This window comes from Mytilus californianus, unplaced genomic scaffold (assembly GCF_021869535.1).
Source record: "Mytilus californianus isolate M0D057914Y unplaced genomic scaffold, xbMytCali1.0.p SCAF_9, whole genome shotgun sequence".
Classification (NCBI taxonomy): Eukaryota; Metazoa; Mollusca; class Bivalvia; order Mytilida; family Mytilidae; genus Mytilus; species Mytilus californianus.
This window is the reverse complement of record NW_026262745.1, coordinates 77,047,419-77,119,507: the sequence shown is the minus strand read 5'-3', so window position 1 is coordinate 77,119,507 and position 72,089 is coordinate 77,047,419. Positions and strand designations below refer to the sequence as shown.

General features: G+C 35.4%; 1 protein-coding gene and 1 long non-coding RNA gene across 2 annotated transcripts; both read right to left on the bottom strand.

Annotated features, from left to right (window-relative positions):
- Positions 1-14,387: 14,387 nt before the first annotated feature.
- LOC127714354 (uncharacterized) lies at positions 14,388-23,257 on the bottom strand. The gene is made up of 3 exons (XR_007987697.1): positions 23,113-23,257; positions 20,214-20,409; positions 14,388-14,930 (listed from the first exon to the last, which is right to left on the bottom strand). It is a non-coding gene; the product is annotated as an uncharacterized LOC127714354 (long non-coding RNA).
- A 4,063-nt stretch (positions 23,258-27,320) lies between these two features.
- On the bottom strand, positions 27,321-38,251 carry LOC127714212 (uncharacterized). The gene is made up of 4 exons (XM_052220239.1): positions 38,128-38,251; positions 35,915-36,116; positions 29,853-29,977; positions 27,321-29,420 (listed from the first exon to the last, which is right to left on the bottom strand). The coding sequence occupies exons 1-4, from the start codon at positions 38,171-38,173 to the stop codon at positions 29,338-29,340; spliced, it is 456 nt and encodes a 151-aa protein (XP_052076199.1). The 5' UTR covers positions 38,174-38,251; the 3' UTR covers positions 27,321-29,337.
- Between the last annotated feature and the right edge of the window lie 33,838 nt (positions 38,252-72,089).

Sequence of the window (72,089 nt, the reverse complement as noted above, 5' to 3'; positions counted from 1 at the left end):
TTTTAGCAATTTACACGTTTAAATTAATTCCTATAGTTTTTGAAACTGACCAGGAAATGCCTAACAAGTTTAAATATGCTATATATCTATAATATCTATAAAGATATATAATAGTCGTAGGGTTGTATAAAACCACTTAAGTTAAGATATCCAATCGTAATACTCATTTATCGTAGGACATGTAGAAAAATCCGTCCATTCGGAACAAATCTTAACTTAAGTAGCTGTATATGCATACGGGCCCTGAATATAATAAATACAATGTATATATGCTGACTTTATAGTTGTGCTCCACCAAGTTCATTTCATAGCCTCGAACGTACAATCACTCGTGTGTTCGCCATATTAGATTGCAAAACATAATTAATTTACCTACAGGTGACAATAATAACCTTTTTCGAGATGATACATTTCTTGCACATGTTGTTATAAGATTGACCAAGGAATACGCATATTTACACGCCCATGACCTAATTTCCAAATTTAATACAGAAGTTAAAAATACACACAAAGCATCCTTCTTTCCGCGCAACTGTTCTCTTTATAAAATTACATTAAAAATAAATATTCAATTTAAAATATTTACAATTATACTGCGTAACAAAGTACACAGCGTTGCACATTGAGTGTTCAAGTTACATGATTTTCTTTGCTATTAATCTCGCTTTAAATAAATTCTCAGTCACTATTGACATATTTGTTATTTCAATATTATTCTTTCTTCTAATTATGAATATTATATATTATATTCTATTTGACAACTAAGTATTTTAACTTACCACAAATACTGATCACAACCAAGGCCAGGAGATAATGAGTAAACGTCCCGATCGCCATGGTTTGTAGTCTATAATTTGAAACGGCTGACACAGTTAAGAATCATAGTTGTGAATATTACAGCGTGACTAAAAATCATTTCGTTTTCAGAAAATGAACACAAACACAAATAAATTTATTGCGCGTTTCAATCATTACTTTTATTTTGTTTTATTTCAAGTTTAAAGTTTTTATTAGATCAGGAAAATCAATACAAAGTATAATTATGTCTTCCCCCACATTGACATGATATCAGGGACCGTTCAATATTTATCAGATGGATGGGCCGGTGCAAAATGGGGCGGGGCAAGGACTTTTTTGTGGAAATATTTGGATGGGCGAGAACTTTTTTTTACATGTATAGTGGATGGGCCAGAACTTATTTTAAAGGAAAAATTTTGCTATCAATTTTATTGGTGTGTAGGAAATTTCTTTTGCACACAAAACATAAAAGACATGGTCAAAACAAACTGGTAGCATGGTTCATTTCTGTCAATTTTAAGGATTTAATTAAAGAATACAAAAGCTAGAATTTTCTATTGGACTAATTTCAGATAGTCATTTTTAAAAGTTTATATAAATTTTCAAAACCACTTGGATTTTCATATCAATTGTATTTTGACATTATAGAATACCAGGTTGTTTGATAGTTTGGTGTATTGTTGTCAAATTTATGGATTTTATTAATAAGTAAGAAAAAAAAGCTAAAATTTTCAGTTTAGGCTAAATTCAGATAGTCACCTTTAAAAATTTTTATAACTTTTTCAATTCAACTTGGATTTTCATAAAACTCTACACCTATCTCATTCATATATTGATCTTACAGAATGCCAGTTGTTTGGGAGTTTAGTGTATTGCTGTCATTTTTATGGATTTAATAAATAGGTTAAAAAAAAGCTTAAATTTTCAGTTTAGGTTAATACCAGATAGTCATCTTTAAAATTTTTTATAACATTTTCAAATCAACTTGGATTTTCATATATTAACTCTACAGCTATCTCAATAACATATTGATCTTACAGAATGCCAGGTTGTTTGGTACTTTGGTTTATTGCTGTCATTTTTATGGATTTAGTTAATAGGCTAAAATTTTCAGTTTAGGCTAAATTTAAATAGTCACCTTTAAATTTTTTTATAACGTTTCCAAATCAACTTTGATTTTCATAAAACTCTACAGCCATCTCATTTATATATTGATCATACAGAATGCCAGGTTGTTTGGTAGTTTGGTGTACATGTATTGCTGACAAATTGAGGGATTCAGTGGCGGATCCAGAAATTTTCAATTTTCATAAGAAGGGGCCCACTGACTGCCTAAGAGGGGGCCCCGCTCCAGTCATGCTTCAGTGATTTCCTATATAAGCAACTAAATTTTTCCTACAAAAAGGGGGGGGCCGGGGCCCCTGCCCCCCCCCCCCCCCCCTTAATCTGCCTTTGGGATTTAATTAATAGGTAAAAAAAGCTGCATCAAGTCAAAAACATGTCTGCCTAAATTGCTTTAAAAAGATCATAATTTCTTTCTTGAAAAGTAGAATAGATAAAGGGACATTGAATATTTGAAATATAAGCATGCTCTATTATTAAGACAATAATTGGTAATTCGGCATATGGTAATATGTTTACTAGTCTAAGAGTTATTGTCCCTTAATTTAAATAATTCCCTTTATTTTAAATTAATATGGTGTTTTGAAAATTATATACAAATTGGATAGTTAGTCAATATTTTTTGTATTGTTAACAATAGTTTGAATACATCTTTATGTCCTATGGTCACAAAAGGGGAAAAAAGTGGTGACCCTCAATTATTTAATAGAACAAAGACGTAAGAAGAGATACATTAATCTGTTTAAAATTTAAGATGACCTCAGATTTCAGAAAAATATAAACTAAGTACATTTAATAGTATGGTTAATATTTCTTCATATGTTTTATGACTTGCATGAATATTGTTAGCACTTCTTAAGCCTCTATGAAAGGCTGGCTGATATAGTATGCTATTACTTATGTCTTGAGATTTAATTGTGATATTGTATCTGAGGCTGCACATATCAAATCTATACAGTCATGTATATTCATACTGGTTTTAAAATTAATAAAATGTATGTTTCTGATACACACATAAATATATATATTTTTCTATGTTGTGATGTTATACTATTGTTTCAGAAAAGGGAGAAGGTTTGGTACCATTAAAACGTTTAGTCCCGCTGCAAATGTTTGCACCTGTCCTAAGTCAGGAATCTGATTACAGTACTTGTCGTCTGTTTAATATATGTAGTTCATACGTGTTTCTCGTTTCTCGTTTTTATATAGATTAGACCGTTGGTTTTTTCCGTTTGAATGGTTTACACTAGTAATTTTTTGGGGCCCTTTATAGCTTGCTGTTCGGTGTGAGCCAATGCTCCGTGTTGAAGGCCGTACCTTGACCTATAATGGTTTACTTTTATAAATTGTAACTTGGATGGAGAGTTGTCTCATTGGCACTCATACCACATCTTCCTATATCTCTATATATATATGTGGAATTAACTAGCACATTTTGAATTTTGTATTTATACACCAAAGTCTATTCTTTGATTTCTAGACATAAACATGCAAATATTAAAATAGAAAAAGAACCTAAATCATTTTTGATTGTCTTTAAGTTTTAGAGGGACAAGGACTCTTTTTATAGTTTTTTTAGATGGGCAAGGACTTTTTTGCAGAATTTAAAAGGATGGGCATTAACTTTTTTAATGAAATAATATTAAGAATGCACCGGCCCATCCATCTGGTAAATATTGAACGGTCCCTTACATCAGATAAATAAATATTTTTCTTTTCATTTTATTTTGAAAACATTGCACCTTTGGAAATGCACATGTTTACCATGATTGGGTTTATATCATATATATAATAATTAACAAACAATCAGTAATAAACAAAACAAATGAAATATTTAAATTAATGAAGATTTTGTCTATTAATTGCAAAGGAGTGTCATTTTAACAAATATTTTAATTTATTTGTTTATCTGTTGATTTTTTTAATTGTGTGTTGCTGTTTCCATGGTTTCTTATTCGAGAATTTCTCAACATTCTAAATGATTTTCGGAACGCTTTTAAAAGGTTAATCCTCTTAAAATAGACCAAACACATTTCTTGTATGCGATGGCTGTAAATTCCGACGTTTTACGTGAAGCAATAAAGATAGTTATTTTGTCTTAATTTACGGTTGAGAGTTTTCAAGATGTAAAGGAAAGGAAGGGCATTCGTCAACAATAAAGATGAACCATAAAACATGCACTGTTAAACCTAAATCTAAAAGAAAAGATTTAATAGAGGCAGTATATTTTAAAGAGCATTTTATCATTTTTACTGAGTTATTTTAATATAGGTATTCAACTATTTTGGTTTTTACACATACTTGGCTTTCAAATATTCGGCTTTGAACGTTCCTGATGAAGGTAAATCCAGAAAATCCCTTCGGACTCATAACATTTATAAAGTGTTGTAATTTTAGACCGTATAAAATTAAGAGAATGTGTTTTAAAATCTCCAATGAGACAACTAACTGTCTACCAGAGACTAAATGATGAGAATGTAAACAAGAGCACTGCACGGATGTCAACAATGAGCAAAACCCATACCGTAAGTCAGCTATAAAAGACCCCAATCTGAATAAAAGTCAGATCTATCGCAACTTGCGTGCTCGTCTATATAAGAGGAAAACGAAATCAGATATCTGCAATATTATAATTAGATTGAAAACACACAGACATAATAAAATATGAAACAATTCAAAAGAGAAAACCAACAGTCATAAATATGCGGGACATTCACAAAAAGAATAATGTATATGACATGGCGGGGTTAAACATGTATGTGAGCGCTTAACTCCCCCCCCCCCCCCTCCTGGTCAGGGACGTAACACCATAACATAAGAACAAACTGAAAATATCAGTTGGAAAAGGCTCGACTCATCAGATCGACACTAAGCACACAAACTCTTTAAAAAAATAATGACAAAAACACAAGGAAATACCTGTTGTATAACTGGCGGGATTTGTTTTTCCATAAACATTTAAATAAGTTGCATTTTAGATATGGTCAATATGTATAGGGCTGAGAATTGAATGAGAACATATTTCGTCCTATACAGAGGAAAATATACTTCATGGTCAGAGGAACCATTCAAGTGACACTCACTAACAGCACTATTCATTATAGTACAAATAAAAGCACTTGATCCAGATGAATTCCCTTGAAATTGAATTTTATTACATGCAGTACTAACAGAGCACCTAATAAGTCAACACATGAATTTTTATTTGTCATAATTTAATAATGTTACATTTATGGTACTTCAGTGATCTTTCAGGCTTTTAAAGTAAGAGTTTTATACAGTTTAAACAAGTACTTTTATAGTTACTATTTAAATCTTTGTTAGAAATAAGTTAACGCCCCGTTTTTGCTACCATTATCGTCAAATGAGCTAAAAAGTTATATTATTGTAATCAGACATTTAACTAAAACATATCATAAATTGATTCATGCTCAACTGCATATTTGTTCAACGCCCAGTGGCAAATATTACATGTACATTTAGGGGGATGAAAAAGAAGACTTTCCTAGTCTTGATAGTGTATAGTGTTGTCAAGGTATTTCAAAATAAATTCAGTGGTTGTCGTTGGTTTGCTGTCTGTCATATTATTTTTGTCATAATAACATTAACGGTACCAATTTTACTGCACCAGATGCGCATTACGATAATCAATGTCTCTTCAGCGATGCTCGAGGCCGAAATACTTGTAAAACCCAAACCTAATAAAAACTAAATTTGAAGAGCTGATAAAATAAAAAAAAGACCTAATTTATAGTAAAATCCGGACAGGAATCAGAGCTTTGCACGAAGGAGATATATTCCTCAATCATAAATGATTTCAAAATTTTATAACAGCAAATGTAAATCAATCAATATTCATTTTTCCATACCACTACCGAATTTTGGCTACTGGACTGGTAGTACCATCGGGGACTCGTTATCCATAAAGCAGAGATATCGACCCAGTGTTAGTAATATATTAACATTAACGACCGGTACCAATTGGCTGCACCAGATGCGCATTTTGACAATAAATGTTATTTCAGTGATGAAATAAATCAGGCCGTTGGTAACATTCGCATTTGAATTTATTTACATTTTGTCATGTTGGGGCCTTTTATGGCTGGGTTTTGCTAATTGTTTAAGGTCATACGATGACAGATAGTTGCTAACATCTACGTCATTAAGACTCTGGTGGATAGTTGTCTCATTGGCAATTATACCACATCTCCTTATTTTATATAAGAACCAGATTTGCGATGTTATATGCAGGAATACTTATCATTCAGCAGAAACTGGTCAGATATACAAATAAGGATATGTGGCATGATTGCCAATGGGACAACTATCCACATAAATTCAAAGATGCATAATGTAAACAAGTGTATGTGACTGTATGACCCTCAACAATGACATTAAACCCTATACTTTATAAAAAGTTATAAAAGCTCCGGTATCACAGTCGGTTTTTTTTTTCCTTCTTAACCCACTATTCGTCCACTCTTTCTCGTTACACTCGATCAGTACACCACCTGGTAGTTTTCTGTAGGTTTTGTTTACGTTAGAAGATCACCATTGGTTTTACTTTGATACCGACGGCCAGGTATGATTAATGATACGTCTCTGCAACAAAGGTCTTGGTGTTTATGTATGGAGCCCTTTATATTTGGTTTGAATGCAGATCAAATGTCCATTTTCCCGATGGAGATGACGGAAATTAAGAGTATAAGAACAGCACGTATAAACTGCAATTATTGTGAGCGGGTCTGAATGGGGTAGAATAGGAAAAGAACAGGAAATAATGAGCATAAAGGGCAAAAGATAAAGAATAGAGAAAAACTGACAAAAAATAAAAATTACATAAAAAAGGAGGCAGTCATACGGAAGCGTATTAGCGCTACACAACTTTTTTTTTAATATTTCCTCCTATGTTTGCGTTATAATGCAAACCTTTTGCGTTATACCGCAAACCTTTGCGAAATAACGCAAACCTTTGCGAAATAACGCAAACCTTTGCGTTATAACGCAAACCTTTGCGAAATAACGCAAACCTTTGCGATATAACGCAAACATTTGCGTTATAACGCAAACCTTTGCGAAATAACGCAAACCTTTGCAAAATAACGCAAACCTTTGCGTTATAACGCAAACCTTTGCGATATAACGCAACCATTTGCGAAATAACGCAAACCTTTGCGTTATAACGCAAACATCTTGATTTCAATTATTCATTAAGTTTTGTATATATGTCCGTCTGTCATTAATTTCGGTTGTGATTTTAGATAAGAAAAGAACCATAAATACAAGTCCAAATCATTATAATAAATATGCATAGGAATAAGGGAATACTTGAAGTGCCATTATACATAAATTAAGAATGATTTGTGCATCAGAAAAGTATATAATTTAACAAGAAAATAGATATGGTATAGGCATATTTTAATTGAAGGAGCAAAAATAATGTCATACAATTGTGAAACTTGCAAGTCAAATAGACAAAATGATCTTTCTGCTTTAAAATGAATTATTAATAAAGAAACATTTTTAAAAACATTTTGATGCAAGAAATCGTTTTTTTAAATCTCAGAATATGATAAAGATTCTTTGATAGAAAGTCATAGAATTTTCATTTCAATCTAGTGAAGTAACTTTTAAGATGCTTGGGTAGAAATTTGAATGGAGAGGACATAAATTTAATAATAAAACATCTTCATTTTATTGCAAAAAGGTAGCTTGTTCGGATCTAACCAACCTAACATAATCCTCAAACGAGAGCTTACTTTGGAAGTATATTTATATTTGGCTTTAGCTGTATTAGCAGGGTTGATTTTTTATATTCTTCGATTTAACTTCAATTTAATCAATTTTCTTTGTAAAATATATGTACATGTATTATAATGTATATAATTTTTGGGACCCTTTATAGCTTGCTGTTAGGTATGGGCCAAGGCTCCGTGTTGAAGACCGTACTTTGACCTATAATGGTTTACTTTTAGAAATTGTGACTTTGATGGAGAGTTGTCTCATTGACATTCATACCACATCTTCTTATATCTATTACCCTACTCATTATTAGTCAATGATGTGTTCTAAATATTCAAGCATTTTACTTTGCAATGAGTATAAAGGGGGATACATTTTCATATATGCAGCCTCCTCCATTTATAACTGCTGCTTCCTTTGAATCTTAAATAAGAAATAAGATAAAACAAATGTTTGTGTTATCTCGCAAAAGTTTGCGTTTTAACGCAGAGGTTTGCGTTACTTTGCAAATGTTTGCTTTATTCGCAAATGTTTGCGTTATTTCGCAAATGTTTGCGTTATTTCGCAAATGTTTGCGTTATAACGCAAAGGTTTGCGTTATATCGCAAAGGTTTGCGTTTTTTCGCAAAGGTTTGCGTTATTTCGCAAATGTTTGCGTTATAACACAAAGGTTCGCAAAGGTTTGCGTTATTTCGCAAATGTTTGCGTTATAACGCAAAGGTTTGCGTTATAACGCAAACATAGGAAGAAATATTAAAAAATAAAGTTGTGTGGCGCTAATACGCTTCCGTACAGTCATGCAGCTGGACATATTATATTAAAGAAAATTTCATTACAACTTAAACACAAGAGTAAAGATAATATCGGGGTACTTGTACAATGGAAAAAAATGGAAAAAAAGAGAAGACCGACGGCCTGATTTAGTATTGGAGCAATAGACAACAAGAGTGCATACACTGAAATGTCTCGCCTGCTCTACTGATCATTGATATCAAGTTGATAGTCCTAAATATAAAGCTTTACTACAAGTATGACATAAACCTAACATGATCTAAGAAAATGAGGTCAAGGTCAGGTAAAGCAAACCAGAAATACATGTACACCTTCATTCAACCTTTAGAAGTAGTAAATAAGAAGCCTGATGAATCTCATTCAAAGTTTGTACGATCACGGAAAATAATTGAATTAAATTGGATTAAAAAATTACAGACAGTCTACCCTCTCGGTCTTAATGATAATATCATGGGAATTGGTAATATATCAAGAACCGATTCTGTTAACATTTTGGATATAGTTTCTAAAACTGTTCGTAAAAACCGTTCTCATGGGCATAGAAAAAATCGCAATCAAAGAAAATTTCGGACCAATCATACAAATATTTCGGACCTTATTTCTATTTCAAAAAACAACGGCAGACATTATCTATTAACCAAGCTCTGTTCTTTACCTATAAATAAATTAAATAAAATTTTAGTGGATTGCAACACAATTTCATATTGCAGTCCTAAGTATGAAATCGTTCAAATTATAATGGCATATTGTTATTCTAAACTGTTTCCCAAAATTAATCGCCCTGAAGATCATAAAAAACATTTTATTAAAATAAAGTATGTCAATAAAGGTTTTGATTTTGTAAATATTGCCGGTATTTTTAACGACCATTCTGTTAAAGAACAAATTCCTGGATATTTTGATAATACTGAACTCCCTCTTATTTGTTATATTTACAAGAAATCTACCCGGAAATTTGTGTTTAATTATAGCCAAGTCTGTAAAGATGTAAATATCAGTGAAAATACACCTACATCATGTAACTGTAGTAATTCCGAATACATTTATGGCCCCATTTCCCATGTTATAACAGGAGAACTTAACATTGTTCGCGACCGAGAGTTAAAATCATTCCTCTAAAGGACCTAAATATCGTCCCCCGTCAATTATTAATTGGAATGAGTGTCGTACTATCATCCACGACTCACTTCGTGCTTACTGTTTGAAATGGATAAAACGGGAAAAAGCTGACAAAAAATCTTTGGACTCTTTTTTTAATTCAGTAATGAAGATAGTTGATATACGTATACAACATTTTAAAGAAAATTTTACTCTTAACAACAACCCTAAAAATCCTATTTCTCGTATCAAACATAAACTAAAAGAACTAGCCAAGGAATTTGTTTTTTGTCCCGGCTGATAAAGCTGCTAATAATATCATTATAGTTTGACGTAAATTTTACATTGAGGTTCTGCAAAAGGAAATCACCAATTCACCAACATTCCAACTGACTTCATTTTCAGAAAACGATATCTGTAACAAACATAAACTACTAGCTACTTCTTTACCAGCAGAACCAAATACAATGAAAGTCCTAACTATGCAAGTCATTGTTCCACTACTAAATTGTCTACTTACTAGTACACTTGGTACATTCAAAAACCTGATAATAAATTGTTCAAATAAGGCCTTTGAAAATAGTGGAATTAATTACTTTTGGAGTGTCAAAAGCTCGTTGGAAGTACTTGATAAATTGCATGCATATGTTGGTGATTTTGAATCTGTTCAAAGTTTTGATTTGTCTACCCTATATACCACTTTGCCTCATATTCTTATTAAGAAAAAATTCACACACCTAATTAAATGGGCATTTAAAAAGTCGGAATGCGAATACATATGTTCAAACTCTTTTAGGTCATATTTTAGTAGCAACAAACAAAAGAACTATGTCAATTGGACATGCTTTGATACTATATCTGCCCTTGAATTTTTACTTGATAACATTTTTGTTCGTTTTGGAGATTCCGTATATCGTCAAGTTATCGGAATTCCAATGGGGACTAACTGTGCACCACTTATTGCGGACCTATTTTTGTATTGTTATGAGTTACAATTTATGACTAAAATCAGCAAAGACCCATCGAAACAACATCTTATACAAAAATTTAACAATACTTTTAGATATTTGGATGATATATTGGCTCTCAATAATGACGACTTCAGTATGTATACTAAAGAAATTTATCCTGTTGAACTTACTTTAAATAAAGCTAATATTAACAATGACCACTGTCCTTTCCTCGATCTTGATATCTATATCAATAACGGGAAGCTTAATACAAAAATTTATGATAAAAGAGATGATTTTTATTTCCTATCGTTAATTATCCATTTTTAGATGGTGACGTTCCCTTGTCACCATATTATGGTGTTTATATATCTCAACTTGTACGATTCGCTCGTGTATGTAACAACGTATTAGATTTTAGAAATTTATGTATTACTGAAAAATTATTACACCAGGGTTTTCGATATCATAAACTAGTCAAAACATTTACTAAATTTTATCATCGGTATAAGGACATCATTCGTAAATATAACTCAACATGCAGACATCTTATACGTTCGGGTATTTCACATCCAATCTTTTATGGTAATATTCTTTACAAAGCACAAAAATGTCAGTATTCACCTCAAAAGCTAACAAAACCTTTAAACAGACTTATTAAGAAGGGATATAGTTACGATACTGTTGTCAGGTCATTAAAGATTGCATATTTTGGCTTTAATATTGATTCACTTATAGGGTCTTTGCATCGGAATTAACACATTTATTCTAAAACCAGTTGTTTGCATGACACGGGTTATGTTCTTCTCATATATTTTATGACGGTATAATACTAAACCCCTAACAGGAGGGATTGTGCCTGATATTCATATGATGAAGACATAATCTTTCAATCAGTTTAATTGAGGTCTGGAGCTGGCATGTCAGTAACTGCTAGTAGTCTGTTGTAATTTATGTATTATTGTCATTTTGTTTATTTTCTGTTGTTTCCTATTCTGACATCGGACTCGGACTTCTTTTATACTGAGTTTTACTGTGCGTACTGTTGTGCGTTTGTTTTTTTCTACATTGGCAAGAGGTATAGGGGGAGGGTTGAGATCTCAAAAAACATGTTTAACCCCGCCGCATTTTTGCGCCTGTCCCAAGTCAGGAGCCTCTGGCCTTTGTTAGTCTTGTATCATTTTTAATTTTAGTTTCCTGTGTATAATTTGGAGTTTAGTATGACGTCCATTATCACTGAACTAGTATACTTATTTGTTTAAGGGCCAGCTGAAGGACGCCTCCGGGTGCGGGAGTTTCTCGCTGCATTGAAGACCCATTGGTGGCCTTCGGCTGTTGTCTGCTCTATGGTCGGGTTGTTGTCACTTTGACACATTCCCCATTTCCATTCTCAATTTTATGTACACCTTACAATCATTCCATAAACAAAATGTAGTTGACCTATTGCTTATAGTTTCTAAGAAACAAACTTAACCAGGAAAATTTAACATTGGGTAATGAACCATGAAAATGAGGTATAGGTCAGATGAGCCATGCCAGACAGACATGTATACCTTACAATCAATCTATGCATTAAATATAGTTGACCTATTGCTTATAGTATCTAAGAAAACAAACTTAACCATAAAATTTAACATGGACCAATGAACCGTGAAAATGAGGTCAAGGTCAATTGATACCTGCCAGACAGACATATACACTTTTCAATCATTCCATACACCAAATATAGTTGACATATTGCTTATAGTGTAGAAAAAAACAGACCAAAACACAAAAAATTAACACTGAGCAATGAAGCATGAAAATGAGGTCAAGGTCAAATAAAACCTGCCAGACTGACATGTACCTCGTTAAATATTTCCATACACCAGATACAGATGACCTATTGCATATAGTATTAGAAAAAGACCAAAACATAAAAACTTAACTTTAACCACTAAACCATGAAAAGGAAGTCAAGATCAGATGACACCTGCCAGTTGGACATGTACACCTTACAATCATTCCATACACCTGACCAAATATAATAGACCTATTGCTTATAATATCTGATATATGGACTTGACAACGAAAACTTAACCTTGTTCACTGATCCATGAAATGAGGTCGATGTCAGATGAAAACTGTCTGATGGGCATGAGGACATTGCAAGGTATGCATATACTAAATATAGTTACCTATTACTCATTATAAGAGAGAAATTAACAAAAAATCTTAACTTTTTTTTCAAGTTGTCACTGAACCATGAAAATGAGGTCAAGGACAACAGACATATGACAGACGGAAACTTCATAACATAAGGCATCTATATACAAAGTATGGAGCAGCCAAGTCTTCCACCTTTTAAAGTATAAAGCTTTTAAGTACATGTATGACAAATAACAATTGACGATAACCACATGCACTGGATTATATGCTCCTTTTGGATTTTGGTGGCTTTTTTCAAATTTTGTATATATGTTGGTATGTATCTAAGGAATTTACTAGGTCAAAGTGATATTGTGTGCACTCGATACAATTCTACACCATGTCATTTGATTGTTAATATTTTTTACATTTTGAAACTGACTTAACCGAACACGAATCTAAAATTATGAGTCACTTGGTCATCATATAACACACTGTTGATCTGTCAAAGTACAGGATCTGCTAACACTTTCGAAGCACCCGAGTCACCCCCGGTTTTTGTGGGGTTCGTGTTGTGTTTTCTTTGTTGTGTTTTGTATACTGTTGTTTTTCTCTTTGTCGTTTTTTGCCATGGTATTGTTTTCGACTTATGAGTTTAAATATCCCTTTGATATCTTTCATCTCTCTCACAAAGGTCGATGGCTTTCAATCCAATTCGTATCCTAGGAGAAGATGTGGACACCGACATGAACGTAGTTGTTATTCCATTATTAGGTTCTGGGTTAGAAAATAATGAGAAAAAAATAAGGAATAGAGAAAATGGCTTAAAAAGTAAAGAATTCATAAGTGAAGTTCACACCAGTCCACATCATATATTATGACAGTTCTTAGGGAAAACGTATAGAAGTGTAAAAATTCATACTTTTTTTACACCCCATCCAACTGGACCTCCGTTCTAGCATACATGCCTTAACAATTCCATTCTCAATTTTATCTTAGTCAAGTTAACAAGATTATACACACATATATGTCTCTCACCTGTCTACATGAATATGACTGAATCATATATTGACAGTCATTATCAAAATTGTATTTCAAAGTGGATTACAACGATATAGTTATATATGCTTAATTAATGCATATTTTCAATAAATGCTTACAGTATGCTTGTCAACCATTTTCGCTTTTCAGTTATCCCCGGACTATAATAAATAAGAAAGTACTTATTCAGCAATAAATGACATGACTTTTCAATGATTTCGATGACAATGAATATTTTTAAATATTTGAACAAAATAAGAAAAGAGCAGATAGCTATATCGACATGTCCATCTTTGTTATACCCATGAAAAGTCAATAGACCAAGACAGAGAGGGCGGTGCCAAATAATCTCCAAACTTTAACATTTAAACTAAGTAAAATATGCAAAGTCAATAGACCATGGCGGAAGGGGTTGGGTTCAAATAATCTCCATGGAAATGACAGGTACCAATGCTTATACAATTACATACAAAATATCACTGACCTAATCACAAACTTGAACAAGTAGTTGACGACGCCACCAACGCCGCCGGGAACAGCATGCCTTAGTCTCGCATCCAAAAAAAACGGTCCATTTATCAGTAAAATAAAGAAAATGGAAAATTGAATATAATATCAAAATTATGCACCGAATACTGATTTTTTTTATCATGACAATCTTTCTGTCAAAGTTCAATAAATTCACATGTCTTGAATAATTGACAAAAGTTTTTAATGTTTGGGGGAAAAACTTTAATAATGGTTAAAAAAAAACTTTAACCACGTGCACAGACTGAACCTACATTTGACGACAACGACGGAATGTAAGACCACTATGTCTCGCTCCCGCGTCTTTGGTCGCATGCTCGACAAGAAAACCACGATCACTCTGAAATTAAGTGATTATATGTGTACAAAAAAAACACACAAGGACGTTACTGATTTCCCAATGTTGATGATGATTGTTGGTCTTGTCGAGGTAGCTATCTCATTGGCATAGTGTCAACATCTTCCTTTATCCACACAAGTTATTATTACAGAAATATTTCAACAAACGTATGTTCCAAATTAGCAAAATATATTTATAATACTAATCATATTTCAGAGTTGCAAAATACATATCCTTATTCAAAATCTCGAAGGATTGAGAAATCAGGTAAGGGTAAAATGATCCAGAAAGGAGACGTATCCGATGTTGCACGTACGAATGTGACAATGGTACCATTTATTGTCATATCAGTCATGGATCGGTGAGATATTGTCGTTGATGTTAAACCATTACTGAAAATAGATTAAAAAATATAAAAATAATTACAAGAATGATATTCTGATTAACTTCATGAAAAATCTGCAAAACGTGTCAGAAAAAAGGTTCATAGCGGGGACTTATGTTTCCCTTTTGATTTCTTTAGCATTTTGATTTATGGGGTCATTTAATGCGGTATGAGTTTTGCTCATTGTTAAAGGCCGTACGGTGACGTATAGGTTGAGATCGTCGCCATTTGGTTTCTATATGTCGTATTGGCAATCATCTTCTTCATTCTATATTGATGCAATACCTCAAAATTAACCTCAAAATTATCATTTAGGTAAAGGAAAAGTCGACCAGTTTATCATAAATTACTCTACTGGTATTGAAATTCTAATATCAATGACCTATTTTTTTAATGGAACTAATATGAGAGAATATTTACAAATTGTATTCTGAAGCATGAAGTTAAAATGTTTGATTTTTTAATCATTAAGATATATGAAGAGAAACGTTACTTATTTACTGATAAAATGGAGAATATACAATTATTACTATATTACTATGTAATCTCGTCATTCGGCTTCGGCTTATATGCTTTTCTATGGAGATAACAGTTTATCTTTTGATACTTCTTTTAAGTAATGTGTATTTGTATAATAAGAATACCATTATAAATTTGGAAGCAATATTTAATCCCATAGACTGTCCACTTGACAATCCACAACAGTAGATACAACAGCAGGCAATAATAAGACTGCCAAACAAAGCTACACCAACAAGAACAGGGACGTACCTATAAAACACGGGTTGAATCAATACATTGTATAAATATTTTTTTAACGGTTGAAAATCTCCCATCACAACTTCATCAATCAGGATTAAGACGTACCTATAAAACAAGGGTTGAATCAAAGTTTACGGTTTTATTCCGCCAATCAGAACTGAGACGCGCCATTAAAACAAAGTTTGAATCAAGTGTAAGGGTTTTATATCGCAAATCACAACTCCACCAAATAATCAGGACTTAGACGTACCTTTAAAACAAAGTTTGACTCAAAGTGTACAGTTTTATATCGCCAATCACAACTCCACCAATCAAGACTTAGAAGTACCTATAATACAAGGGTTGATTCAAAGTTCACGGCGTTATACCGCCAATTACAGCTGCACGAATCAGGACTTAGACGTACCTATAAAACAAAGGTTGAATCAAAGTGTACGGTTTCATCACAGGCACTTGCCACTGAACAAAATTTACCTATATACTTTAATATAACACAGAATCCGCAGAATCGAAATATAACGGAAGTTTGCGACGGGTGACATTCTCAAATATACGAGTTAGGTACCTTCTGTTATATTAAAGTATATAAGTTTGTTTTCAGAGACAAGTGCCTGCAGTGGGTTTTATAACGTCAATCACAGCTCCACCAATCAGGACTTAGAGGTACATATCAAACAAGGGTTGATTCAAAGTTTACGGTGTAATACCACCAATTATACAGTAAGCTGAACGAATCAGGACTGTGGCGTACCTATTAAACAAAGGTCGAATCAAAGTGTATTTTTATACCGCCAATCACAGCTCCACAAATCAGGACTTAGACGTACCCAATCACAGCTCCAACAATCAGGACTTAGACGTACCTATAAAACAAAGGTTGAATTAATCATGTACGTTTTATACTGCCAATCACAGCTCCACCAATCAGGACTTAGACGTACCCAATCACAGCTCCACCAATCAGGACTTAGACGTACCTATAAAACAAAGGTTGAATTAATCATGTACGTTTTATACTGCCAATCACAGGTCCACCAATCAGGACTTAGACGTACCCAATCACAGCTCCACCAATGAGGACTTAGACGTACCTATAAAACAAAGGTTGAATTAATCATGTACGTTTTATACTGCTAATCACAGCTCCACCAATCAGGACTTAGACGTACCCAATCACAGCTCCACCAATCAGGACTTAGACGTACCTATAAAACAAAGGTTGAATTAATTATGTACGTTTTATACTGCCAATCATAGCTCCAACAATCAGAACAGCGACGTGCCTATAAAACAAAGGTTGAATCAACAGTCTACGGTTTAATAATAATTACATCTACATCAATCAGTATAATGTATTTGGTAGTACCATGTGAACTAATTACTTCTATCGGTTGAACAAATATACATTGACAAGGGCACGCCCGTTGCGCCATTTAATCAACAAAATTTCTTGCATCATAACATTTATGTACTTACACGTACATGTATGCTTCCCATCAATTACCATTAATGTACTTACACGTGTGTTGCCCACTACTTAAAACGTATATACTTCCACGTGTGCTGCCTTGCCCATCACTTAACATTTATGTACTTACACACGTGCTCCCCATCATTCAACATGTTTGTACTTAAAAGTGTGCTACCAACCACTTAACAATTATGTATACTTAACACATGTGCTCCCCATCACTTAACATATGCACTTACACGTGTTCTGCCCACCACTAAACATGTATGTACTTACACATGTGCTGCCCATCACTTAACATTTATGTACGTAAGTGATCTATTACTAATCTGTCAGTGCTTCTAACTACCTCCCTTACTACTATCACAGAACTTGTTATTAACTTTTGTAATAAAGTTTATGAAAATAATGGTATTATTTTTGGAGTGTTAAAAATTCTTTAGAGGTTTAAGATAAAATACTTGCTTTTGATGGTTCTTTTAATTCTGTTGACATTTATGATTTTTCTACTCTCTACACTACCCTTCCACACAATCTTATCAAGAAAGAGTTTTATGTTTAATTAAATGGTCTTTTGAAAAATCTCATTGCAAATTTATTTGCTGTTACTCGTTTGAAGTCCTTTTCTGTAACGAAAGAGGAAAGTATGCTAGATACACTTACTGGAAATGTGAAGATAATTTTATGATTGAAGCTTTAAATTTTCTCCTGGACAACATATATGTACGTTTGGCGATAAAGTGTATCGACAGGTAGTAGGTATTACTATGGGCACTAATTGCCTCTTTAGATGTATTCCTATATTGCTATGAATCACAGTTTATGGCCAAAATTAATAAAGACACGTCATTGGTACATTTAGTTGACACATTCAACAATACTTATCGTTATCTTGATGATATTTTTACATTAAATAATCCAGAATTCTCTAAATATTATGCAGTAATTTACCCAAAGGAACTTACTTTAAATAAATCTAACATAAACAGCAGTAGTTGTCATTTTCTAGATTTAGACATTTCAATTTCTAAAGGGAAACTCCATACAAAAATTTACGACAAAAGAGACGATTTTTCATTCCCTATTGTTAATTTTCCTTTTTAATACGACGATGTTCCTTTGGCTCCATCATACGGTGTTTATATATCCCAACTCGTTCGTTATTCCCATGTGTGTAGTGATGTCATAGATTTTAACGAACGTAATCATTGTATCACTGGTAAATTATTAGTCAGGGATTTCGTTACCATAAATTACTTAAAACATTTACTAAAAGTAAAAGTAAAAGTATTTAGTAAAGGCTGTACCTGTAGGAAACTTACTAAAAATGGTATTTTACGGTAATATTGTACTAAAAGCGCTGAAATCACTATGTGATCCGTGTAAACTCATCGAACCTTTAAACAAACTTATTAGAAAAGGTTATCTTATGAATGTTGTAATAAGATCTTTGAATATTGTTTTCTATGGCACTAACATCGATTTTGTCATCAACTAAATTTGTATTCTGCTCGAATGTTTTTTTGGGATGTATATATACACATCCACGTTTATTTTCTATTTAGAAATTGTTTTATCTATACATAACATCATACATATTTATCATAAGGTTAAATCCTAACTATCCTACTGCCTGTCGTTACTTTTATTTTAGCATTGCACAAGTCATGTCTTCTTTGACTGTCCATGGCGTTAAAATACTAAATCCCTGCCTGGGATGTGTTTTAATTGATTTTAGTCTCTGATGCATGATTTTTTATTATTAATTGTTTTTGGCTTTTAACTAGCTTTCAGTAACTGCGAGTACTCTCAAATCGTACTTTCGTGTTAATTTGACCTGTTGACACAATCTGTAATGCATTTCTGTTAATCAATGTTTACTTATTTTGTGTTATATCTCGTCTTACTATTTTTAATATGTTCCACCTTTGATAAGTATTTAGTATGACGAAAAAAAAAATTCACTTCTGTACTCGTACTATGAATAACAAATTTATTTTGTAAACATGTTTCTGTACTCCTAACAACAATATTATTATATTTAAATTTACCTGTGTACGTTACTTTATTTAAAGCCATTTTGTCCTAGGTTAAAGTTGTCTTTTTGACATTGAAACATCTGTTTTATTTATATTGTGTCATAGATCAAACTTATTCGTTCAGTGTATATTTACTTGTTTTTGTGTATTGTCTTTTTGATCGAGTTAAGCCATTTCAATTGATATTTTATTGTGTGTCTTATTATGTTGTAATGTTATACCACTGTTTCAGGTTAGAATGAAGGTTGGCGCCTGTTTAAACGTTTAAACCCGCTGAATTTTTATGCACCTGTCCTAAGTCAGGAGCCTGTTGTTCAATGGTTGTCGTTTGTTGGTGTGGTTCATAAGTATTTCTCGTTTCTCGTTTTTTATATAGATTAGACCGTTGGTTTTCTTCTTTGAATTGTTTTACACGTCTTTTTTGGGACCCTTTACATCTTCTTGTTCGGTGTGAGCCAAGGCTCCGTGTTGAAGGCCGTACTTTGACCTATAATTGTTTACTTTTTACACATTGTGACTTGGATGGATAGTTGTCTCATTGGCACTCATACCACACCTTCTTACTTATATTTACACATGTGTTGCCCATCACTTAACATATATGTACTTACACATGTGCTGCCCATAACTTAACATATATGTACTTACACATGCGCTGCCCATCACTTATCATATATGCAATTACATGTTTGCTGCCCACCACTTAACATTTATGTACTTACACATGTACTGTCCACTTCTCAACATTCATGTACTTACACATGTGTTGCCCATCACTTAAGATTTATGTACTTACAGATGTGCTACCCTCTTCTTAAATTTTATGTACTTACACATTTACTGGCTACAACCTAACATTTATGTACTTACACATGTGCTGCCCATCACTTAACATATATGTACTTACACATGCGCTGTCCATCACTTTTCATATATGCAATTACACGTCTGCTGCCCACCACTTAAAATGTATGTACTTACACATTTACTGGCCACAACCTAACATTTATGTACTTACACATGTGTTGCCCACCACTTGCTGCAGAATTCTTCTCGATGATCAGATAAAGCTCTTTTCGATTCATCCTCACAGCACGTGTAGTCTTGATAAAGGGTATCATAACAGCAGTAGCGGGGACACCACTTGGCATCGAATTTAATACCACTGAGAACCGTGTATTCCTTGCAGCATTCGTCACCAGATACTTCGGTTACTGTATAGAAAATCATTATAGTTTTTAATTCCAAAGGAGAGGCGGTAAGGGTCCCAAATGTAGTATGCCCAGTTTTTTTAGATGAACCTTTTAATTTAATGGGGCATTAGCTGTCAAATTCATGTTCACCAGTTTGACTCATATACTCATGTTTAATTTATAACATACTAAAGCGTATATCTTAATTATCTAAAATAAGCAATTTACAATGCATGGGCTCGATAATATGTATCAGCATTTCGTGTGTATTTTAGTCTACACGCCATCTAATTAACCATCGAGGTGATCTCCGAGGACTGCCGACGTTCATATAACCCAATACAAACATAAATATAGATATAAATAGATAGATAGCGAACTCGTGCGATTGGATTTTTCTAGGTCTGTTTGATTTCATTTTATAGGTTAAAAACATAAGTTAATCATCGTTTTTTCCTCTATTAGAATGAGTTTTTGTGGATCGAATCAGTCAATCAAATGGTTTACCCTTGTTTCACTTTCAATGTTGATATTCTTTTCCTTTTAATAACTGAACACGCCTAATTCATACGTAACCCATCTCTAGCTAAGGGGTTAAATTGAAGGTCACATGAATACGGATTCAATTAATGAGGTCGAATTATTCACTTGCAAAGTTGAACCAAACTGGCTGCTAAAAGCGAATGATTATTTCACTATATCAGTTTCAATATTGATTGAACAAAAAACAATCATTATTTTAATTTTTTTTTATATCTCGTAGCTTTAAGCATGCAAAAATCAATCAATCCAGATGAAAATCGTGTTTCAAATAGATGCATTTATGATTAGAGAAAGTGAGGAAATAGAACGCATAATTTTCTTTTTGATATCAAATATAATTATCACTAGTACTCGGATGGCATATTGAGAACAGTAGCATATCACTGTCATATACAAGGGTGTAGATGGGGGTCCTTCATTTCTATTTTCTTCAAATTTTTAGACAATTTGCTCTATTCTTCATTTATTTTCAAATTTTGTTCATTATTCTCTATTCTTCATATTTCAACAGCTCATCATTCTCTATTCTTTATTTATTTTCATTTTTTGCCCTTTATTCTGCATTTTTTGCCTATTGTTTTGTATTCTGTAAACCCCATCCAGATGTCGGACTGTTTCAGACATTTAACATACTAATGCACAATTCATTCCAAAGTCTTTAGGTCATTTAAAGTCTATTTTCAGTAAACAGACTACATAAACACAAGCTCTAGTGAACTTTTCAAATCGACTAAATGTGTTTTACTGTTTTACCTCTGTCTGTCCATCCGTCAGTCCGTCTGTTCGTCCCATGAATATTTTCGTCGCATTTTTCTCAGGAACTACATGTAATACAAGGTTTTCAGAAATTTGGTCTCAGGGTTTATATGAGTCATGCAGCTATACCGTGTGATGCGTTTTTAGATTCATCACTCAATAACTTCCTGTTTACCTTATACTTTTAGCGGGGCGGGGGTATCATTAGTGAGCAGTAGCTCACAGATTCACTTGTTTTTATTGATTTTGAACTAGCACTTTTACATCGGTACCTGTTCTCTCATGTTTGTATTTCTGTTGGTTATACGCTCCGTACCAATCTGTTAAGTTAAGCCATATTCAATTGATTTTTTCAGTTGTAAAACCACCGTCCCAGATATGTGTTAGCGGGGGAGAGGTCATATTTGTTTGTCGTTAATCGCTTTGTTTTAGTTTTTATATGTATGTATTCTAACAGTATAGACAGCATGCTTTCCTTCTACAATTACTGCTTCATCAGCGGGGATCGAACCGGGGATCCCTGACACAATATAAAATAAATGGAGAATGTATCCATGGGACTAAGATGATGCCCCCGCTTGCACCAAACGTAATAAAAGGACACAACTAGAGAATTGTAACATTCGGTTGAGGCAAACTAAAGTTGGAGAACGGAAACGAAAAAATTCAGCAATTTTTCCATTTATTATGGGGAATAACTCAGAAACGGTAAAAGTGACGCCACCCAAATTCGAACTTGATCTGTGTTTTGTTATAATAAGCTTTGTATACACGTTTCATAACATTTGGGCAAGGGAAACTAAAGATTAAAGAGCAGAAACGAAAAGTCAGCATTTTTTCTATATATAAAGGGGCATAACCCAGGAACGGTAAAAGTGACGGTTTTGTGATTATAAGCATTGTGTATAAGTTTCATAACTTTTGGATGAGGCAGTTTCATAACTTTTGGTTGAGGCAAACTGAAGTTGGAGAACTGAAACTAAAAATTCAGCAATTTTAATGTTTATAAAAGGGGCATAATTCATGAATTGTAAAAGTGACGTTACCCAAATTCGAACTTGATTGTGTTTTGTAGTAATAAGCTTTGTGTACAAGTTTCATAACATTTGGTCAAGGGAAACTAAAGTTAGAAAACGGAAACTAATTTCGGAACGTACGAATGTACGGACGTACAGACCGACGGACGGACAAGGGTAAACCTTAATCCCCCCCCCTCCGCTACGGCGGGGACATAAACAGGGGACGTGGTATAATTGCCATTGAGACCAAATGACATGGATGTAAGCAACTATATGTCTCCGTACAGCTTTCAACGATGAGCAAAACCCAGTACCATATAGTAAACATAGTTATGTGTAGCATTAAAAAAACATTGAGAGTTCTTGAAAAACCGTAACACAAATTGGTTTTAACAAAAAAACTTACCAAACAAATTAAGCATAACATATGCACATAAAATACAGAAAAATATACTTCTTGTCATAATTCAATTGCTATTTATCCTGGTGACAACAGTTCAGTTTTGTGTGAATTCAAATTACAATGTTTAGATATATTCCCCGTTGAGTCCCAAAACAAATGATCGATTGGAGTTCTTTTTCAAAATGATAGATTTTATAAACAATAGATGTAAATTGATGATTTTCATTCCGGGGTTTATTTCAAATGTAAAATTGATGAAATGTTACAAATTATTTATCAATCTATTGTATTTAAACATGTCGATTTAAATAAACTTAATACTTTTGTTCTTAGTTTCATTTAATTTAATTTCTATTGACATCGAAAAGAGAAACGTAATATACCAAATCGATATTCAAACTCATAAGTCGATAACAAACTGACATCGTCATGGCAAAAAACGAAAAACAACAAAACTAATGTCAAAATCACAGGAAGGAAGACGAAAAAGTTCATAGTATTCTTTTCACTAATGCCATGTAGGTAGAATTAGATCAAAGCTGGGACCTAAGTCAGTGGGGTAAAAACTTGAGAGAGAAAAAAAAGAGATCAAATCAATTCATGTCCGTTACGTTAAAACAGTTGAACAAAATATATGTTCAAAGTTCGAAATACAGTGGCTAATAGAAAGGGTTTTCTCGTAGGTCTCAATTAAACATGTATACATCCTGATTAGTAAAACAAAGTTGAATGATTAATACTCAACGTACAGTAGCAAGTATTACATGCATATTCAGAACGATATGATTTTAATGTAATACGAATATGTTACCTGCCTTTTAATAGTCCGACATTCAGGACCAGATTTGATAACAGATCAGGGCTTGTGACATCAGGGTATGTATTAGATACAATACAAAGGTAACAAAGAAACAGGCCGGTAACAACCGTTGCCGGATAGTTTTTCTGCACGAGTAGTCAGGTCAAGGTCCGAGGCGATCGCCGAGGACCCTGACCTGACTACAAGTGCAGACAAACTATACGGCAGGTTGTTTCCGGCCTGTTTTTAGTTACCTTTGTTTTGTATCTGACTTGTATGACGTTTCAAGAAGGAAGAAGTATGTTTTGCATTTAGAAGAGGTAGCAAAACTAAAGATATTAGAAACTTAAATGGCCATATACCAGTTAATGTAAGTTACAGTTTAAACTCATTTTTTTTTCTCACTTCCCTTCAGCCGAGAGTTTTTTTCTCAAAAAATTCAAGAATCTAATAACTTTATAAAAAGAACCATTTCAAGTTAAAGGTGAATGTTATACACATTTGAGAATTTTTGAAATGCAACTTCGCAAGTAAGTAATGTATAAAAAAAGATTTCAGAGGTAAGCAAGCTACCATTTGATTTTTATTGGGGGAAAAGGGGGGGGGGGTTAAAATAAAATTAAAATAAACAGGATTTTTTTGTTGAAAGAATGCAGGATTAAAAAAAAATGTTCATCCTTATAGGTTTTTATATGTCTCGGATAGTGTTGATCAGGATTAAACACGTGTCATTATATGATCCAATCAGAGCTTACCGTCCAAAATTGATGACATAAGTTGAATGATTTTCTTCCAGATTTGCTGCCTATTTGAACATGTATTACACGGACACTTTTTATTTATAGGATCAATCGTGCATTGGTGAGTTGATAGGAATTTTATCTTTTGATTAGATTTGATTTTTTTATATATATTTCCTGTCTTTTTTATTGAAGTATAAACGTTGGTACCAGCATTTCTTTCTGCATTGTCCAGAATACTATTCATGTCCATATATTGAAAAAAAATCATTTACGGACCGACCATTTAGCTTCAAAAGGGGGTGTGTTGTTTTCTGAGTAAGAAAATTATTTAGTTTTTCAACTATATAATATATTATATTTTTTTTCTCATAAAATTGGGGATCAAAATGTTTTTTTTAGGAAAAAACCATAACCCACCTTTTGAAGTTAAATGGTCAATCGCTTAGTGTACTAATATGAATAGTTACTGGAATTGTTTGAAAAAAATTAATAGTTATTGATGCTAACGTAAATATTTTAATTAAAAAGACAGGAAATATGTCGGTGAAACAAAAAGTTCAAATCTAATTGAAATTTAAAGTGCCCATGAACTCACTGATCATGCACGAGTGATTCTATTCATAAAAAGTGTCCGTGTAACAACTAAAAAGTGTCCGTGTATCATCTAAAAAGTGTCCGTGTAACACCCGTTAATGTACTGTTTTTCTATAGCTCTGCTGGGGACAAAGTCGTACAATTGTTTTTAAGATACTGTTGTATAATTTTGTGATCAAAAAATTTTTAATCGACCTCAATTTCATGTTGTTATAAAGAACAAATGGCTGTAGGTCGATGTTTTTATTGATTTTTACATTTACCATTGACGAGGATCTTTGACGAAAAGAATTAACAAGAACGCATGCGTTGTCGTGCTAGGCATACCTCCACTTGTAATTGTGCTAAACATACCTCACTAGTAATTCAAATATCCGAAAAGTTGTCCAACAGATCAAAAATAGCGCTTAAACGTTACAACATCACTCACAAGCTTCTCACCAAATATGAAGTATTTCTGTTTAGTAGTTTTTGAGAAAAGTGTGACGAAAATATTTGTCGTCATTTATCTGGTTGAAATATTTAAAGTATCAGCTAAGAAAAAGAAGTTGTCTGACAGGTCCGAAATGTGCCTGTGTACATGTTAGAACTCTTCACTGTCGAGCTTCTGATCAAATATTATGTCGTTCTGTTCAGTTATTCCTGAGAATATTTGTTGGACAAACGGATGGACGGACAAGGCGATTGAAATATACTCCTCACTTTAAGAGTCATTATACATATACTAGTACTCAGTAACTGTTACCCGGGAAAAATTGGAAGATTGTCTGCAATGCCGTTAATTTACGGTGAGCTTGGTTAACAACTATTAATTAACCATAGACACTCATTCGATCCAAATGTGAAGATGAATGAACAAGAATAGGAGACGAACCAACAATGCTACTGTGGATGCATTATAATCCGTTGGATACCAATTTTCGTGGATTTCGTGGGTACAGGTGAAAAATAAATGGGGAATGTGTCCATTGGACACTGATGATGCCCCCGTTGCATATAACGTTATAAAGGGACAAAACTCAAGAACTGTAAAAGTGACGCTACCAAAAGTTGTACTTGATCTGAGTTTTGTGGTAATAAGCATTGTGTATACGTTTCATAACATTTAGTTGAGACAAACTTCAGTAAGAGAACGGAAACGAATATTTCAGCATTTTTTTTTCATTTGTAAAGGGCATAACTCTAGAACTGTAAAAGTGACACCACCAAAATTTAAACTTGATCTGTGTTTTGATGTATTAAGCATTGTGTATAAGTTTCATAATATTTTTTTGAGGCAAAATAAAGATAGAGAACGGAAACGAAAAATTCAGCATTTTTTCCATTTGTAAAGGGGCATAACTCTCGAACGGTAAAAAGTGACGCCACCAAAATTCAAACTTGATATGTGTTTTGTGGTAATAAGCATAGTGTATAAGTTTCATAACATTTGGTTGAGGCAAACTAAAGTTAGAGAACGGAAACCAATTTTGGGACGTACGGACGGACTATCTACTATAAATCTATGTAAGCGGCACTGACATCTGTATCTTACATTCATTTATCAAAATACGGAGCTGTGTTGCGTTTGCTAATGAGAGAATTATCCACCGCGACCACAGGACAAGGATGTTAACAACTATATGTGTGGCCTTCGACAATGAGCAAAACCCATGCATACATGTCAGCTTGTATTTGCTTTCTTCGTAGACAACCAAACCCGCTGGACAGGTTTACAATGTAAAGAAATTTATTCATGTCCCCTGTTTCCAAAATCGGAATTGTCTACGGACTTGTATAGATTTTTGTTTACGTTTTTCAGTGTGGTTGGGTTGATGTTTTATTGACTTATACACGTACACCCTAAATCACCTGAAAATGAGACAAATTTTAAGATAGACTTTACAGGTAACAGTTTCCAAAATCTGAATCATCTACTGACTTGTAAATGTGTTTTTTTCCTATGTCGTTATATTGATGTCTTAATTATTGACTTATACATGTATACCCTACATCTGATCTCCTTTCATTCAAACAAAAATAAGACAAATTTTTAGATAGACGCTACATGCATGAAAGGAAAGCTAAGTCTAGTATATTAGAAATATTTTTATTATCAATGAACATTATGCATATCAAACTAACAGAAACGAAAAAAATGAACAGATGATCCGCTTAAAAAATCAAAATTCTACAATGTATCGTCTTTCGAATATGAAAATAAAAAAAAATCAAATTTTTAGTATATTACAATCATTTAAAGCAGTTTAACACCACTTACCAAATATGCCAAAGAAAATGCTACAACATTATAAAATAACAATTTAAACAATATTAATTTTTTTGGAAGTGTACACAGTGATTAAAAATTTCATTGGCATCTACTTATCCAATTACAGTCTACTGGCTTGAAATAAATAAATCAAATTCTACCATTAATCATCCTTCAATATCAAAATAAAAGAAATAAGCAAAGAGGGTCTGCATGGGGGTCGTTAATTTCGGTATTATTTAAATTTCTAGGGCATCTTACTTTGTTTTTAAAAATAACGCTTATTCTATAAAATTCTCATGAAAATGATTTTACTATTAAAATTTTCTGCGATTAGATTCTTACTTTATTCTGTACATCAGATACTTCTATAAGCAGTTTTGTATTGCCGAATTCTTTTATTTTCCATAGTTATTCTATATATATTTACATCCTATTATTCTCTATCATTTATCTTTTTTGCTCGACTTTCACTATTCATTATTCTTTTTGGCCATTATTCTCTATTCTGTAAACCCCATCCAGATCCTCAACAAAGCGATAATAAAACATTTCAACTCCTGTTCAAAGCATCATAATAACTCACATAAATATGGTACATTGATACTACAAACAGCATAAAAAAATTCCGAAAAAAAAAAAGCTAAAACATTACAAAATAACAATAAGCAATCTTAAGACGTTTGATTGTGGTGTACATCGCGTTTAAAAATGACATTGATATCTTATCATATATTTACACTGTACACCCTATTGAATCAGATTCTGTTGTCGGTTATTGATTGGCTGCTATTTTATTGAGCCACATGACGTCATGTCTATCAAAAACAGACCATTTTTTAGTAAACGAATTCAAACTGATCATAGGAAGTACTGGCATTTTTAAACACAGTGTATGTCAAATGTTACACATTATACTGGTGTGAAATAATTTTAGAAAATGCTAGTATCTACAATGATAATTTAGATAACTAAAATGACCAAATATTCTCAAATACTCGCACGCGCACACTCACATGACTATTATGCTGAAACTACTTATCTATAAATTTGTAAACAAAATACAAATTTCAAGGGGCTAGGCAAATGTACCCCATGTACTAAAAATAGAATATAGAACAAAATCCTCTTCTTTTTTATATAAGATGTTATTATCAGGAGATAAAAACGTCATATAACTTATTCCAGAAGGGTTGCAGATGTGTTTGTCACCATACCTTATGCCGCAAGAGGGAGAACACATGTTTGACAAATACATTAGATTGGTCAAAACTTTTCGAGTTTAAGAGGTATTACAAGTATTAAGGAGTATATGGGTGACAAGGAAGGGGTTGAATGGAGATCTGTCCTTCCGACATACTAGTATAGTATTATAGGTATGGGTATTACCGTTTAACACTCCTTTTCGTTTCAGTAGCGTTAAATTAATCGTATTTTTGGCTACCCTTATCGCCAAACAGAAATTTTACATATCGCTTACGTTATTTTAACAACAAAAAATACTGTAATCATCATGGTAAGGTAAGGTAAGTGTTCTTTTTAATAAATTTCTATTTGTGGGAAAAAAATACATGATACATTAATAATTTCAAAAGACAAATTTAGTGCACACATTTTTGGGGATATCTACTACCCCTTTAGCAAGACTGATGAGTCACATTATAGACTTATTTATATATTTTTAAAGTTTTCACTATTTTCATCCTTTTGGATGTCAGAAATATAACTAAATGTTACTTCGTAATCTTTAAAGTACATATATGCATTGATATGCGTTTTTACAATCCTTATTTGAAAACAGCTGTTTTCATTGGTCATTTCTAGCACTGAAAGGACAATTTTCATTGGTTATATCCTGCGCGATATGGATCAGCATGTGTTGACATCTGCTGTTGCTGCTGTTGTTGAACCATTATTGTAGGTCCTGAAAAAGGAGAAATGTCTTAATAAGCATGATCGATTCGAATGTTCTATACTAATGATGAATTTTGCTCCTTTTAAAAGGATTGAATAAATTACCGTTAATGTCATGTTTTTCTCATATATGTTATCTATGTAAACTTTTATGGAAAGAAAACAACTGGTTAAAAACAAATAATATGACTAAAGTAGTAAAGATCAAACATCTAGTAAAAAGATGTCATTTCCATGTTATTTTCATATAGGTAAAAAAATCCTTTAATCGTAGTTGTTTTTTTAACCGAGGTAAAACGTATTCTAAATTGAACTGAAATTGCTTCTTAATTTAAAAGTCCCTTAATTCGTGATTTCATTTTTGAAATGTGAGTTTCAATTTGAATATTACATGTTCTTCGCATTGCTTTCCTTTTCTTTACGATATCAATTTTAATAGTACCTGATGGTGCTTGATGCTGCACGATAACTCCAGAACTTTGTCGTCTGCAACACCCACAACAGCAGCAACAACAACAACCCGTGATCAAAACCAGAAATGCTACACCAATCAGGATAGGAACATATCTAAAAATAGTTTGAACATTAATCACTACAGAAAATACGAAAGAAAGTATGCATTACGGATACATCATGGATGCATATTCTGCTGTCCGTTTGTCCGTTGTAACAATATTTCGCTCGTCCTTTGTAACTATATTTCGCTCGTCCGATCGTAGTTGAAACAAATTACGGCGGTCTCTCCATTGTGAACAAGCCATCACACAGGACTTTTACTTAATAATTTAAAGACTGATAAATTAATTTCAAAACCTATGAATAAAATGAATAATGTGTCACTGAGGTTCAGTGAGGGGACACAATTATATTTTTTAAAGTATTTTATAAATAAAATGCTTCGCTGAGCGCAGCCTGATACGACCGCAGAGATCGAACCCTGAACAGTTGGGGCAAATTTGGACACAATATTCAAGCTTGATACTGTCTGAATTTGGATTGTGATAAAATTTTTGACATAATATAGGTTTCTGACACAACATAAATGTGGTCAAAGATCTTTCAAATCTATGCGCAATACTGTGCAATGGAAGATTTATTCTTGAAAATTTTCAAAAATTCGACGAAATATGAAAAATTTTGAAAAAAAAATATGAATCCCCTTAATAAATTGGAAAAAAAATCCCCTTCCCCCCAACTTTTTGAAACCCTCCTTGGAGCAATAACCCCATTACTCAATCCCAGCCTTTCCTTTGTAGTATGGAACCTTGTAGTACAATTTTAGAGAGATCCATACACTTAAACACAAGTTATTGTCTGGAAACTAGAAAAATGCTTGTTTTTGGCCCTTTTTGGCCCCTAATTCCTACATGTTTTGGGCAATTAACCCCAAACTCAATCCCAGACTTCCCTTTGTGGTATGGAACCTTGTGTTACAATGTCAGAGAGATCCATACACTTACACACAAGTTATTGTCTGGAAACTAGAAAAATGCTTGTTTTTGGCCCCTTTTTTGCCCTTAATTCCTAAACTGTTGGCCCTATAACCCCTTAGATGAGTCCCAACCTTCTACTTGTGGTATTAAACATTGTGGTACAATTTCAGAGCAATCGAAATACTTATACACAAGTTATTATCCTGAAACTAGAAAAATGCTTGTTTTGGGCCCCTTTTGGGCCCCTAATTCCTAAACGGTTGGGACCATCATCCCCAAAATCAATCCCAACCTTCCTTTTGTGGTATTGAACCTTCTTAAAAAAAATCATAGAGATCCATTCACTTAAACTAAAGTTATTGTCCGTTAACCAATGTGTATTCGGACGACGACGACATCATACCATTATACGATCCCAAAAAATTTTTTGCGGTCGTATAAATAGTTGGACTCACCAACAGATGTGTGAGTATTTACTTTCATGAATCAGTTGAATTTACCATGTTTACAAATGACTTACTTTTTAATACTGCTGTTTTTAATATTTTTCAAAACTGTTCCAATCGTTAAACTATTAGCTTTTTTTTGTATTTCTAATCGTCGAATAGACTTTATTTTCTAAATACGTCCATACGGACCAAAGCAATACACAATAAACATACATAATTACATATGAACATTGCAATAATGAACAGATATTTACATTCACAAAATGATATACGATATCCATGGGAACTTTTCGTTGACGTTCTCAAGTGATTATTACTATTTCAATAAAGAAAAAAAAGATATCCATCATCAGACTTTTTTCATATAACTAACTTTAAGACTCCGGATTTTATAATTTTTCGACAGGTTACCTACTCTATGGTAGGACACCCTGGTACTCTGTCAGGTGGGAGCAACCAAAAGATGTAAAATCAAACATATAATCGGTGCAATTTGGGGGAAAGTTTACTGTTTTCTGAACATTTTGTTGTGTATAGAAAACATACACTAGTTAAAATCACCCCTAAATTGTACCGATCGTATGCTTGATATTACTTTTTTAGTTTGCTCTTACTTGACCGAGTACCAGGATGTCCTACCACAGAGCTGAAGGTAACATGTCGAAAAAATATAAACTCCGGAGTCAAAAGTCGGTAATATTAAAATAGTCTATTCTTTATAATTCTAACTTATGATCACTGACTCGAAATTTTGTAATAATTTGTCATTTAAAAAACATGATTCAATAGAAAATCTTCTTATTTCATACAGATCTGTTAAAAGTTTTAAATATAAAGGAATAACAATGAATTATCATACAAGTTATTTAGGTTTTGTAATATTTAATGTTTTCATATTTTTCAAAAACATTGTTCTTAAAAAATTTCCTTATTAAAAACAGGTTTAATCTATTGAAAAAAATATCCGTGTTTTCATGTCCTGTTATTGATGTTGAATCTAATTCTTAAAATATTTTAGAGTCAAGAGTTTATCAAAAATAATACCTTTCTTATAATATGTTCTATTAATGTTATATGCTTCCTGTCCCATTTGAATTTTACAAAACTACATTAAAAATTGAACTTTAATAAAAGAATCAATAGGAAATCTCAATATTCTCCTTATACTCTGAATCGCCCGCTCAAGTTACACTATATCTATCTAAAAGTTATGCCAAAATAAGCTTAAAACATCGCTAATGTGTTATTGGCTTGCAAGTCAATAATTCAACTAATTGGAATCCGTATTCATGCGACCTTCAAATTTACGCATGTAAAAAGGAAAGAATGTGAACATTGAAAAGTGAAACAAGGGAGCCACTGGAAAGACCCATTTCGTTGACCGATTCTGCACACACAAAAATCATTCTTTTTAAAAGTAAAACGATGATTTACATTTTTTTTAAATCTTTATTGATCACATGAAATCAATAGACTAAGAAAAAACGTCGTTATGCACGTGCTTGAAATTTTACAACACTCACTGTACAAGGAAAATGTTCGTCAAACTTTTCTAGGGTTCTATGAAGGGATTGGTTTTATTTATTTGATATATTTTGTTTGCAGCTTGATAATGATGATTTACAGCATGTATTAAAGCAATTTTACATCTGTCCTGCAGCTACTTCTGGTTTGCCGGTACTTCAAAGTTTTACAACACACATTGAACAAAAAAAATCGCCAATTTTTTCTTGGCTTCTAATGAAGGGATTGATCGGTTTATGTTTTGACAGTAAACATGCATCATGAATCAACTGCATGCATTGACGCAGTACCAGACCCCGTATTGGTCTAAGACTTGTTCATATTGTCAAAACCAAATTAAGTACTGTGTAAAGTATTTTTCATACATTATAATTCCTGTTAAGTTATAAACATAGCACGCATTTTACGAATCATCGTATAAAAATTCCCGAAAATGCGGACCAAGAAAACTTTAATATTATTCATGAATTAAATATGTAAATCAAACAATGGCGTGATTATTATCTCTCATTTCAGCAAAAAATCAACACCTGCAGCAGATGTCAGTAGGATGTGTATTTATGAAACATGTAAATTTGTATCGATCTGACGAGTTAGGCCATTTTCAACTGATGTTTATAGTTTGTTCATATGTTGGCAACTTGTGCTGTTACACCGCTGTCCCCGGCTAGGGGAGGGTTGGGCGATGGAAACATGTTTAGTTGCATATAGTTACTTACATCCACTTCATTTTAACTGTGGTGGTTGCTTCATTGGCAATCATACCACATCTCCTTACTTTTATATGTAAATGAATTGTTGCCGTGGGATTTACATAGAAGTTTACAGACCCGAGAGCCATTAATGCGTTATTGAAGTTTTTTCATTCCGAAAATTTTAGAGAAAAATGGGGGGGGGGGGAATGCAAAATCTTATTCGATATTTATCTGCCTTCAAACTCCGAATAGGACGTGTAGTTTTATAGGAGTTAAACATTATGACAAGCAGCTGCAGATCCAGTATTTTGAAAAGGGGGGCCCTGACAAGCCAAAGTTTGGAGTAGTACTTGTAAAAAGTCTATGAATTTATCATATATGAAGCTTCATATGGGGGGGTCTGTCCCCTTCCCCTAAATCATCCTCTGACAAGAAGGTACCTTTTTTTAAAACCAATTATGACAAGCATTCTGAGTTGCATGGCAATACATAGTCCCCTACCGGTTAAATTTCATTATGGAACAAAATGCTATACTTGATTTATAACTTGTCATGGTGTAAATTATATAATAAAATCAAGTCAATATCTTCAAGCATGATGAAAAGATGTGTGGAATCTGATTATTTGAGTGAATTTTCCAATTCCAAGGCCCATAACTCTGCACAAAATCATCAGACCGGAACAAAATTCGTACTTGATCTGTAACTTGTCATTATAAAACTACATACCAATTATCAAATCAATATCTTCAAGCACGACAAAAAAAAGGGTGGAAAACTGATTATTTGGGTAAATTTTTTAAGTCCAAGGACCATAACTCGGCACAAAATAGTCAGATCGGAACATAATTCGAACTTGATCTGTAACTTGTCATGATAACACTATATACCAATTATCAAATCAATATCTTCAAGCACGAAGAAAAAAAGTGATGAAACTGAATATTTGAGTGAATTTACTAAGTCCATGGACCATAACTCTAGACAAAATCATCAGAACGGAACAAAATTCGAACTTAATCTGTAACTTGTCATGATGAAAATATGTATCAAATATTAAATCAATATCTTCAAGCACGAAGAAAAAAGTGTGGAAAATAGACAGACAGACAGACAGACAGACAGACAGACAGAAATACAGAGTCCAAACCTAAAGTCCCCTTCGACTTCGTCGGTAGGCGACTAAAATTACTGTTCTTCCATTCCCAAAACTTGAAAAAGATCCGTTAGTTGATTGGTTGTAACTGTTGATTGCGTACGGTCCAGGGACAAATATTTGAAGAATGCTCAACTCACGGAGATAAATCTTTGTAAAATAGACAAAATGACTAAACATCTAGACATGTTTTTATGGAATATTAAATCCGACACGACAGAACAGGTATTCAACCAAAATGACTAGCAAAAATTTCTGGTTATTTCATTACATTTTGTTTCATTCATTATTTACTAGTCCAACCACAGGGTTAAATTCAGGGAATAAGATTAACAGGGACCCAGTAGCCAATGCTACTGGAAATTTGGCTGGGCCCCTAACTCTTTAACAGAATATTCAAATGTGGTCAATACACAATTTTCACATTTTGTCAGTTGTGCCCCTGGAGTGAAATTTTAAAGCTTATTCCCTGATTAAGGGAGCTACCATTTGATCTTAATGGGGGGCTAGGATGAAATTTGAAAAAAATAGGCAGGACAGAGGTTTTGAGTAAAAAAAAAGGCAGGATGAGACACTTTGCAAAAAAAAAAAAGGCAGGATGACAATTTATGTACAAAAAGTCAGGATAAACTAAAAAATAAAAGGCAGGACCGAATAGAGTGAAAAATAAAAATGCAGGATAGAGATTACAAATGAAAAAAAATGCAGGACAACATTTTTCATCCTAGTCCCCCCCCATAGATATCAAATGGTAGCTCCCTAATTCCTATCATTATTTTTGCGGTCAATAGCTGGTTTCGACAGTGTTCTAACCAAAGTTTTAATCAGTTTAGGCAATCCTCTAAAAATAACAGAAGATAACACACTCGAAACACAAGTGAAAAATTACAATTCATGTTACAATTTTAGTTAACATTGCCATGGCAAAGTGGTTTGACTGAAGTAGATGAAAATGTAAAAAGTTTACGCATGACAGACGACGAGTGAGGTCAAGCGATGGCAATAGATCCATAAATTCACGTAAATACCATAAGAGGTAACAAAGACTTACAATATGTCACCTGTATAAATAGATTTAAGCATTAAGACGTCTCTTCTTTTATGGTTTATTGTCGAAGAAGCAAAATGGTGTCGTGTGATAAGTATGAATCATAAAAAAAAGCACACACAAAATTTTAATTACGTATATCAGTGTCTAAACATGTACAATCAAAAACTATTAAACACCTCGTTTCTACTATACTTACACGTGGGCGGCCCACCACTGGACACAGAAACTGTCTCTCATGTCGTCTGGTGCCTGTAACACAGTGCTCTCACAACAGTAGTAGGTAAGTCCCACAGTTCTGGGATCATAACAGCAGAAGTCGGAGCACCATTGTGGCGAGTGAAGGTCCCCAGTAATGTCTGTGTACGATCTGCAGCATTCACCGGCAAATACATCACAGACTGTCATAAACAAAAATATTGATAAATTAAAATCTGACGGGTTTCTTTTTTTCGGGGGTGGGTGGGGGTGAGGTGTGATGGTAACTATTGGTTGCACTGAGGATAGTGCGATTGGAGACGATTTTTAGTATGTTTGTGGGCTGCGACATTTTAAACTCTTCATATCAAATACACTGTATTATTATACTTCATGTTTTGACTGGTAAATACGAGGGAGGCGTTATACTCTATCGGGGAAACATTTTTTTAATATCGCCCTTTCTTGCAGATCAATCAAAAATCGATAAAGAAAACACTGAACTGAATTAACATCAATAATTTTAAAAGCAATGCTCGAGTTCTAAGTTTCAAAGACTGTCAACATGTTGAAAGAAGAATGTGTCTGAGGATACAGATGCCCCCGCTCAAGCTTTGCAATGATCCAAGTTAAAAAAGGGAGGCAACTCAAGAACGGTAAATGACTCGCTGCTCAAATTCGAACTCTTTCTGTGTGTTGTGGTTCTCAGCATTGTGTATGAGTTTCAAAAAATTTGGATGAAGCAAACTTAAGTTAGACTGCGGAAACGAAAATAGGATGAAAGGACGGACGGACGGACAGTGAAGGATAACACTGAAAGGACGGACGGACGGACGGACAGTGAAGGATAACACTTAATGCCCCCTTTGCCTACGGTGGGACATAACCAAATACATCTTGATTCAATGTTGTTACTTTCTAATGACTTACGTATGTAACTTTACATGCTTCGCCTCGGTTGACATGACAATATACTCTAACCCTCTCAGCTATATTATACTGACAGTGTTTAAATTTTTAATTTAACTAAAAGTGTGCATCAATAAATAGATGTCGAGATACATAAGTATTGATAAAATCTAATGTAAAGAACTTGAAATATGTAACATGTTTAGGAAGCAATGATTATTAATTACAAACCACACGTATAGTTTGTACTATAACATGCATGAATGTCAATTGAACATATCAGCACTTATTTGAACCAAGCTGTTGGTGTGTGGTTCAAATTTCAAGTCAGCTTGCCAGTATCTCAGGCTACAAACACAGAGAGTCGCCCGGGTGCGTCGAATGGTAAGCCTCTCCTGTTGTGTATGCATTTCTTATTCTAATATTATCCGGCATGTGCACCAGACCTCGAGAAGGGGGAGGGGAGGAGGGGTCACTTCATATATACAAGATGATGGGACGTGCCTGTGGAATAGGTCATATTTGCCAGCTTGACAATATGTGAATAGGTGGGTAAAATACCAGAAATATATTAGGTCAATACAGTTCGTTATCTGAAAAACTCTGTTATTTTTCACAGCCGAAAGTGTTGTCGTAAGTCAACATTACATCATGTACGTAAGGAATCTGAATTTACCCTTGTTTTTTTTTGTGGGGTTGCTGTATGTACTTTTTATTATTTGTTAATTCTTCTTCGTCATCTTTTATGGTGTTCCACAAATTTTCCCTCTTTTGACACTTTGGTATTCCACTTTTCCAACACACCACACGAAACCCAAGGGAAAAGGTTATATACATTTTTACCTATACAATATATGAAAAGGTAAACATTTTGAAAATCTAAATTATATGAAAAGGGTAACAGAACACCACCGGGCGACACCCCCAACCCCCCTTTCAGCACCAGACACAGTCAAAATGCCATAGGGCATGGAGCAAAATCTGTAAATTTTAAGATCAGACATATCAGACGACAAAACATGTTCCATATATATACTACACAATGTAATGCCTTGGTGACCTAGCTCAAAATAAATAGATAATAAAATAGGTGTGCAATTGGTAAATTTGTCGAGATACAGTCAAAGTTGCGTTTACAACCCACATTTCCATTTCATTTGCACCAAGCTTCCGAAGTTAGTCATCCGATCATGTTTAACAGCATAACCGTTCTTTTTAAAGTTAACGTTTTATAAGTCTATAAATATTAGACATTTTTAGTCTATATAATATTTAAACAATGATCAACATGTATAATATACTTACCATATAAATTAATCACAACACAAACCAAGACAATATTAAAATGCATCCTTTACGCTATCAATTTCAAATCTAAACTGACACGGAGCGACAGTTGTGCGGTTTCTCTTTGTGTAAAATGATTGAAAGGGGCGTGTCTTATTTTACGACGCACTTTCAGAAAATCAAGAAAGATAATTTTTGAAGGATTGAACCGTGTTTTAAACTGGGATAAGTAATATTTATGGATTTCCTTTTCCCGATTACGACCTTTAAGCTGGTCATTTTTATCTTCTAACGAAGTAATCACTGACCTCATCACTTAAAGTTGTTGGTTATGGTAGTAGCGGTTTCTCACAGGGGCTCATTAAGTTCAACGATTTTTGAGAAATACAGATATGTACATATAGTATACCGTGCATTGAAAATAAAAGTGTAAATTTAGTGTAATAATAGATAAAAATTTAATTGTTATATTGATAATAAGATACAATTTAAAATGATTAATACTCTGTATCAAGTAACCGATTCCTTGTACATATGACTTTATTCCTCGACAAATTTATAGCCAAATGATTGATTGATTGATTGTTGGTTACTTAACGTCCCGTGGCTAATATTTCATGCATGTTCAGGACGAGAACAAATTAACAATTAACAGGTTGGTCCTATATTATATAGATGCCGTCAGGAATGAAGGTCGGGGAAATTTGAGAATCATTCGAACTGTCACTGGAAAATGAAGGCATATTGGGTAGAGACAGATCCCTAGATTTCATATAAAAACAGGAGGTGCATGTGGTTTGATTCCCAATATTACTACAATATCATACTTTCCTTTAGAATTCGGACTTTTGAAAAGGATATTATTATTATTGTTTTGTTTTGTAACATGTTACAAGTTACAATTCTGTGGCATAATTCGAGGCTTTTGCTGGGCTTTAAATTTGTCTAGCAAAAAAAATGAACTATTTTACACCCAATTTAAATGGATGTTACTATATTCAGTATTTGATCTTTTCCGGGGAGCATATTTCAAACTTGGTGTTTTGCCGGATTGCTGCTTAAGGCAAACTTGGTGTTTTGCCGGATTGCTGCTTAAGGCAAACTCGATAACTATTATCTTCCACCAGTGACTGTCAAAATACTCCGTCCATTTCCTTTAATTCTTAACTGACTTACTATTGAATTTAAAAACTTATTTCTTTGATTATGAAATATGTTCTACTGGACAAAAAGAAAATTTATCGGGGATTTGTCTCTTCCATACTTTGGCCATCCATCCATTCAAATTATATGTGACAACAGTTTTACATCCCTTGTAGTTATAAAAATAAGAAGATGTAGTATGATTGACAATGAGACAACACTCCACAAGAGACCAAATGACACAGAAATTAACAACTATATGTCACCGTACGGCTTTCAACAATGAGTTAAACCTATACCGCATAGTCAGCTATGAAAGGCCTAGAAATGAAAAATGTAAAACAATTCAAACTAGAAAATTTACGGTCTGATGTATGTACAAAATAAAGAACGAAAAACAAATATGATATACAGCAAAAAACGACAACCACTGAATTACAGGCTCCTGACTTGGGACAGGCACATACAGAATGTGGCGGGGTTAACCTAGTTTGAAGACGCGCCAACCCTTCCCTAACCTGGGACAGTGATGTAACAGTACAGTATGTTTTACTAGGTAATTTGTATTTTGATGGTCACAAGTTATCTTATACTATGAAGTGAAAGTAATCTCCCTTTAAACTCCTCTTTAATCTAGGAGCTATGTTTAAATTCTCCCTCGCTATGCTCGTCCGAATTTTAAGCATTTCAATTTACGTAATTCCTTAATATAGGTAAGACAAAAATCTTAGTATATAGATTCGTTGTTACCGTGAGCACATTCGATCAACTGACAGTCCAATAATGTTTTGGATTGATTGATTGATTGGTATTAACGCCACTTTCAACACTAATGGGCTATTTCGTGGCGGTCAGTTTTTATTGGTGGAGGAAGCCGGGGTGCCCGGAGATAATCACCGATTACTAGTAGTTCCTTAGGTAGGAAAATTGACAATCCTAGTCAATTAACATTGGAGTCAAGTGCACCTGCCACGTGCGGTATTCGAATTCATGCAGCCATTAATTAATCGGTATTCAAGTATTTGATAGAGTTGGGAAAAGGGGTTAAAGGGTCTGGATATCGAACCCCCTTTTATCTGCAATCATGAATCTAAAAAAAAATACTGAAGACTTGAACACTAACGCTGGGTTTCTCGTTTTGCAGGTTAATTATCCAATTATGGTCTTGATGGGGTTTACAGAATAGAGAATAATGGGCCAATACTTCAGAATAATGGGCCAATAAAAATAAAGAATAGAAAAACATGTCAAAAAAAAAAAGAATAGAGAAAAATATGCAAAAAACAAATAAAAACTATAGAAAAATAGGGTGTTAAAATATAAAGGATAGAGAATATACTGGACTAAAATGTAAATAATAGAAATGATGGCTTAAAAACTAAAAAAAATACAGAATTGAGTGACCTTACCCCCTCCCCCATCGGGACCCTCGTTCATTACAAACATAATTCAGATATTCAGTATTGCTTGAAACATAAACAAACGAAAAATAACAAAAACGTAATATATTCTGATATCTTTATGCACATTGAACAGTTAATAATCGCTCTTTTGAACCACTATAAGATAGTTATAGACAGGATAATATATATTTAGCCTATTCACGGGTTTATTATGTTAGACTCAAGCTAGCAGCCACTCGCTAGCAGCCACTCCGCTAGCAGCCAGTTTTCAGATATGTCTATAAACCCAAAAGTTGCATAAGACTCAAATGTTTTTTTATACTATATATAACGTTTTTTAATTTAAAAATCGAAGACACCATGCATGAGTTTAAGAAATGGATCCAGGATTTTTGAAGGGGAAAAGGGGGGGGGGGGGGGCTAATTGCCGAAAACATATACGTTTATCGCTGATAGGAGGATTGCAAAAAAATGTTGAACGATTTTATCTGCCGAAAAAAAGAAGATATTTTTCCGTTTAAAGGGGAGGGTGTCGTACACCAACCACGCTTTATCTGAATCCTCCACTGAATTTTACATTTTCATTTTTTGTTCAAGAATTAAAAGACATTTGTATATTTTATTAGCACACCGCGCTGCACGTTGAAAGAGTGAGAAATAAATTTAAAAAAAATATAGAACACTACAAGAGTGGAGAAATAAGGAATTTCTTTTTTAAAACACAATGTGAAGCAGCATTTTTCTTTAACAATTTAACCCTAAAAAGCACGAAAATGTGGAATAAAGTTTTTGTTATAAATCTTTAAAAAATATGATTTACCTCCCTTTAAAAATTATTACTTTAGAATAATTGAAATATTAAGTCTTCTTTGATGCGTAAAACAACAAATACTTGTATCATAAGGTGTCAAGCATTTATCTATTTACAATTAATGATCATGTAACAAACAATTGCAGAAATTATATATAATTAAGCTATTTTCAGTTTCATTTTATGCCCATTTCATGAGATTCATTATGATTATTCATAAACTTCGAACAACAATGGTGGGAGAGGGGGACGGGGTAGCCGACTGTGCGAGGGCTGTATAGCTAGTGAAGGCTGTTAAAAACTCATCATTGTTGCACGGTAAGAAATTTTTACAAAGATAAAGATTAAAATACAATAACAGCAAACCAAGGAGATATTCAATACAAATGTTACAGAAAAAATTTAAATATATCCCATTAAGCTTTAACATTGACAAATACGATGAAAAAAAAGGAAGGGACTACTATACTAGTCAACAAAAGAAACGATACAAGGCAATGTATTTTCCATATATCATCAAATTAAATACACTGTACCAAAGTAAATAACTGCCCTATTCGTCTAATTTTTACAGAGTGTTATTTTTCTCATCAAAACCAAAGCAAAAACGCGAAAAAAATTTCTAAAATTTTTGTTATTTCAAAAATCGTATTTTCACCCAAAAATTCAAAAATCGGTGTTAGAACTTTAAACTGTTAAACTTAAACATGGTCTGCTTAAAATTTTGAATGCCTTTGCAGATATTTGAATACTTAATTATCATGTTCGAAATTAAGTGCCGACTTTTCTGCAAAATAAATTTGACCCCTGTGTTCAATAATTTGGTATTTTGTAACTTTCTAATTTGGTCATATTCTTTTAATCATATGCATTTGCTTTGTAAATGAATGTTTTTCATATGATAATTTAAAAGATTTTCCTATTTATTATATTTTATGATAAATTTTAGTTCAAACTTGTGTATCGTTTCTTTTGTTGACTAGTATAATTATTTTTAATTCGGTTGGGGGAATTTTAACTAGTTAGAACTGATAATAAGTAATGAAATGAATAAGCTAACCAAGACGAAGTGGTAATTGAACATAACCTATCATGTCGAAAACAGGATGAAATGAATATTCTACCCAAAATAAAGAATTGTTGTGAACGAAATCGAAAGTAAATTTTCGACGGCTTTGCCGGCCCCCAAAAATGAGCCTGCATAGAAACCGGTAAACATGAATGACTATTGCGAAGCTAACCGGCGATAACAGTCGGCCGCTTACTATTCACTAGGGCAACCAGCAATAATATTCATGAGATGACCTGGGTTCGATGAAGTGTTGTAAGAAAATATCAATTATAAGGATAAAATAATGTTTGCTGATTATATTTGATATTGCTACAAATAACAATAAATTCTTAACTCAACGGGTGTCTTCTTCGAGGTCTGCGTTTACTTAATCAATTATCAAAAGGGGAACGCTTACGTAAACCGATAGTTTACAAATATTTTTCGGTAAATTATAAAAAATGCCAATTGAAACATCAATAAATACCCTTTTATATTTAAACATTAAGCTGAACCAAAAATACAATCTACAGATGCTTCTTAGTAAAGACACACTCCATATAAGATTACAAAATGGTTCTTATTAAATTCTCTTACATGCCGACGTGATTTTTTACTGGTTTTAAATCACTTTCAGAATTATACAGTTCTCATATTATATACAATTTTTTTCAACCATATTTAACAGTTCAGACTAAAGATAAAACCAATTACCCCCACCCTATGCTGACAAAGTCGTACGGGTTTAGGGCATATGTACCATGAGACAGTTAGCGGTAACATCTGGTACCATGACCAACGTGAATAATCTATAGGTTTGTACAGCCGGCAATAGTTCAGTTGGACAATGTGCATCAGAATATCAGGACCCCCCTCCCTCCCCCCCCCAAAAAAAAAACAAACAAAACAAAACAAAACAAACCTGTTGACAAACTCGTACGGGTCTAGGCATAAATGATAATGGCCATTTTAGAGGCAATGTCATCTTCTTCTACCTCTTGTATCATGGCCAACGTGACGACTCTCTTAATTTGGCCAAACGGCATTAATTAAGTCGGACTATGTGACATACAAGGAAAGCAGGACCCACACAAGCTGAAAATCTCGTACGGGTCTAGACATAAACGCTATGGGCCATTTTAGAGGCAATGTCTTCTTCTACCTCTTGTATTATGGCCAACGTGACGTATCTCTTAGTTTGGCCAGCCGGCAATACTTAAGTCGAACTACATATGTACGTGACATACTAGGATACCAGGACCCCGACAAGCTGAAAATCTCGTACGGGTCTAGACACTAACGCCATGAGCCATTTTAGAGGCAATATTTTCTTCTACCTCTTGTATTTTGGCCAACGTGACGTATCTCTTAGTTTAGCCAGCCGGCAATACTTAAGTCGAACTACGTGACATACTAGGATACCAGGACCCAGACAAGCTGAAAATCTCGTACGGGTCTAGGCATAAGTCCTATGGGTCATTTAAGAGGCATTGGTTTCTTTTACAGCTGGAATTATTGCCAACGTGATACATCTCTTAGTTTGATCAGCGGCAATAGTCGGACTATGTGACAAACCAGGTACCCCAACCCTATGCTTTAAACTCGTACGGGTCTAGAGCAGCAGTGCTGTGAGCCATTATAGAGGCAATGTATACTTTTACTCCTGGTATCATGGTTAACGTTAATAATCTCTTAGTTTGGCTAGCTGGCAATAGTTAAGTCGGACAATGTGACATCAGAACATCAGGACACTCACCCCCTCCCGCCAAAAAAAAAAAAAAAAAACCCTGCTGACAAACTCGTACGGGTCTAGGCATAAATGCTTATGGCCATTTTAGATGCAATGTCGTCATCTTCTACCTCTTGTATCATGGCCAACGTGACGACTCTTAGTTTTGCCAGCCGGCATTAGTACTAAGTCGGATTATATTTGTTGCATAGTGTGCTAGTGGCCTAATATGATATACATGGGGTCAGTGAATCCCCATATTCAATTTTCTGACCCCATATATGTCAAAGTGATCAAGTCTTTAATACCTTAGTATTAAAAACCTTCTTCCATTGGTCTATACAAAAGCAAATGCTAAAAATAACAACTTGTCAGCTTAAAATGTGTTTTATGAATTTATTTCAATCGTTCATCGTCAATTTTTTCGTCTGTTGAAACCTTTAAGATTTTTCCACACCGTGTTGTTTTTATAAAGGGACGTAACACCACTACTAATCGTGTATTGAAATAAGCTCCGCCTACTAACCCAATATGGAATATACACGGTCTACATGCGGTTGCTTTTAACCAATCATATTCCTAGAAATGTATAGGAGGTAAGATAATGTCAGGATACAAGGATACCAGGACCCCCCCCCCCCCCCCCCCTCACAAGCTGAAAATCTCGTACGGGTCTAGCCATCAACACTCTGGGCCATTTTAGACGCAATGTCTTCTTCTGCCTTTTTTTTATCATGGCCAACGTGACGTATCTCTTAGTTTGGCCAGCCGGCAATACTTAAGTCGAACTAAGTGACATACTGGGATACCAGGACCCCTACAAGTTAAAAAATTCGTACGGGTCTAGACATAAACGCTATGGGCCATTTTAGAGGCATTGTATTCTTCTACCGCTGGTATCATTGCCAACGTGATGAATCTCTTAGTTTGATCAGCCGGCAATAGCCGGACTATGTGACAAACCAGGTACCCCCAACCCTATGCTTAAAGCTCGTACGGGTCTAGAGCATCAGTGTTGTGAGCTATTTTAGAGGCAATGTATACTTTTACCCCTGGTATCATGGTTAACGTTAATAATCTCTTAGTTTGGCTAGCTGGCAATAGTTAAGTCGGACAATGTGACATCAGAACATCAGGACACCCACCCCCTCCCGCCAAAAAAAAATCCCCTGCTGACGTAAATGCTTATGGCCATTTTAGATGCAATGTCGTCATCTTCTACCTCTTGTATCATGGCCAACGTGACGACTCTTAGTTTTGCCAGCCGGCATTAGTACTAAGTCGGATTATATTTGTTGCATAGTGTGCTAGTGACCTAATATGATATATATGGGGTCAGTAAATTCGATATATTTAATTTATTGACCCCATATATCTCAAAGTGATCAAGTCTTCAATATCGTTAGTATTAAGAACCTTCCTCCATTGGTCTATACAAAAGCAAATGCTAAAAATAACAACTTGTCAGCTTTAAATGTGTTTTATGAATTTATTTCAATCGTTCATCGTCAATTTTTTCGTCTGTTGAAACCTTTTAGATTTTTCCTCAACACCGTGTTGTTTTTATAAAGGGACGTAACACCACTACTAATCGTGTATTGAAATAAGCTCCACCTACTAACCCCATATGGAATATACACGGTCTCCATGCGGGTCCTTTTAACCAATCATATTCCTAGAAATGTACAGGAGGTAGGATAATGTCAGGATACAAGGATACCAAGCCCCCCCCCCCTCACAATCTGAAAATCTCGTACGGGTCTAACCATAAACACTCTGGGCCATTTTAGACGCAATGTCTTCTTCTGCCTTTTTTTTATCATGGCCAACGTGACGTAAGAGGTACGTCACGTTAGCCATAATACAAGAGGTAGAAGAAGACATTGCCTCTAAAATGGCCCATAGTGTTATTGGCACTATTTAAGTCGGACAATGTGACATCAGAACATCAGGACACCCACCCCCTCCCGCCAAAAAAAAATCCCCTGCTGACGTAAATGCTTATGGCCATTTTAGATGCAATGTCGTCATCTTCTACCTCTTGTATCATGGCCAACGTGACGACTCTTAGTTTTGCCAGCCGGCATTAGTACTAAGTCGGATTATATTTGTTGCATAGTGTGCTAGTGGCCTAATATGATATACATGGGGTCAGTGAATCCCCATATTCAATTTGCTGACCCCATATATGTCAAAGTGATCAAGTCTTCAATACCTTAGTATTAAGAACCTTCTTCCATTGGTCTATACAAAAGCAAATGCTAAAAATAACAACTTGTCAGCTTAAAATGTGTTTTATGAATTTATTTCAATCGTTCATCGTCAATTTTTTCGTCTGTTGAAACCTTTTAGATTTTTCCACACCGTGTTGTTTTTATAAAGGGACGTAACACCACTACTAATCGTGTATTGAAATAAGCTCCGCCTACTAACCCAATATGGAATATACACGGTCTACATGCGGTTGCTTTTAACCAATCATATTCCTAGAAATGTATAGGAGGTAAGATAATGTCAGGATACAAGGATACCAGGACCCCCCCCCCCCCCCTCACAAGCTGAAAATCTCGTACGGGTCTAGCCATAAACACTCTGGGCCATTTTAGACGCAATGTCTTCTTCTGCCTTTTTTTATCATGGCCAACGTGACGTATCTCTTAGTTTGGCCAGCCGGCAATACTTAAGTCGAACTAAGTGACATACTGGGATACCAGGACCCCTACAAGTTAAAAAATTCGTACGGGTCTAGACATAAACGCTATGGGCCATTTTAGAGGCATTGTATTCGTCTACCGCTGGTATCATTGCCAACGTGATGAATCTCTTAGTTTGATCAGCCGGCAATAGCCGGACTATGTGACAAACCAGGTACCCCCAACCCTATGCTTAAAGCTCGTACGGGTCTAGAGCATCAGTGTTGTGAGCTATTTTAGAGGCAATGTATACTTTTACCCCTGGTATCATGGTTAACGTTAATAATCTCTTAGTTTGGCTAGCTGGCAATAGTTAAGTCGGACAATGTGACATCAGAACATCAGGACACCCACCCCCTCCCGCCAAAAAAAAATCCCCTGCTGACGTAAATGTTTCTGGCCATTTTAGATGCAATGTCGTCATCTTCTACCTCTTGTATCATGGCCAACGTGACGACTCTTAGTTTTGCCAGCCGGCATTAGTACTAAGTCGGATTATATTTGTTGCATAGTGTGCTAGTGACCTAACATGATATATATGGGGTCAGTAAATTCGATATATTTAATTTATTGACCCCATATATCTCAAAGTGATCAAGTCTTCAATATCGTTAGTATTAAGAACCTTCTTCCATTGGTCTATACAAAAGCAAATGCTAAAAATAACAACTTGTCAGCTTTAAATGTGTTTTATGAATTTATTTCAATCGTTCATCGTCAATTTTTTCGTCTGTTGAAACCTTTTAGATTTTTCCTCAACACCGTGTTGTTTTTATAAAGGGACGTAACACCACTACTAATCGTGTATTGAAATAAGCTCCACCTACTAACCCAATATGGAATATACACGGTCTCCATGCGGGTCCTTTTAACCAATCATATTCCTAGAAATGTACAGGAGGTAGGATAATGTCAGGATACAAGGATACCAGGCCCCCCCCCCTCACAATCTGAAAATCTCGTACGGGTCTAACCATAAACACTCTGGGCCATTTTAGACGCAATGTCTTCTTCTGCCTTTTTTTTTATCATGGCCAACGTGACGTAAGAGGTACGTCACGTTGGCCATAATACAAGAGGTAGAAGGAGACATTGCCTCTAAAATGGCCCATAGTGTTATTGGCAATAGTTAAGTCGGACAATGTGACATCAGAACATCAGGACACCCACCCCCTCCCGCCAAAAAAAAATCCCCTGCTGACGTAAATGCTTATGGCCATTTTAGATGCAATGTCGTCATCTTCTACCTCTTGTATCATGGCCAACGTGACGACTCTTAGTTTTGCCAGCCGGCATTAGTACTAAGTCGGATTATATTTGTTGCATAGTGTGCTAGTGACCTAAAAGTGATCAAGTCTTTAATATCGTTAGTATTAAGAACCTTCTTCCATTGGTCTATACAAAAGCAAATGCTAAAAATAACAACTTGTCAGCTTTAAATGTGTTTTATGAATTTATTTCAATCGTTCATCGTAAATTTTTTCGTCTGTTGAAACCTTTTAGATTTTTCCTCAACACCGTGTTGTTTTTATAAGGGGACGTAACAACACTACTAATCGTGTATTGAAATAAGCTCCACCTACTAACCCAATATGGAATATACACGGTCTCCATGCGGGTCCTTTTAACCAATCATATTCCTAGAAATGTATAGGAGGTAAGATAATGTCAGGATACAAGGATACCAGGACCCCCCCCCCCCCCCCCCTCACAAGCTGAAAATCTCGTACGGGTCTAGCCAATAACACTATGGGCCATTTTAGAGGCAATGTCTTCTTCTACCTCTTGTATTATGGCCAACGTGACGTATCTCTTAGTTTGGCCAGCCGGCAATACTTAAGTCGAACTACGTGACATACTAGGATACCAGGACCCCGACAAGCTGAAAATCTCGTACGGGTCTAGACATCAACGCTATAGGCCATTTTAGAGGCAATATCTTCTTCTACCTCTTGTATTTTGGCCAACGTGACGTATCTCTTAGTTTGGCCAGCCGGCAATACTAAAGTCGAACTACGTGACATACTAGGATACCAGGACCCAGACAAGCTGAAAATCTCGTACGGGTCTAGACATAAGTCCTATGGGTCATTTTAGAGGCATTGGTTTCTTTTACCACTGGAATGATTGCCAACGTGATACATCTCTTAGTTTGATCAGCGGCAATAGTCGGACTATGTGACAAACCAGGTACCCCAACCCTATGCTTTAAACTCGTACGGGTCTAGAGCAGCAGTGCTGTGAGCCATTATAGAGGCAATGTATACTTTTACTCCTGGTATCATGGTTAACGTTAATAATCTCTTAGTTTGGCTAGCTGGCAATAGTTAAGTCGGACAATGTGACATCAGAACATCAGGACACTCACCCCCTCCCGCCAAAAAAAAAAAAAAAAAAAACCCTGCTGACAAACTCGTACGGGTCTTGGCATAAATGCTTGTGGTTATTTTAGATGCAATGTCGTCATCTTCTATCTCTTGTATCATGCCCAACGTGACGACTCTTAGTTTGGCCAGCCGGCATTAGTACTAAGTCGGATTATATTCGTTGCATAGTGTGCTAGTGACCTAATATGATATACATGTATATGGGGTCATTAAATTCCATATATTGAATTTACTGACCCCATATATCTCAAAGTGATCAAGTCTTCAATACCGTTAGTATTAAGAACCTTCTTCCATTGGTCTATACAAAAGAAAATGCCAAAAATAACAACTTGTCAGCTTTAAATGTGTTTTATGAATTTATTTCAATCGTTCATCGTCAATTTCTTCGTCTGTGGAAACCTTTTAGATTTTTTCTCAACACCATGTTGTTTTTACAAAGGGACGTAACACCACTACTTATCGTGCATTGAAATAAGCTCCACCTACTAACCCAATATGGAATATACAAGGTCTCCATGCAGTTGCTTTTAACCAATCATATTCCTAGAAATGTATAGGAGGTATGATAATGTGAGGATACAAGGATCCCAGGACACCCCCCCCCCCCCCCCCCCCCACAAGCTGAAAATCTCGTACGGGTCTAGCCATACACACTATGGGCCATTTTGAACGCAATGTCTTCTTCTGCCTCTTGTGTCATGGCCAACATGACGTATCTCTTAGTTTGGCCAGCCGGCAATACTTAAGTGGAACTATGTGACATACTGGGATACCAGGATCCCTACAAGCTAAAAAAAAAACTCGTACGGGTCTAGGCATAAGTCATATGGGTCATTTTAGAGGCATTGTATTCTTCTACCGCTGGTATCATTGCCAACGTGATGAATCTCTTAGTTTGATCAGCCGGCTATAGCCGGACTATGTGACAAACCAGGTATCCCCAACCCTATGCTTAAAGCTCGTACGGGTCCAGAGCAGCAGTGCTGTGAGTCATTTTAGAGGTAATGTATACTTTTAGTCCTGGTATCATGGTTAACGTTAATAATCTTTTAGTTTGGCCAGCTGGCAATAGTTAAGTCGGACAATGTGACATATATGGGGTCAGTAAATTCCAAATTGGGTGAGAGCGAAGCTCGAATCCCCATATTGAATTTACTGACAACATATATCTCAAAGTGATCACGTCTTCAATACCGTTAGTATTAGACCTTTTTAACAACTCTCGACACCGATTAATGACACCTACAGTTTACAGGTAAAATGAATGGGTCGTCTCAAAATTAAAAACTATTCATGAATAGTAATACGTTTACACCTTCCATTTATCGATTTTACACTATTTTGACAAAAGAACATATTTCAAACAAATATGAATCATATATCTCTCTTTTGTATAAAATTCTAGTTACATGTATTTATACGACATGTTACGTTGATTTTATTAAACCTCCAAGTAGATAATTACTGCAATCATTTCACATCGTAAGCAGCCTTTTTCTTCTTAAATTTTATGATTATGTGAGTATTTAGAGAAGCGAGTTTGTCAATGCAGATTGCTCCACATGCCGGTAGCGATTAATTTGGTTTTGTAATGTTATTTATTAAATATGCGGAAGGAACATATTTTTAGTTGGTTCTTATGGTGTGCTGTTACACCACTGTCCCAAGTTAGGGGAGGGTTGAGCGCTCACAAACATGTTTAACCCCGCCACATTCGTTATGTGCCTGTCCCAAGTCAGGAGCCTGTAATTCAGTGGTTGTCGTTGGTTCATGTCTGTCAGATTTGTTTTTCGTAAATTGTTTTGTTATAAATTAGGCCGTTAGTTTCTCAATTGAATTGTTTCATATTTTTCATGTCGGGCCCTTTTATAGCCGACTAAACGGTATGGGTTTTTCTCATTGTTGGAGGCAGTACGGTTGCCTATAATTGTCTCATTGGCAATCATACCAGATCTCCTTATTTTTATATTGTAACAGGACTGTCCGTCCGCTAGAGTTTGTGTTTCTCAACCTATCTTTACGTCACTTGTTGTACATATTCAATTTTTGGGAGGGTAAAAACCTACTAGTTTAAAGGACAAAGGAACAGGCCACATCGATTTATTTACGAAGGACTACTCCGCTTTAAGATAACATGTTACAGTTGAGGTGTTTCCTTAATGAACTGGAAACAAAAACGGCATAATTTTGTTTCTGCGCCACATGCTCATTTTGACAATTAATGTCTCTTCAGTGATGCGTATGGTAATTATATCTCAACAGAGCTTGTGGTCATTGCAGTGTCTTTTTGGACAGTGCCGAACTGATTGACTGTTATAGGGTTGTCCGCGTCCCGAAAGACAACATACCTTGTCCCTTTGTCGTAGATTCCTTTTCCTGTTCCCGAAAAATGACCTTCGTGTGTCTTGCGAAAAATGCTTACCCTTGCCCTTTTCAGGATATAGCTTTGGTTTTTTACCCTTTTTTACTTCTATTTTTTTCATGCATAATGGTTTTTAAATTTCATCTCTAACCATACATAGGGGAGGGTTTAGATCCAATCATACTAGTAAAACCCCGCCACATGTTTTATGCGCCTGAAACAATTCCTGAATAAGTTGGTCATTGCAATTGGTAAGTTTTTGTCACAATAGAATTTTTATTTTACAATTTAATATTTTGACGTTATGCTTCGCTCTCATATTCATTTCCTTTTTATTCGATCAAAGATGGTAATTTTGTTTCCTTTTCATTTCATTTTTGGGGGTTGGGGAAATCAAAATGCAGACCATGCGGTAACTCAAAATGTCTGTTTTAAAAGTTGCATATTGTGATTTTTTCCTACTGCGGAAGTCATAAAAAAAGCAAGACAACAAAAAAAAAAGCTGACGATTTGAACCTGAATCTGAATCTTAATCAGAAGAGACACAAAGGGCCTTTAAAAATCTTGGTATCTATTTTGTTATGAATTTATTGTACTCCAGCTAATTCTTGCGAATGAGGTTCATTTTTGGGCGCTATTTTTCTTTTAGTTTGTTTTTGTCGTTCAACATTAGGACGAGGCAATTCATCAGCTAACTCATCTCTCTTGTCAGCTACGGCATCTAGTTGCCGGGTAGCAAGCAGGTCCAGGGACGGCACAGTAAGCCGAATGATTTAAAGAGAAAGAGTCGAAATTTAAATTGCATTGATGCTGAATATCGATTTCAAGTTTAGTGATTCAAAAAGAAATAAAGTACTAGTCATGAGTACATTGAGGTATCCGAAGACATAATTAACAGACATTGTAGAAACATGTACCGACCTATTCAACAGACATACCACATTAATTAATTAAACATCTATATAGTACAAAAATACAGGTTTATTTATTCAGTTATTATTTTCATTTTCCAACTCGACTTCTAAAAGAAGTGAACCTTGAAGTCCTTCCTTTTCTTCATAGTCAATTCACAAATAACTTGAGTTTAATTTTGATAAGCAAATACTTAATAAACAAAATAAGGTACGGTACACAACAATTGCTTTTATACACGTCGTGTTGGGTAGCTGTTTCATTGGCAATCAAAATAATCATATGCGATCAATAATATTTTTTCAATTTTATTTTTGAGACGACCCCTCATATCTCACCTGTCGTTAATAACCTTCTTCCATTGGTCTATACAAAAGAAAATGCCAAAAATAACAACTTGTCACCTTTACATGTGTTTTATGAATTTATTTCAATCGTTCATCGTCAATTTCTTCGTCTGTTGAAACCTTTTAGATTTTTCCTCTTATATAAAGGGACGTAACACCACTACTAATCGTGTATTGAAATAAGCTCCGCCTACTAACCCAATATGGTCTCCATGCGGGTGCTTTTAACCAATCATATTCCTAGAAATGTATAGGAGGTATGATAATGTGAGGATACAAGGATACCAGGACCCCTCTCCCCCCACAAGCTGAACATTTCGTACGGGTCTAGCCATAAACACTATTGGCCATTTTAAACGCAATGTCTTATTCTGCTTCTTGTATCATGGCCAACGTGACGTATCTCTTAGTTTGGCCAGCCGGCAATACTTAAGTCGAACTATGTGACATACTGGGATACCAGGATCCCTTCAAGCTAAAAAAAAACTCGTGCGGGTCTAGGCATAAGTGATATGGGTCATTTCAGAGACATTGGCTTCTACTACCGCTGGTATCATTTCCAACGTGATGAATCTCTTAGTTTGATCAGCCGGCAATAACCGCACTATGTGACAAACCAGGTAACCCCAACCCTATGCATAAGCTCATACGGGTCTAGAGCATCAGTGCTGTGAGCCATTTTAGAGGCAATGTATATAAACATGTTTATGAGCGCTCAACCCTCCCCTAAAAAATAGCCGGACTATGTGACAAACCAGGTACCCCCAAACCTATGCTTAAAGCTCGTACGGGTCTAGAGCATCAGTGCTGTGAGCCATTTTAGAGACAATGTATACTTTTACCCCTGGTATCATGGTTAACGTTAATAATCTCTTAGTTTGGCCAGCCGATAATAATTAAATTGGACTATGTAATTTATATCAGGTACCCCCCTTTTGTTCATTGTATGCTTGCAACGTGTACTGGTATAGAGCATCAGTGATATGAGCCATTTTAGAGGCAATCTCTACTACTACCTCTGGTACCATGGTCAACGTGGAGAATCTCTAAGTTTGGCCAGGCGGCAAAAGTTAAGTCAAACTATGTGACAAACCAGGTACCCCACCCTTCACCCAATAGAAAAAGCTCGTATGATTCAAGGGCATAAATGCTAAGGGCCATTTTATGGTCAATTTTATTTTACATCTTGTATTGTGGCCAACGTGGAGAATCTCTTAGTTTTGCCAGCCGACAATAGTAAAGGTTAACAATGAGACAAACCAAGTACCCCAATCCTATACTGAAAACTCGTACTGGTCTAGAGCATCAGTGCTAATGGCCCTTTTTTGGGCAGTATATCATTCTACCTCTAGTATCATGGTTAACGTGAACCATCTCTTAATTTGGCCAGCCGGTAATAGTTACAGTGTACTCTGTGACATACCAGTGTCCCCCCTTTTCAACATATGGTGATACATCGTACGGGTCTAAGGCATGAGTGAGCCATTTAAGAGGCAATATCTACCTTTACCTTTGGTATCATGATCAACGTGGAGAATCTAAGTATGGCCAGGCGGCAATAGTAAAGTCAGACTATGTGACAAACCAGGTACCCCCACCTTTCACCCAATAGTGACAAAAAAGTAAAATAACAAAAATACCGAACTCCAAAGGAAATTCAAAACGGAAAGTCCTTTACAAAATGGCAAAATAAAAAGCTCAAACACATCTAACGAACGGAAAACAACTGTCATATTCCTAACTTGGTACAAGCATTTCCTTATGTAGAAAATGGTGGATTAAACCTTGTTTTATAGCTAGCTAAACCTTTCAATTGTATGACAGTTGCATACAATTCCATTATATATTGACAACAATGTGTGAGCAAAACAAACAGACATAACAGGTAAAAACGTCAAAAATCGGGGTATAGCAGTCAACATTGTAATATAATCTTAATCACTATGAAAACAATTAACTGTTTCAACAAAGAAACAGGAAATGGCATATAGACAAAATACATAAGCAAAAATGAAAGAAAAGAACTCAATATTGACCATAGCACAATGCGGGATGTATAAGTACAGATCCACGTCATAAGTATATAATCAAAAACAAGTTCGTATGGGTCAAGGGCAAAAGTGCTGAAGGCAATTTTAGAGGAAGTGTCTTCTACCTCTTGTATCATGGCCATAGTAGAGAATCTCTTAGTTTGACAAGCCGGCAATAATTAAGTCGGACTATGTTATATACTTGGTACCCCCGACTACATCGCCTTATGCTGAAAAAATGTACGGGTCTAGAAGCAATCTCTACCTCTGCCTCTGGAACCATGGTCAACGTGGAGAATCTCTTAGTTTGGCCAGGTGGCAATAGTAAAGTCAGACTATATGACCATATACCCCTACCTTACACCCGTATGGGTCAAAGGCATAAGTGCTAAGGACCATTTTAGAGGCAATATCATCTTCAACCTCCTGCATCATGGCCAACGTAGGGAATCTCTAAGTATGGCCAGCCGGCAATAGTTAAGTCGGAATTTGTGACATGCCAGGTTCCCAAACCCTATGCTGACAAACTCATACTGGTGTAGGACATAAGTGCATTGTACCATCTGAAAGGCAATGTGTCCCTCTTCCTCTTGTAGTATTGGATTAAAGAGAATAGAATACTGCTTTTATATGGGACCATGACTAACGTGGAGAATCTTTCAATTTGGCCATCCGGCAATAGTTAAGTCGGACTATGTGACATACCAAGTTCCCCCACCCCTCCCAAACCTGGTACTGACAAGCTCGTAAAGGTCTAGGGCATAAGTGGCATGATCCATTTTAGAGGCAATATCTACTTCTTCTTCTGGTACCATGTTCACCGTGGATAATCTAGTTTGGGTAGCCGGCAATAGTTAAGTCGGACTTTATGACATACTAAGATAAAAAGTAATATAACAAAAAAAACGAACTCTTAGGAAAATTCAAATCGGAAAGTCTCTTATCAAAAGGCAAAATCAAAAGCTCAAACACATCAAATGAATGGAAAACAATTGTCATATTCCTAACCAGGACCTCCCACATGCTGACAAACTCGCACGAGGCTAGGCATAAAACCTATGAACCATTTTAGAGGTACTAGTATTGTCTTCTTCTCTTAGTTTGATCAGCTGGCAATATTTAAGTTGGACAATGAGACATACCATGCCCCCTAACTCTATGTTAAAATGTATACGGGTTTAGGCCATTAGTGCTATAGGCCATTTTTAGAGGCAATGCAAACTCCTATCTCTCGTTTCATGGTCAACATGAACAATCCTTTAGTTTGGCTAGCCGGTAATAGTTAAATTGGACTATGTAACATACCAGGTGCCCCCTTTTTATCCCTTACTGACGAAAACGTACGAGTCTAACACATAAGTGAAATGATCCATTTCAGACGCAATATCTACCTCTACCTCTGGAACTAAGGCCAACGTGGTGAATCTCTTAGTTATTCTAGGCGGCAATAATTAAGTCAGACTATGCTACATACCAGTTACTCCCAGATTTCACCCAATAGTGACACGCTCGTTTGGGTCAATGGCATAAGTGCTTAGACTCATTTTAGAAGCAATATATTCTTCTACCTCTTGTTTCATGGCCAAAGTGGAGAATCTCTTAGTTTGGCGAGCCGGCAATAGTTAAATCGGACTATGTTACATACCTTGTACCCAAAACCCTTTGCTGACAAACTCATACGGGTGTAGAATATACGTGCTATAGACCATCTTAGAAGCAATGTATCCGTCTTCCTCTGGTAGTATTGCATTAAAGAGAATAAAGCGGTGTATGGTACCATGGCTAATGTGGAGAATCTTTTAGTTTGGCTATCCGACAATAGTTAAGTAGGACTATGTAACATACCGAGCCCCCCCCCCCCCCCCCCCTTGATTCTAAAAAACTCGTACGGTTCTAAGTGGTATGAGCCATTTAAGAGGCAATGTTTACTTGATCTCTAATACCATGACCAACGTGGAGAATCTTTTAGTTTGGATACCCGGCAATAGTTTAGTCACACTATGTGATATACTAGGTACTCATCATCCCCCTATTTACCCAATGCTGGCAAACTCGTTTTGATAAAGGGCATAAATGCTTAGTACCATTTTAAAGGGCAATGTCTTCGTCTACCTTTTGTATCATAGCCAACATTGAGAATCTTTTAATTTGGCCATCCAGCAAAAGTCGGACTACTTGAAATACCAAGTCCCCCCACCCGATGCTGACAAACTCGTACAGACTAAAAGCATAAGTTTAGGGTCATTTTAGAGGCAATATCTTCGTCTACCTCTTGTATCATTGCCAATATGGAGACTCTCTAAGGTTGGCCAGCTGGCCAGAGTAATGTCGGACTATGTGACATACCAGGTACCCCAAACCCTATGCTGACAAACTTGTATAGGTCTAGGGCATAAGTGTTATAGATCATCTTAGAGGGAATGTCACCCTCTACCTCTGGTAGTATTGGATTTTAGAGAATAAAATATTGTATGGTATCATGGCCAACATGGAGAATCTTTTAGTTTGGTCATCCGGCAATAGTTAAGTCAGACTATGTGACATACCCGATACCCCAAACTCTATGCTGACAAACTCATACGGGTGGACAATCTCTTAGTTTGGCTAGCCGGCAATAGTTTGTGACATACTGGGTATCACTCCACTCCCTGCTTACTCAATACTGACTCGTTTGGGTCAAGGGCATAAATGCTAAGTGCCATTTGATAGGGCAATGTCTTCCTCTACCTTTTGTATCATAACCAACGTGGTGAATCTTTTAGTTTGGCCATCCTGCAATAGTTAAGTCGGACTATGTGACATACCAAGTTCCCCCACCCGATGCTGATTATTTGACATACCTGGTACCAAATACCCTATGCTGACAAACTTGTATAGGTCTAGGGCATAAATATTATAGACCATCTTAGAGGCAATGTCACCCTCTACCTCTGGTAAAATTGAGAATAGAAATGGGGAATGTGTCAAAGAGACAACAACCCGACCAAAGAGCAGAATGCAGACTCAAGGCCATCACAGGTCTTCAACACAGCGACAAAATCCAGCACCCGGAGGCGGGCTTAAGCTTGCCCCTTAACAAAAATTTGTACTAGTTCAGTAAAAATGAACATCACCCTAAACTCCGAAACATATAAATGAACTAAAATTTAAAAAAAAAATACAAGACTAACAACGGCCAGAGGCTCCTGACTTGGGACAGGTGCAAGAATGCGGCAAGGTTAAACATGTTTTGTGAGATCTCAATCCTCCCCTATACCTCTAGCCAATGTAGAATAAAGAAACGCACAGTAAAACTCAGTTAAAATATGTCCGAGTCCGATGTCAGAATAGGTGACAGAAGAAACTAAGCAAAATGACAATGATACATGAATCAACAAAGCTCGTATGGGACAAGGGCATAAGTGCTGAAAGCATTTTAGAGGCAATTTCTACTTTATCTACGTCCGGTTCCAAGGCCAACGTGGAGAAACAACCCACAGTAGTTTATAATTACTTAGACTGCGTGCATACCAGATATTCCCTCTTAACCCTAGTGTGGAAAAAAGTAAAAAAAAAAACTTTTTTCTACACTAGGTGCAAATGAAAGTTGGGACCCTTAGGCATGCTTGACTGAAAAATCCAGGTGGGGTATAGCACGGATTTTTTTTAAAATTGATCCAAAGTTGGGGTCCGGCACCCTACCCTACCCTAACTTTCAAAGTTTATAAAAAAAATTCTGAGGCAATACTTTTTTCCACACTAGGTGCAAATGAAAGTTGGGACCCTTAGGCATGCTTGACTGAAAAATCCAGGTGGGGTATAGCACGGATTTTTTTTAAAATTGATCCAAAGTTGGGGTCCGGCACCCTACCCTACCCTAACTTTCAAAGTTTATAAAAAAAATTCTGAGGCAATACTTTTTTCCACACTAGGTGCAAATGAAAGTTGGGACCCTTAGGCATGCTTGACTGAAAAATCCAGGTGGGGTATAGCACGGATTTTTTTTAAAATTGATCCAAAGTTGGGGTCCGGCACCCTACCCTACCCTAACTTTCAAAGTTTATAAAAAAAATTCTGAGGCAATACTTTTTTCCACACTAGGTGCAAATGAAAGTTGGGACCCTTAGGCATGCTTGACTGAAAAATCCAGGTGGGGTATAGCACGGATTTTTTTTTAAATTGATCCAAAGTTGGGGTCCGGCACCCTACCCTACCCTAACTTTCAAAGTTTATAAAAAAAATTCTGAGGCAATACTTTTTTCCACACTAGGTGCAAATGAAAGTTGGGACCCTTAGGCATGCTTGACTGAAAAATCCAGGTGGGGTATAGCACGGATTTTTTTTAAAATTGATCCAAAGTTGGGGTCCGGCACCCTACCCTACCCTAACTTTCAAAGTTTATAAAAAAAATTCTGAGGCAATACTTTTTTCCACACTAGGTGCAAATGAAAGTTGGGACCCTTAGGCATGCTTGACTGAAAAATCCAGGTGGGGTATAGCACGGATTTTTTTTAAAATTGATCCAAAGTTGGGGTCCGGCACCCTACCCTACCCTAACTTTCAAAGTTTATAAAAAAAATTCTGAGGCAATACTTTTTTCCACACTAGGTGCAAATGAAAGTTGGGACCCTTAGGCATGCTTGACTGAAAAATCCAGGTGGGGTATAGCACGGATTTTTTTTAAAATTGATCCAAAGTTGGGGTCCGGCACCCTACCCTACCCTAACTTTCAAAGTTTATAAAAAAAATTCTGAGGCAATACTTTTTTCCACACTAGGTGCAAATGAAAGTTGGGACCCTTAGGCATGCTTGACTGAAAAATCCAGGTGGGGTATAGCACGGATTTTTTTTAAAATTGATCCAAAGTTGGGGTCCGGCACCCTACCCTACCCTAACTTTCAAAGTTTATAAAAAAAATTCTGAGGCAATACTTTTTTCCACACTAGGTGCAAATGAAAGTTGGGACCCTTAGGCATGCTTGACTGAAAAATCCAGGTGGGGTATAGCACGGATTTTTTTTAAAATTGATCCAAAGTTGGGGTCCGGCACCCTACCCTACCCTAACTTTCAAAGTTTATAAAAAAAATTCTGAGGCAATACTTTTTTCCACACTAGGTGCAAATGAAAGTTGGGACCCTTAGGCATGCTTGACTGAAAAATCCAGGTGGGGTATAGCACGGATTTTTTTTAAAATTGATCCAAAGTTGGGGTCCGGCACCCTACCCTACCCTAACTTTCAAAGTTTATAAAAAAAATTCTGAGGCAATACTTTTTTCCACACTAGGTGCAAATGAAAGTTGGGACCCTTAGGCATGCTTGACTGAAAAATCCAGGTGGGGTATAGCACGGATTTTTTTTTAAATTGATCCAAAGTTGGGGTCCGGCACCCTACCCTACCCTAACTTTCAAAGTTTATAAAAAAAATTCTGAGGCAATACTTTTTTCCACACTAGGTGCAAATGAAAGTTGGGACCCTTAGGCATGCTTGACTGAAAAATCCAGGTGGGGTATAGCACGGATTTTTTTTAAAATTGATCCAAAGTTGGGGTCCGGCACCCTACCCTACCCTAACTTTCAAAGTTTATAAAAAAAATTCTGAGGCAATACTTTTTTCCACACTAGGTGCAAATGAAAGTTGGGACCCTTAGGCATGCTTGACTGAAAAATCCAGGTGGGGTATAGCACGGATTTTTTTTTAAAATTGATCCAAAGTTGGGGTCCGGCACCCTACCCTACCCTAACTTTCAAAGTTTATAAAAAAAATTCTGAGGCAATACTTTTTTCCACACTAGGTGCAAATGAAAGTTGGGACCCTTAGGCATGCTTGACTGAAAAATCCAGGTGGGGTATAGCACGGATTTTTTTTAAAATTGATCCAAAGTTGGGGTCCGGCACCCTACCCTACCCTAACTTTCAAAGTTTATAAAAAAAATTCTGAGGCAATACTTTTTTCCACACTAGGTGCAAATGAAAGTTGGGACCCTTAGGCATGCTTGACTGAAAAATCCAGGTGGGGTATAGCACGGATTTTTTTTAAAATTGATCCAAAGTTGGGGTCCGGCACCCTACCCTACCCTAACTTTCAAAGTTTATAAAAAAAATTCTGAGGCAATACTTTTTTCCACACTAGGTGCAAATGAAAGTTGGGACCCTTAGGCATGCTTGACTGAAAAATCCAGGTGGGGTATAGCACGGATTTTTTTTAAAATTGATCCAAAGTTGGGGTCCGGCACCCTACCCTACCCTAACTTTCAAAGTTTATAAAAAAAATTCTGAGGCAATACTTTTTTCCACACTAGGTGCAAATGAAAGTTGGGACCCTTAGGCATGCTTGACTGAAAAATCCAGGTGGGGTATAGCACGGATTTTTTTTAAAATTGATCCAAAGTTGGGGTCCGGCACCCTACCCTACCCTAACTTTCAAAGTTTATAAAAAAAATTCTGAGGCAATACTTTTTTCCACACTAGGTGCAAATGAAAGTTGGGACCCTTAGGCATGCTTGACTGAAAAATCCAGGTGGGGTATAGCACGGATTTTTTTTAAAATTGATCCAAAGTTGGGGTCCGGCACCCTACCCTACCCTAACTTTCAAAGTTTATAAAAAAAATTCTGAGGCAATACTTTTTTCCACACTAGGTGCAAATGAAAGTTGGAACCCTTAGGCATGCTTGACTGAAAAATCCAGGTGGGGTATAGCACGGATTTTTTTTAAAATTGATCCAAAGTTGGGGTCCGGCACCCTACCCTACCCTAACTTTCAAAGTTTATAAAAAAAATTCTGAGGCAATACTTTTTTCCACACTAGGTGCAAATGAAAGTTGGGACCCTTAGGCATGCTTGACTGAAAAATCCAGGTGGGGTATAGCACGGATTTTTTTTAAAATTGATCCAAAGTTGGGGTCCGGCACCCTACCCTACCCTAACTTTCAAAGTTTATAAAAAAAATTCTGAGGCAATACTTTTTTCCACACTAGGTGCAAATGAAAGTTGGGACCCTTAGGCATGCTTGACTGAAAAATCCAGGTGGGGTATAGCACGGATTTTTTTTAAAATTGATCCAAAGTTGGGGTCCGGCACCCTACCCTACCCTAACTTTCAAAGTTTATAAAAAAAATTCTGAGGCAATACTTTTTTCCACACTAGGTGCAAATGAAAGTTGGGACCCTTAGGCATGCTTGACTGAAAAATCCAGGTGGGGTATAGCACGGATTTTTTTTAAAATTGATCCAAAGTTGGGGTCCGGCACCCTACCCTACCCTAACTTTCAAAGTTTATAAAAAAAATTCTGAGGCAATACTTTTTTCCACACTAGGTGCAAATGAAAGTTGGGACCCTTAGGCATGCTTGACTGAAAAATCCAGGTGGGGTATAGCACGGATTTTTTTTAAAATTGATCCAAAGTTGGGGTCCGGCACCCTACCCTACCCTAACTTTCAAAGTTTATAAAAAAAATTCTGAGGCAATACTTTTTTCCACACTAGGTGCAAATGAAAGTTGGGACCCTTAGGCATGCTTGACTGAAAAATCCAGGTGGGGTATAGCACGGATTTTTTTTAAAATTGATCCAAAGTTGGGGTCCGGCACCCTACCCTACCCTAACTTTCAAAGTTTATAAAAAAAATTCTGAGGCAATACTTTTTTCCACACTAGGTGCAAATGAAAGTTGGGACCCTTAGGCATGCTTGACTGAAAAATCCAGGTGGGGTATAGCACGGATTTTTTTTAAAATTGATCCAAAGTTGGGGTCCGGCACCCTACCCTACCCTAACTTTCAAAGTTTATAAAAAAAATTCTGAGGCAATACTTTTTTCCACACTAGGTGCAAATGAAAGTTGGGACCCTTAGGCATGCTTGACTGAAAAATCCAGGTGGGGTATAGCACGGATTTTTTTTAAAATTGATCCAAAGTTGGGGTCCGGCACCCTACCCTACCCTAACTTTCAAAGTTTATAAAAAAAATTCTGAGGCAATACTTTTTTCCACACTAGGTGCAAATGAAAGTTGGGACCCTTAGGCATGCTTGACTGAAAAATCCAGGTGGGGTATAGCACGGATTTTTTTTAAAATTGATCCAAAGTTGGGGTCCGGCACCCTACCCTACCCTAACTTTCAAAGTTTATAAAAAAAATTCTGAGGCAATACTTTTTTCCACACTAGGTGCAAATGAAAGTTGGGACCCTTAGGCATGCTTGACTGAAAAATCCAGGTGGGGTATAGCACGGATTTTTTTTAAAATTGATCCAAAGTTGGGGTCCGGCACCCTACCCTACCCTAACTTTCAAAGTTTATAAAAAAAATTCTGAGGCAATACTTTTTTCCACACTAGGTGCAAATGAAAGTTGGGACCCTTAGGCATGCTTGACTGAAAAATCCAGGTGGGGTATAGCACGGATTTTTTTTAAAATTGATCCAAAGTTGGGGTCCGGCACCCTACCCTACCCTAACTTTCAAAGTTTATAAAAAAAATTCTGAGGCAATACTTTTTTCCACACTAGGTGCAAATGAAAGTTGGGACCCTTAGGCATGCTTGACTGAAAAATCCAGGTGGGGTATAGCACGGATTTTTTTTAAAATTGATCCAAAGTTGGGGTCCGGCACCCTACCCTACCCTAACTTTCAAAGTTTATAAAAAAAATTCTGAGGCAATACTTTTTTCCACACTAGGTGCAAATGAAAGTTGGGACCCTTAGGCATGCTTGACTGAAAAATCCAGGTGGGGTATAGCACGGATTTTTTTTAAAATTGATCCAAAGTTGGGGTCCGGCACCCTACCCTACCCTAACTTTCAAAGTTTATAAAAAAAATTCTGAGGCAATACTTTTTTCCACACTAGGTGCAAATGAAAGTTGGGACCCTTAGGCATGCTTGACTGAAAAATCCAGGTGGGGTATAGCACGGATTTTTTTTAAAATTGATCCAAAGTTGGGGTCCGGCACCCTACCCTACCCTAACTTTCAAAGTTTATAAAAAAAATTCTGAGGCAATACTTTTTTCCACACTAGGTGCAAATGAAAGTTGGGACCCTTAGGCATGCTTGACTGAAAAATCCAGGTGGGGTATAGCACGGATTTTTTTTAAAATTGATCCAAAGTTGGGGTCCGGCACCCTACCCTACCCTAACTTTCAAAGTTTATAAAAAAAATTCTGAGGCAATACTTTTTTCCACACTAGGTGCAAATGAAAGTTGGGACCCTTAGGCATGCTTGACTGAAAAATCCAGGTGGGGTATAGCACGGATTTTTTTTAAAATTGATCCAAAGTTGGGGTCCGGCACCCTACCCTACCCTAACTTTCAAAGTTTATAAAAAAAATTCTGAGGCAATACTTTTTTCCACACTAGGTGCAAATGAAAGTTGGGACCCTTAGGCATGCTTGACTGAAAAATCCAGGTGGGGTATAGCACGGATTTTTTTAAAAATTGATCCAAAGTTGGGGTCCGGCACCCTACCCTACCCTAACTTTCAAAGTTTATAAAAAAAATTCTGAGGCAATACTTTTTTCCACACTAGGTGCAAATGAAAGTTGGGACCCTTAGGCATGCTTGACTGAAAAATCCAGGTGGGGTATAGCACGGATTTTTTTTAAAATTGATCCAAAGTTGGGGTCCGGCACCCTACCCTACCCTAACTTTCAAAGTTTATAAAAAAAATTCTGAGGCAATACTTTTTTCCACACTAGGTGCAAATGAAAGTTGGGACCCTTAGGCATGCTTGACTGAAAAATCCAGGTGGGGTATAGCACGGATTTTTTTTAAAATTGATCCAAAGTTGGGGTCCGGCACCCTACCCTACCCTAACTTTCAAAGTTTATAAAAAAAATTCTGAGGCAATACTTTTTTCCACACTAGGTGCAAATGAAAGTTGGGACCCTTAGGCATGCTTGACTGAAAAATCCAGGTGGGGTATAGCACGGATTTTTTTTAAAATTGATCCAAAGTTGGGGTCCGGCACCCTACCCTACCCTAACTTTCAAAGTTTATAAAAAAAATTCTGAGGCAATACTTTTTTCCACACTAGGTGCAAATGAAAGTTGGGACCCTTAGGCATGCTTGACTGAAAAATCCAGGTGGGGTATAGCACGGATTTTTTTTAAAATTGATCCAAAGTTGGGGTCCGGCACCCTACCCTACCCTAACTTTCAAAGTTTATAAAAAAAATTCTGAGGCAATACTTTTTTCCACACTAGGTGCAAATGAAAGTTGGGACCCTTAGGCATGCTTGACTGAAAAATCCAGGTGGGGTATAGCACGGATTTTTTTTAAAATTGATCCAAAGTTGGGGTCCGGCACCCTACCCTACCCTAACTTTCAAAGTTTATAAAAAAAATTCTGAGGCAATACTTTTTTCCACACTAGGTGCAAATGAAAGTTGGGACCCTTAGGCATGCTTGACTGAAAAATCCAGGTGGGGTATAGCACGGATTTTTTTTAAAATTGATCCAAAGTTGGGGTCCGGCACCCTACCCTACCCTAACTTTCAAAGTTTATAAAAAAAATTCTGAGGCAATACTTTTTTCCACACTAGGTGCAAATGAAAGTTGGGACCCTTAGGCATGCTTGACTGAAAAATCCAGGTGGGGTATAGCACGGATTTTTTTTTAAATTGATCCAAAGTTGGGGTCCGGCACCCTACCCTACCCTAACTTTCAAAGTTTATAAAAAAAATTCTGAGGCAATACTTTTTTCCACACTAGGTGCAAATGAAAGTTGGGACCCTTAGGCATGCTTGACTGAAAAATCCAGGTGGGGTATAGCACGGATTTTTTTTAAAATTGATCCAAAGTTGGGGTCCGGCACCCTACCCTACCCTAACTTTCAAAGTTTATAAAAAAAATTCTGAGGCAATACTTTTTTCCACACTAGGTGCAAATGAAAGTTGGGACCCTTAGGCATGCTTGACTGAAAAATCCAGGTGGGGTATAGCACGGATTTTTTTTAAAATTGATCCAAAGTTGGGGTCCGGCACCCTACCCTACCCTAACTTTCAAAGTTTATAAAAAAAATTCTGAGGCAATACTTTTTTCCACACTAGGTGCAAATGAAAGTTGGGACCCTTAGGCATGCTTGACTGAAAAATCCAGGTGGGGTATAGCACGGATTTTTTTTAAAATTGATCCAAAGTTGGGGTCCGGCACCCTACCCTACCCTAACTTTCAAAGTTTATAAAAAAAATTCTGAGGCAATACTTTTTTCCACACTAGGTGCAAATGAAAGTTGGGACCCTTAGGCATGCTTGACTGAAAAATCCAGGTGGGGTATAGCACGGATTTTTTTTAAAATTGATCCAAAGTTGGGGTCCGGCACCCTACCCTACCCTAACTTTCAAAGTTTATAAAAAAAATTCTGAGGCAATACTTTTTTCCACACTAGGTGCAAATGAAAGTTGGGACCCTTAGGCATGCTTGACTGAAAAATCCAGGTGGGGTATAGCACGGATTTTTTTTAAAATTGAAAGTACGAACTAAACTTTGTATTCTCGAAGCGTAGAAATATTTTTACTTTTTAGGAACTATTTTACATATATGGAAAGCTATTTCGCACAATATCGCACAAACATTTTCTGATGGCAAAGTCGATACCATGTAACAAGAAAATTTAGGCAACATTTAAATAATGTCATTTTTCAGTGTTGACAGTTAATGTTAAGTCTTTAAGCGTGCAGCACCTGCACGATGTTAAAAGCACATACTATTGTTTATTAAAATATTGAACAGGAAATGAAATTTTCATATTGAACAGGAAATGAAATTTTCAAATTCATTGAAAAGTGTTTTCGACGGCTAAATTGAAGTTAAAACAGATATTGTAGTGGTAATATAAAATTGAAAAGTTTAAGTTAGTTTGAATCTTATGCAACTTTTGGGTTTATAGACATACCTGAAAACTGGCTGCTAGCGGAGTGGCTGCTAGCGAGTGGCTGCTAGCTTGAGTCTAGAGTTTATTATAGGCATATCAATAATACACAAAATATGATAACATTCAGAAAAACGTACATAAAACAGCACACAATTATACTGGGCCTACTTCGATTCGTCCAACTCGGGTTGACTCGAGTTAAAAGATCAGTGCTAATGCGCATGTGCGCAACCTTTCCGAATCGGAGTCAAAACTCTTCCATCGAATTGACTATCAAAATGGAAGAAGTGAAAAAAAATTGTTTCTACTGAACATAAGAATATAAAATACATTATGTTTCAGAAAGAAAAGTCCTGATTCTGTATGCTATTGGAAAACAAAGTTTGTTTCTGAAAAAAATTGTGAAAAAAAATGTGAAAAAAAACAAAAGGTGAATGGTTGGTTCCCTTAAATCTTTCTGATAAACGGTCTAGGTGTAATAATGAGGTACCGAGCGACGGACGGACAGACAGTCAGATGGAGAAAATTACCATATCTCCTTCAGTGTGATGCGCTGATGTATCAAACACTCCCGTGTTCATGTACGCCCAGAAATCCTACATAACATGCATAAGTGACATTGATATAGTGAAATAATTTAATTTTGGATGTAACACGTCTTCTGATTGGCTGGAAGTGTTTTGTCTATCAGCTCATAGACATAATTTTATAAATGTGACCGCGACGTCATCAACGTTTTTATCATGATTTACTCCTTTTAGAATTAAATTATAAGAAATGACTTTAATATTTTTTCTGTCTATTCGAAATAACATAAAAAATGTGGTGCACACTTTTAAATAACCCGCTACGCGGGTTATTCAGTGTGCACCATATTTTTTATGTTATTTCGAATAGACAGAAAAAATATTACAGTCATTCCTTAAGTGAATGTATTTTTGTAATGAAAAACGTGCAACTCTGAGCATGCCGAAATTAATTTCTGTTCTAGTTATAAACATCACCGACAGTTAATATAAACATGACCAATATTTGTTGATGCCAAAATACAGGCAAAAATAAATTCCCCTTGTCAGCCCCTTTCTTCGGCTGTATTTTGTCAAATGTCAGTTATTTTGTATCATACTTTACTTTGCTGGAGCTGCTTGATGCCATTTTGAAACTCTACTAAACCTGCCCCAACCCCTGCAGGGTTGATGTCGAGTTAACTCGGGTAGGTTCAAAAGGTCAAACTCGGGGGGTTCGATTAATTTGTCAGTCGAGTAAACCCGACAGACTGCACTAACCCGAGTTGGACGAATCGAAGTAGTCCCTGGTGGTACTATGTGCTGATTGTGATAGAAAACACATACTGAAGGGAAAGGGTCGAGATCTAAAAACACGTCTGATCCCGCCACATGTTTATGTGTACATCTGGTACCTAACTATTTTTTTTGTGGTCTTAGATTTTACCTCTTTTTCTTTGTTGTCATTAATGGAATAAATTGTGTATTGATGTCAGATTCATAAACTCGGGAGGGGGAATAAACTCTTGAATTTGTTGAAGACAGTATATTTTTCTTGACCTCTAGATGACGTTGGAATGTGTCTTTGAAGTAAAGCCAGGCCCACTTTCACTTTTGTTTATATATATAACAACACATTTATCATAACACATAGAACACACCTGTACTTTCACTTTAAGGTAGTTTATTTTACATGGAATATAAAGTGAAAATGAATCTATATATACAAACATAAGTTTCTCATGTACATAGCGGAACAGCGAGATCGTATAGTTGGTTTCAGGCATAATGTCAAATTAATTAGATTGGTTGATTGTTAACGCACAGTGAAAAGTATTTCATCTCATTCAGGACGATCAAATTAATTATCTCTAACTTGTTAATTCAACTAGCATACTTTTGGGATAAGAACACCCATTTCACTTTAGGCACTGACCATTCATCTTTTGTGTGGGGTGGGGCAGTAGGGGGCACAGGTTTCTTTCTCGGTATATTTTGCGACGTAAATCATATCAAGTAAAATAATGTTTAATGCACGTGGCTATGATTTACAGAATGAGTATGTTCATTGCATGGTTTACCGCAGTAGTTGTGTACGTAAATGTGTCTACGTATGTGTATGTTTTTTTTTAGTAATTTGAAATAATTTTGGGAAAACATTTTTAACACGAATTAATTTTGCTAATGAGACACATGACGTAAAATATATACATGTTCTTAAAAATCCAAACATATTATATATAATCTTTTTTGTGGTAAATCAAATATATAAAGTACGGCTTGTGAAAAAATACAGATTACAATATAAATAAAACAAATTATTAATTGGATTGAGTGTCGTAATATCATCCACGACTCACTTCGTGCTTACTTACAAAAGGGATTGATTGATTGATTGGTTGGTTGGTGTTTCACCCCAATTTCAGCACTATTGTGCTTTATCGTTGTGGTCAGTTTTTATACGATGAGGAAGCCGGAATGCCTGTAGAGAACCAGCGACCTTCGGTAGGAAAACTAACAATCCTGGTCAATTATGATTGGAGTCGAGCGCACCTGCCACGTACGGGATTCGAACTCACAACCTCGGTGCTGACAGGCTATTGAGTCTAAAAAGGAACATAGACTTTGTACCTGTTGAAAATTTGTTGGATAGAGTATATATTGTAATTTTGGTGTAAGTCAAACTCATAAAGTCAGTATTTTGAGAAACAATTTCAGAGAAGTAACTGCTTCTCGCAGTTTTATTTCTTTCGCAGTGGAAGATTCAAACTGCAAAGGATGGGGGAGTAGGCGGCACAGCTTTTTCTCAGTATGCGACATACATTGACATTGCATAGACTTGAGTTTCTCCTTTGAATTTGTTGAAGACCGTACTTGTTGATCTCTAGATGACGTTGGAATGTGTCTTTGATGTAAACACACTTTCACATTCACTTTTATTTATAAAACAACACATTAATCATAACACATAGAACACTTTAATGTTTTCTCCTTCACTTCTAGATGAATGGAATATAAAATGAACCTAAAAAAGTATATATATATATATACAAAAATAAGTTTCTCTATGAACAGCGAGATCGTATCAGACGTGAGACAGAAAGATTTCAAGCATATTGTCAAATTAATAAGATTGATTGATTTTTGTTATCTTAACGCACAGTGACAAATATTTCATCGTATTCAGGCCGATCAAATTAATTATCTCTAGATAATTTGTTAAACATAATTAACTACCATGCTTGTGAGATAAGAACGTTAATTTCACTTAGGTACCGACCATTCATCTTTTGTATGAGGGTAGGGTTTTTTGTTGGTTTTTGTTGTTTTTTTTGGGGGGGGGGGGGGGGGGGGGTAATGGGACACAGGTTTTTTTTCTCGGTATGCGACATACACTTTTTGCATAAGTTTTTTACGTTAATAAATAATTTTGAATGCACCTGGCTGAAATTTACATCATTGGTATGTTGATTGGTTTCACGGAGTAAATATGTACGTAAATACAGTTATAATGATTGTAATTTTTGATGATTAATAGAAAAATACCGAAGAAGGAGGGAAGAAATTTTAAAACAAGTTTTAACCCCACCTCATGTTCATGTCGGGTACCTCACTATTTCTGGTCTTATTTTACCTGTATTTCTTTATTGTCATTCATGGAATTTATTTTGTATTGATTTAATATTCATCAACTCCATAGACTCGGGAGCGGGGATTTGTAGTTTAAAATATTGCATAGACTTGAGTTTCTCCTTTGAATTTGTTGAAGACCGTATTATTTTACCTCTATATGAGTTGGATGTGTTTTAGACGTAAATCCACTTTGACTTTTTTTCAAATAACAACACATTAATCATAACACATAGAACACACATCTTTATAGGATTGCTCTTTCACTTCCATATAGTCATTTTACATGGAATAGAAAATGAAAATGAATGTACATATATATATACAAAAATAAGTTTATGTTCTTTAAGTTTACTTAGCGGAACATCGAGATCGCAAAAGACGTGAAAACAGACAACACTGAGATAGTAGGCTTTAAGCATAGTGTCAAATCAATTAGATTGATTGGTTGTTTTTTATCTTTCACGCACAGTGACAAATATTTCAAGTCATCATACTTAGGAAGATCAAATTAATTATCTCTAACTTGTTAAATTAACAAGCATAGTTGTGAGATAAGAACGCTGGTTTCAATTTAGGTACCGACAATTCATCTTGTGTGTGGGGATGGGGGTATGCGACGTAAATTTTTTGAATATGTTTTACCGTGAATAAATAATTTTTAATGCGCATGGCTATAAAATTTACATTATGAGTATGTTCATTGGTTTTACTCAGTAGTTTAGTACGCAAATGTGTCTACGTATGTGCATGATGCTTATTAGTAATACAAAGTAATTAATGAAAATATTTTTTATACGAATTAATTTTGCTAATGAGACACATGACGTAAAATATATATATGTTCTTAAAAATCCAAACATATTATATAATCTTTATTGTCGTAAATGATAAAGCACAGCTTGTGACAATAACAAATTACAACATATATATAACAAATTTTATGACAATCAAGTAAATCAAGAGTCCCTTGTCGTCAGTTCCATTGGTTAATTTCAACATTTGAAAAATCCAACAAGATGAGCTTGGTGTTTATAAAGCAATTAAAATTGTTGTTTTAGAAAGATATATTGGGACCTGTATACAATGTATAATACTTTTTTGTTAATAAATGTAAAATAATAAATTTAGAAAATAAAAAAATGGGATTTAGAATAAAAATTCTTCTAATACTTTTCAACTTCCGATTATAATCTAAAATAAAAATATATGTGACAGCTTGGAAAAGGCTTGTTTAACATTTATGAGTAAAAACAGACCGTTCCATTGACCGTTTTAAAAACCTAGACTTTGTACCTTAAAATTTGTTGGATAAAGTATGTATTGTAGCTTTGTTGTAAGCGAAACTCGTAAAGTCAGTATTTTGAGAAACAATTTCTTACTGTTTCTTACATTTTGTTTTGGTTTTTTTTTTTGCCGTGGAAGATTCAACCTGCATGACTGTCATGAAATAGAAGTTCCTTCATAATATAAGTTCCAAGTGGATGAAATATTCTGTAATATTATTTCCACTGGAACACATGTTACAGTATTTTTTCCTTACGGAGTAAAGGGTATAGAATATTAGTTCCAACAGGAACAGATATTATGGCATTGTTTATATCGTTGACGCTAAATTAGATCTTTTAAGTAAAATTGCA

Excerpts from the sequence above, each read along its gene's own strand:
- LOC127714212 (XM_052220239.1), bottom strand. The coding sequence starts at position 38,173 with ATGCATTTTAATATTGTCTTGGTTTGTGTTGTGATTAATTTATATG. Across the intron at positions 36,117-38,127 it reads TGTTGTGATTAATTTATATG|TCTGTGATGTATTTGCCGGT; the intron begins GTAAGTATATTA and ends TGTTTATGACAG. Across the intron at positions 29,978-35,914 it reads CAGTGGTGGGCCGCCCACGT|ATATGTTCCTATCCTGATTG; the intron begins GTAAGTATAGTA and ends AACTATTTTTAG.